This window comes from Myxocyprinus asiaticus, chromosome 15 (genome assembly GCF_019703515.2).
Source record: "Myxocyprinus asiaticus isolate MX2 ecotype Aquarium Trade chromosome 15, UBuf_Myxa_2, whole genome shotgun sequence".
Classification (NCBI taxonomy): domain Eukaryota; kingdom Metazoa; phylum Chordata; class Actinopteri; order Cypriniformes; family Catostomidae; genus Myxocyprinus; species Myxocyprinus asiaticus.
This window is the reverse complement of record NC_059358.1, coordinates 20307676-20369727: the sequence shown is the minus strand read 5'-3', so window position 1 is coordinate 20369727 and position 62052 is coordinate 20307676. Positions and strand designations below refer to the sequence as shown.

Here is a 62052-nt window from a genome sequence, read left to right as displayed (position 1 = left end):
TGTAACAAGTTCAAGGAAAGAGGAAGCGGGAGACAGCAAATACAATGCATAGGTACATTTATTATTAACACAAACAAGTTCACTTGAATGCGCAATGGTGTAGCTTCAGACAAATCACTCAAAACATTCTCTAATGGATGCGGCTGCGGCCAGCACACATGTAGCTTGTCAGCTGGGCTCTCTTTCCCTTACTCTGAGGTGGCCCCTTTTTATTTCCCCCCGTCTCTCACTGCGAACATAGAAACAGCAATTACTAGAAATTCATCTCAGGTGAAAACCCGTACCACTTTCTCTCTCCACAGACGAACGCTCAACCATGCCCTCGCCTCCACATACCTTCACCGCCTGACTCAGGTGCCTACCCCCCCCCACCCCCGGGCTGTGGACCAACTTGAATTTAAACGGCTGGAAGGCCAAATACCAATGGGTGATCCGGGCATTGGCATCCTTCATGCGGTGGTGCCATTGGAGCAGGGCATGGTCCGAACAGAGTGTGAATGCCCATCCCAACAAATATTAGTGGAGAGTGAGGACCGCCCACTTGATGGCCAAGCACCGCTTCTCTATGGTGCTGTACTTCATCTCTCTCATAAAGAGCTTCCGACTAATGTACAGCACTGGCCGGGCACTACTCCCCCTCCACCACCTGGGACAGTACAGCACCCAGCCCCCTGCCTGATGCATTCGTCTGCAAATCAAAAGGGAGAGAGAAGTCAGGGGAATGCAGAAGTGGCCCACCACAAAGTGCAGCTTTTACCTGCATGAATGCTTGTTGGCATGGCTCCGTCCACAGGACCAAGTCTGGAGCTCCCTGTTTAGTGAGATCAGTCAGTGGACTGGTGACGTCCAAATAATTAGGCTCCAACCTTTGATAATAGCCAGCCATCCCCAGGAACTGTCTTACCTCCTTTTTGGTCTTGGGTCTCGGGCAGGTCACAATCGCTGCAGTTTTATCAATTGCGGCCGCACCTGATCATGACCCAAGTGGAACCACAGATACCGTAACTCCACCTGCCCAATTGCGCACTTCTTCGGGTTTGCTGTGAGCCCCGCTCGTTGCAGCGACCTCAGAACGGCCCCTAGATGCTACATGTGCCACTGCCAATCATTACCATAAATAATGATGTCATCCAAATAGGCAGCGGCATACGCAGTGTGCGGTCTGTGGACCCTGTCCATAAGATGCTGAAACGTAGCTGGGGCCCCAAACAAACCGAACGGAAGGGTAACAAATTGGTGTAAACCAACGGTGTGGAGAAGGCTGTTTTTTCACGGGACATCAGCGTTAAGGGGATCTGCCAATATCCCTTTGTTAAATCCAATGTCGAATAAAAGTGAGCCGTGCCCAACCGATCGAGCAGTTCATCAACACGAGGCATTGGATAAGCATCAAATTTTGACACTGCGCTAACTTTCTTATAATCCACGTAGAACTGGATCGAGCCATTGCTCTTTGGACCAGAACAACCGGGCTGGCCCAGTCACTGTGGGATTCTTCTAATACCCCCATATCGAGCATGGCCTTTAATTCTTCCCATACTACCTATTTCTTGTGTTTGGGTAAGTGGTAGGGATGACTACGGACCACTACCCCTGAGGTTGTCTCGATGTGGTGTTTTATGAGATTAGTGCAGCTGGGGAGAGGTGAGAACACATCAGAGAAATTATTTTGCAACCTGGCAACCTCTGTACGTTGTGATGGCGAGAGTTGGTCTCCACAAGGGACTGGGGTGAACTGATTGGCTATTAGATTCACCTCCGATCCAAGCTCCTCCCTCTCCAGAACTACCATTGCCAAGGATACGGGACCACCTCTCTCCATAGTTTTAGTAGGTTGAGGTGGTAAATCTGATGTGCCCCGCCCCTATCCGTAAGCACGACCTCATAGTCGACTTCCCCGACTCGCCGTGTGACCTCAAAGGGCCCTTGCCACTTCGCGAGTAATTTCAAGCTTGATGTGGGCAGCATTACAAGTACTTTATCTCCCTGTGCAAACTCCCATAGCTGAGCTCCCCTGTTATACAGCTGGGACTGACGTTCTTGCGCCTGTAGCAAATTCTCCTGTGATATTCGCCCTAGTGTGTGGAGTTTTGCTCTCAGGTCAAGAACATTTTGAATTTCATTTTTGCTCTGTGAAGGTCCCTCAACCCAATTTTCCTTCATGATGGCTAACACACCATGAGGCTTGCGGGACCTCTTGCACTGCAAATAACAGGTGTTCGAGCCACTTATCCCAGTTCCGAGCATCTTCATGCATGAACTTATGAATCATATTCTTTAAGGTCTTATTAAAGGAATAGTTCACCCAAAAATGAAAATTTGATGATAATTTACTCACCCTCAGGCCATCCAAGATGTATCTGAGTTTCTATCTTCATCAAAACAGAATTTAAGACTTTTAGGATTTCATTTCAGGCCTCCTCCTCCAGACAATGCAAGTGAATGTTCTCCATTTTTTGACGGTTCAAAATGCATATTTAGGGTGCATCAAAATAATCCACAAGACTCCAGTCGACAAATAAAGTTCTTCTGAACCCAAACGATTGATTATTTTGAGAAACAAAACGTATATATTTTTAACTACAAATGTTCACTTCGGTACATCTCTGTGACGTGCGCTCATGAGAGGGATGACGTAAGCTCACTGGTAAGGTCACGTGTCATGTGGAAGAGGAGTCAGGAAGCGCATCATTGTTTACAAGAGAAACTTGTGCCGTTCACAAACCAATACAATCCAAAACAATAAATATATAAAACATTTCCAAATAATACTAATTAAAAAAAAAACAATGTAAACAATGACGCGCTTCCTGACTCCTCCTCCACGTGACGTGTGACCTTACCAACGAGCTTACTTCATCCCTCTCATGAGTGGCCACTTTAGAGCATCAGTGGGGTGTTTGAAGAGCTCAAGGTATGATTCTGGATCATCTTGAGGCCCCATCTTGTTGAGCAACACGTGGGGGTGTGCTGCTGCCGGGGATGTGGCGGCCACCCCCGCCTTGGGTACTAAGCTCCACAGCACCCGCCGGTCCTCCTCCTGGGCCCGAAGAAGCGCCTCAAAACGCTGTTGCTGCTCTCTCCGAAGATCCATGAGGGCCTGGTGTTGGCCCTGGCGGATGCTGGCAAGGGACCGAAAGACTTCCTCCAGTGGCGTCGACTCGATGACAGCGTATCATTCTTCCTCTAATCCCGGGTTTCGGCACCAGTGTAAAAAGTTCAAGGAATGAGGAAGTGGGAGATGGCGAATCCAACTCCAAGGTAAATTTATTATTAACACAAACACGTTCGTTTGAATGCGCAACGTTGTAGCTTCAGATAAATCACTCAAAAGGTTCTCTAATGGCAATAGCAGTAGCCAACACTGTCTGCTGGGCTCTCTCTCCCTCACTCTGAGGTCTGGCCCCTTTTTATTTCCCCCGTCTCTCACTGCAAACATAGAAACAGCAATTACCAGCAATTCATCTCAGGTGAAAACCCTTACTGCTTCCTCTCTCCCAGACAAATGCTCAACCACGCCCTTGCCTCCACAGTCACTTTTTGGATACGTGCTGCACTTGTCTAGTGTCTACTCTATCAGTCATCAAAACTTAATTTCCGCAGGGATAAGTAGATGAGGAGTATAAAGGTGACCTGTCTGAAATGTAGGATGAGGTGGATAGCGACTTTGACATTGATGAAGGTGACGAACCCGACAGCGAATAGGAAGAGGATGGACTGCAGAGGAAGAGCAGAGTGGTGACCAATGCTTACAAGGTATTCCTGGAGAGTCTGTATGGGTTTAATGAAACCAAACAGTTAGGGTCATCTCAGTGTGTCAACTGCGTGAAGTTAAGTGTCCCATAATCAGGTTAGATAGTGTTTATTACTTTGTGACCAGTCAAACAACGTTATGTAATGTCCCAAAACAGTGATATACAATCCTGAGTAAAGAGAGGATTATGATAGCATTTAGGTGGAACTGTCAGCACAGCTACAAGGTTGTAAAGATTTAGCATAGATTTGGTGCATTGCCAAGTATTATTAAAACACCCCTTACATTATATAGATTTTCGCCAAATGTAGCAATTTTAGCACATGGCCCTGCAACTACATCACAGACTTTGGAAAGTGTGTTAAATGGAGGTAAAACATTCTAGTTTTGGATTTAAGTCAGTTTTACTCCATTTTACTCAACACAGTAAGAGTAAAATTATATGTGTAATTCTACTGAGGAATATTACATTAAATGAACTTATATGAGTCTGTGTTTGATGGATTGTTGTCAACTGTAATTAAAATGTATTGAATTGTCTCTGTCTTAGACAGGAAGCCGGTGCATCAGTCCACAACTGAACACACACGACTGACATACCTAAGGCTGTAAGAGAGACAGATGTAAGAGAGACTTCAACCCTGTTGAAGGAAGGGTATGAGCGACCTTTGACCAAGGCTGAACTTTTGGCAGAGGCCAAGGTCATAGCAGAGATTAATCTCCGATCACTGGGTGAGAAACACACTTGCACAGTAAAATTCCATTGGGACAGTTCTTTATAAGGTTTGACAGGTACAGTATGAATCAATTTCATGACATTGTGACATTTTGGCAGCTTGACTCTTAACACGCCAGCACAAATACGCATTAATTGCCATTTGACAGCATATTTTGTTAATTGTTTGTTTTTGTCTTAAATACTTGAAGAATAATAGCACTGTGGTTAGTGTTTACATGTGTGTTTAAATTGCAGAAAACTGTGAGCGTTTGGAGGCTGATAAGAAGAGACATGTCCATATGAAACGTCAGTGTGTGGGTTCAGTGTGTCCGGTATCACTCTGTGCTCATGTCCCTGGTGCTGATGTCAGTCTGAAAGAGGAGAATGTGGATGTGGAGGGGTACTTTGTCATCTCACTTAGACTTTATACACATGTATTCCACGCCTGGTTTAAGACTTCAGAGATGCACACCTCTGTTAACATTAAGCTTTAGACTTTCATTTTGTTAGGCGGGGTGTGCTGTGCTGACACACATCATCTTTATCATCTTTTATATTGCCTGGCACTTGCAAATGTGTAGATAAAATAGATAGTGTTCTTTCTTTGATTTGACCTAAATCGGCAGAGCCAACAAGATATAAAGATTTATATATTATACAGTTAAAGTCAGAAGTTTACAAACACCTTTGCCAAATACATTCAACTCAGTTTTTCACAATTCCTGACATTTAATCATAGAAAACATTCCCTGCGTTAGGTCAGTTAGGATCACTATTTTATTTTAAGAATGTGGAATGTCAGAATAATAGTAGAGAGAATGATTTATTTCAGTTTTATTTCTTTCATCACATTACCAGTGGGTCAGAAGTGTACATACACTTTGTTAGTATTTGGTATCATTGCCTTTAAATTGATTAACTTGGGTCAAACATTTTGGGTAGCCTTCCACAAGCTTCTCACAATACGTTGCTGGAATTTTGGCCCATTACTTTAGACAGAACTGGTGTAACTGAGTCAGGTTTGTAGACATCCTTGCTCGCACACGCTTTATCAGTTCTGCCCACAAATTGTCTAACAGCTTGAGGTCAGAGCTTTGTGATGACCACTCCAATACCTTGACTTTGTTGTCCTTAAGCCATTTTGCCACAACTTTGGAGGTATGCTTGGGGTCATTGTCCATTTGGAAGATCTTCATCCCCATGTGCACTTGTAGACTGTAGTCTGGCTTTTTTATGGTGATTTTGGAGCAGAGACTTCTTCCTTGCTGAGCAGCCTTTCAGGTTATGTCGATATAGGACTCGTTTTACTGTGGATATAGATATTTGTCTACCTGTTTTCTCCAGCATCTTCAAAAGGTCCTTTGCTGTTGTTTTGGGATTGATTTGCACTTTTCACACCAAACTACATTCCTTCCTGAGTGGTCTGATGGCTTCGTGGTCTCATGGTGCTGATACTTGCATACTCTTTTTTTTGTACAGATGAACGTGGTACCTTCAGGCATTTGGAATTTGCTCCCAAGGATGAACAAGAATTGTGGAGGTCCAAAAAAATTTTTCTGAGGTTTTGGCTGATTTTTTAAATTTTATTTTCCCATGATGTCAAGCAAAGAGGCACTGTGTTTGAAGGTAGGCCTTAAACTACATCCACAGGTACACCTCCAATTGACACCAATTAGCCTATCAGGAGCTAATTGTCTAATTGTCTAAAGGATTGACATCATTTCTGGAATTTTCCAAGCTGCTTAAAGGCACAGTTAACTTAGTGTATGTAAACTTCTGACCCACTGGAATTGCGATATAGTCAATTAAAAGTGAAACAATCTGTCTGTAAACAATTGTTGGAAAAATGACTTGTGTCATGCACAAAGAAGATGTCCTAAACGACCTAAATAGTTTGCTAATATGAAATCTGTGGAGTGGTTAAAAAATGAATTAAGTGTATGTAAACTGCTGACTTCACTGTATCTATATCTATATATAAAGTATATATATATATATATATATATAATATGAAACTTCTGTGACAGATAGTGTTTCTCAAACACTATCTGCCATCGGGTGGACAAACAGACAGTCCTGCCCGAAACTCATGCCATTGGTCGAGCCAATGTTGCTATGCCATGCTGGTCGGCATGCAAAATTTTGATAGTGACAGAACCACAATGTTTACACTTTTTGGTGGAATCAACCAATAAAATGCTTATTTTTATTTGTTTCTGCATATTAAGCTGGGATGGGAGAAAGGATTTTAACACAAAAATGACATCACTTTTATGTCTACAAATTGTTATTTATTTCTTTATATCTCATGAACAGGTTGGACCAAGCTGCCCAGCAGAATCCAAGCTCCCACCCTGCACAAACTCCTCAATCAGACTCAATCTCTTCTGCACCACCGAGTGCCCTATCCAATGGAGCTGCAGTAAATGCTTTTCTGCCACCAGGGGCCGCCAAATGCTCCCGCTTTTACATTACATTCAGTGACGATGAAACCTTCCAGCGTTTTTTCGCCCAGTCCCAGGCTCCTCGCATAAATGATGCACACTGTACGATTTTGGCCACGATTCTGCCGTCTGAGACAAATTTTGTGAATCCTAAAGGATTTCTGTCGTCGCTGGGCAAAATCGGCAATCTTACAACGTTCAGTGTGACATGTTCACAGACGGCCTATTAATAGCCTTTGCGATGATCTTCAGCCTCCGAAGTTCTGGCAGTGTCAGAAATATAGCATCGCAGCCGTATAGTGTGACTGCTATTACGACGGCCAGATGAGATATTCCGCCCCTCTCGCGCACCCCAATTCACTTGGAAAGAAACCTGCTCCGCGTTTGCACCACCACAGCAACATTTGTGCCCAGTTATCACTCTACTCAAGCACTTTCAATGTTTTTTCTTCTTTTCATTTTATATAAAAAGTTTTAATAAATAAATAAGCAGAAAATACTTGGAGAAAAGTGTAACACGTCAGCAATATGAAAGCATTATTCTCTGAATTAAATAAATACAGAGCTTCAAAATGAAAATGAATAAATGATTGCATTTTCTCGTTTTTTTCTTTACATTTATCATGCATTTTCTTTACAATGTTATTTTAATTACTATTTTACTTTTAATAAATTTACTTCAAACGTCTGTAAACTTTAGTTAAGATTCACACCACTCCAATTTTATTTAAAAATAAATATTAAAATAAAATAGAAACATTGAACAATTTATTCTGGTAAGTATTTATGGGACGTTTTAATCCAAATCAGCAAATACAGCTGGATACAATTATAGAAATCTATGTCATGTTTGTGCATCATCCATAGGGAATTTGCAAGCGTGATATATTATCAGGTTGGTGGCCTATAGGTTACTAATCGAAAAGAGGAGAAAGACGAACTATAACCCACCTTTTTTGTTTTCTCCAGTGTGAACGGAGAAGTTTGTAATTTTTCGGGCCACAAATCTTTTTATTTCCACAATGAATATTTGCTTTGCACTCGCGTTCATTCTCAACATCTGTAATTTCCTTTATGTGATCAGGCTGTCTTATTATAGGCCTATTTGACAAAATCCATCTTTCTTGTAAATGTTAGCCTATGCTCGTGTTGGAGTGGTATTTGAGCAACGGAAATGCTGATGTCATGACTTTCAGGGAGAAAACAAAATGCTCCTCCGTGGTGGGCAAATTTCTTCGTTTCGCTTCTATTCCGCAACACTCCCTTAACGTGAGTCACGTTCATTGATCGGGACGATTGGGACCACAGTCGGCTACGATGTGTATCGTGCAGTCTGACATAATGTCGCACAGTGTGCCATGGCGATATCAATGCGTTCATATCGTACAGTCTGACAAGCAACTATCTAAAAGGACTTTCCTTTTTTTAAGAGGTCTGCCCTGTTACCCATAAGCTTGCGCTCTACCGAGACCCCATTACAGACATTCCGTACGCTAATGTACAGGCCTTTAGGATCATCCAGGAGGCCTATTTAAAGTATGTGGCTGCTCACAGATTGCCCTCCACTGGCACGTCGAATCAAACTGACACCGCTGCAAAGAATCTGCGCCAGAAGATTATTATTAAACATAGCAAGTAGACAAATACACAAGATTTACAAGGGGTAGAAACGGAGAATAAAGGACAGAGAGGAAATCGTTTGGTCAGGTCAGACGGTGTGGGTCATTGGGCTTCTTTCCTGTGTCTGTCTGTCTGTCTGTCTGTCTGTCAGTCAGTTCAGTCAGTCTGATGACATACAAGAACATAAAACTATTTACTGTTAATGTCTGTTCAGTGTATTCATAGGTTTATTGAGCTGCACTGTTAATGCGTTATTCCAACTAAAACAGGAAATTATGAATGTATCGTTTATTGTAATGTTGATATTTTGTTGCCATACTGGTGGTATGTCCTCTTTATTTATTTATTTATTATTATTATTATTTTTAAAGAAACAGTTTAATATAATTAATTATTAAAGTATATATTCTGTGTGTATACTGTATACTGTGGGCATGTTTATGTGGTTTACGAGGACAATTTTTTAGGTGTCAAACTGGTAATTACAAGGGTATTATGCTATAAATGTGGTTTATGAGGACATTTTTAGTGTCCCCATAATTTAAATCGCTTAAAAAAACATACTAAACGATGTTTTATTGAAAATGTAAAAATGCAAAAAGGTTTCTGTGAGGGTTAGGTTTAGGGGTAGGGTTAGGGGACAGAATCTATAGTTGGTAGAGTATAAAAATCATTATGTCTATGGAAAGTCCTCATAATGATAGGTAGACCAACATGTGTGTGTGTGTGTGTATATATATTGTATTTACAGTATATATACACACACACAATATATATATATATATATATATATATGAATGAGTGAGGGTCTCTCTGCCTTGCGATATCTACTATATTTAGAGGACACCTTTTCCTACCAAAATGTGACAAGTTTATTGAGTAAACCTGGGTTTCTGTTAGAGATAGCTACATGGACCCTCTTGGCACTCCCAGCTCCCCCCCCCCCCTCCCCCTTTCTGATTCAGTAACTACTCACTCAAAGTCAAAATATTAAAATGCTGACATCATGAAGAGTTGCCAGTATCCCTGTTTCAGCACAGCCCGGAAAGTAGGCAGGCTAGGGAGACAGACAGCAAAGAGAAAAGAGGAGGGGTACCAGTGAGGGAGGGAGAGAGAGGGGCTATTCTCTGATTTCAAACATAGGATTGCTGTGCTGAAGATCCCAGCTGCTCTGAGATTTACTGAGGGTAGGTAGCATACAACCTCTCTTTTTGTAATCTGCCTCTCTGTGTGTGTCTTTTAGGGCTAAACCTGTATAATTTGTTATGATAGTTTTGGATATAACATTGGCTATTTTAATGTGTATTGCAGGGGGTTGATTATTGACTATTTCAAATCAAAGAATGTAGTAAGATTATATTTTATTAAGTGTAAAATGCACTTATTGCATTCAGCTCCTAATTGCATGATTTATTAATTTGTGATTATTTTGAAACAATCAGTTTGTGTCATTAATGGATGGGGGCCCCAGTGGGTAGGTTTTTGTAAACCATTAAGAGGACAGTAAGTATATAGTTGGGATAAGAGCTAGAGTTGGTGTTAGAATAAAGATTTTGGATTAGAGTTTTAGATTAGGCTTTATGGCAGACACTGGGATGTTGGAACTGAGTTTTGCATGATCTCTTCACAGGAGGTGCACCTGTTCATTTGCTGAAATTATTGGATTATGTCCAATTTTGTGCCCAAAAGCAAGTTTAAGCTTTTTTTTTTTTCTAAGAAAATGCCAAGAATCAAATGTCAGTCTTGTGTATCGGCTGAATATTATCGTTTTTAAGCCATTTTACAGCCCTTATTTCCTGTCTGTGCTTGCAGTGGCTCTGAGTGTTACTGCATACTGCTGTTTTGCAGGCAGAGAGTGGGTTTACACAGTTGGAAGTAGCTGACTTGTGAAGCTAAAATTAAGCTGGGGTTAATTTGGAATTTTACACTTGGGTGCTGACACTTGGTGAAGTCAATCCACAAATAGTGTGAAATCTTATGAGCTGGTCAGCTGAAAAAGTCTTCCATACACTCAAACAAACAAACTCAAGCTATTCTCTGACCAGCCACAGTGAGTTTACCCAATTATAAATTAGAAGATTGTTTTTTGTCTTTCTTGAGAGTTCTGACCTCTGCATACAGCTTGGCAGAATCATATTCAGGGTTTGTTAAATGATATTGAATGATATAAGTCCCGGTATCTGACTTTTCAGTGCCCAATATTTATTCTGTGCAATCCCAAAGTACCAGAGGGAGAATTGGGATTCGGAGACCAAACCAAACTTTATGTGATATGGTAGATAATACCAGCTTGACCTCTAGAAGGAAATTAGTGAGCAGGGACAGGTTGCTTTTGAAAATGTATTGAGTTTTATTCTGAGTGAAGGTCAGATTGTAAGATATTCATCTTGTTTTACAAGAAGTAGAAACAAGGAAAGAATGGGAGTTAAGCCTGTAATCATTATTATTTTATTTAATCACTTGCACAGTTCAATATTAATTATGGTTTGAACAAGTTTTTCTTTGTTTTATTTCAATGTTTTACAAATTATTTCTGGACCTTTTCAATAAAACAATTTATTCCAACAGAAAGGCTGTTGAGTTTGCTAAACTTTTATGCAAAAGATCAAAGTCTAAAGGTATAATTATGAAGTATAATTAAAAGTAATTCATATGTTGGCTGCTGCCTTCTGCATCCCAAGGATTCCATGTTGAAGGACAAATTTAAAAGACACTTCAAAGTCAGCAGGACTTTACAGGTGACACTGAACTAATCATTTTTAGGGTTACGTGGTAGTTGTGTGAGAACAGGTGTGCTGAAGAGGTGGACAGTTGCTCTTTCCTGGGATATGTGCACGTCACGACACAAAACGTTGTCACCTGGCCAGTAGAACCTCTGATTTTGGCATGTATGTTTATTGTATGACCGTCATTGAGGAGAAAAACGTAATGGCTTTTTATAATCCTTGAGCTGTCAGAATTTTGGACTGACATGTTCCTCACAGACCAGGGGCAGCTTCGTCTTTAAGGCAAGGTCAGATAGGAGAGGTACTTGTTAAATTCACTGAAACAATGGTAATTTGTTGTTGATAATCAATGTCATTCAATTTTTTTGCAGTGCTGAGACTAGTTTGGTCGTTGTGTGGCTCATTATACAATTAAATGTAGTTAATATTTGTTAATAGTTAATATTAATAAGTAATTATTCTCATGTCATGTCTAACCTAATGTTTTTAATTCAAAGCAAATTACACTGCGTTAACTGCAGTCCCTGGAACAACCTTCTGTAAAGTGCTTTGCTCACAGGTACAATAATAATAGCATGCTTTCAGTAACTTTCCAGTTCTTGGGTGTGAATCATTTGCATTACCAGCCTAGAGTCTTAATTGGTAAGCCACCAGCTAAAGATAAAGCAACACAATCTGCAAACAGTTTGTGCTCAGATAGTCTTGAATTAATAAATTGTGGTCTGGAGTGATATTGGTTCTAAATTCACAGAATCTGCTGTAACACATACCAATCTTAACCAGAGCTGTTTTTATTTTCTGTCTTTAGCTCTCTGATCCTGTGTTTGTGTCACTGGCTTTACAAATTAGAGCAACACTACCCTAGTCTAACACCATCTAATAGGACAGAGTCACATATACACAAACAAACACTAAAACACAGATTTAATTATTTTTTGAAAATAACAGGTCAGCCCTCATTAATAATCTGCCAGTTATATTCCTATAATTCTTCATGTACTCAGTAAGCAATCTGACTAATTGGGACTATCAGGAGTGTGTGATCATTGTGCGGAACATTGTAGATCTGTGTGATTCAGTGTGTGAGATTCAGCGGTAATGCTTTTCACTTCCATGGACATGTCCATTAATGTGTATTTACTGACCATGACCTCACTGGTCTCCAAATGGTTTTACCACGTGAATGTAAAAACAGAGTGTTTACTACTTGGCTGAAAAACGGTTTCTGATTTAAAAAGTTAATATGAACAGAAACATTTCCACATCTAAAGGATCTTAAAGATCAAAATAAGTAATTAATGGAGAGATAGCTTTGTGCTAACTATGCAAAGCCATCAGTTCGGTTATACAGTAAATAGATTGACAGACTGGGACTCGTATTTTTAAAGCATATACAATTATTTCTCATATCCCACCTTAATATGAGGGGTCAACTATAAGTAAGCTTAGGTTGATTTCAGCTAAAAGTGTAACACTGTGGCTATGGGTGCTATCAAAACATTCCTCTATTCAACAGACTATTGGTTTGAGCAACCTCGTCCAGCCCAACACAGCAATTTTTGGCGCGACCAGTGGCATGAGTTTGGGGGTAAGACTATCTGTTTGAACAACAAATTGAAGACAGGGGAGTTTTCTGGAATCTGTTTGAAAACAGTAATTATTATTGCAATTCCAGTGGTGATGCTAGTGGTGCAGAAATGACACATTTCAGCTTTAGTGTTACTATAGAACCACATTGGCTCTTCAGACAATGTTTCCAAAAGGTTCCAACATTTAGTTTCATACAAATGACTGTGCTGAGGTCTGTTTCACAAAATGCGTTTGGATGTTTTGTCAGCAGTTTGTGTTGCAGATCCAGTTCGGGTGTAGTGGTCTGAAACTGTTGACTAGTCCATGATTCTTTATCAGTTTGTTTCACAGGCGGGCTAGGCCACCTAGACAGGAGTGTTAGCCAGTGATAACTCTTCAGCTCTCTAACATTCTCCTACTTACTGTAACCAAAAACCCAAGAGTTACTGTTCAGAGACTAAAAATAGTCAAGATTCTCTCCCTCTGTCTTGAAATAACAGAAGTAGGGAGTACCTTCCAAATGACCATTATGATCATTTGGTGCTTCTACTGTAACCGGACTGTTTCAAAAGGGCCCATCTGGTTTCCCAAGTGCACTGTATCCTCAGAACCCTAAATGCTTGTCCTGTAAACAAATGCTAGGCTTGTCCTTTTAATTCAGTTGGGATTTGTGGCATTTAACAATGTAAGCAGTTCCCTATCATGCTCTTTCAATGCTGGCTCTTTTGGCAGGGCTAAAAGTGACTTGGACTGGAAAGCAGGTTTGACCATTCATCCTGAACTTCTACAGAAGGCTTTGGGCAACTGAATAAAACAACGAGTTGTTATTGTGGGTTATTTGCAAGCCAAATGTAATCTTGAAGCAAACATTCCTTCTTTTGCTTTCTGAAAATGTTGTTTTTGTTTTCTTGTGCTTCTAAATAAAGGTTGTATCTGGCTCGTTCATCTCTGTCTCACTTTTTTTTTTTTAATCTCACTCTCTCAGGGCTTGCTGACTCTGGGCTAGCTGTGTGAATTGAGAGTACCACAAAGCAGCCAGCATGTCGAAGAGCGATCCCCGAGACATTGACGAGGATGCCATCCTCAGGGGTCTCAGTGCAGAGGAGTTGGATCAGCTTGAGTATGAACTGCAGGAAATGGATCCAGAGGTACAATATACTACAGTATACTGCCATTTCAACATGCTGATCAGTCATTTTTCTTTCTATTTATTAATTATTAGATATATTTACATTTATATTACATATTTCTATTTACTACTTGCTCCTGGATTTATTGTGCATGATTCATTCATGCATGTTATTCCAAAGATAAAATAAAAAAATAAAAATAAATTTAATAAATTGCTCCACTTCTGAAATGACTTGCCTTTTTGCCTGACATCACAGACTGATCTTACAGTGAATTCGGAAACAGGAGGTTGACATTTCCTGAGCTAAACTCAGTCTGTGCTTTCCAAAATTCTAAGTACTGCCCCCAGTGGCAGCAGGGGCATGTGTTTTTGAATGTAAAGGCACGTGTGAACTGCGGTTTCTGGATGAAATGGCCAGAGGGGTGCCAAAAGCATGTTGTAAAGCAAGTTGTTTTCAGCTTTAAAGGATGTAATACAGTGAAGATGAGTACATATTGCAAACCCCAACCCTAAACCTAACCGTCAGTGGAACCTGGCTCTCCCATGCTGCGGACATAACTCTATTCCAGTCGCGCCGCAGGAGTTGAACACACTTAAACCAATGCAAAAAACATCTGATTGGAGATGTTGCTTGTCATTAGTGGTGATGATTTTGATTCATCTCAGTGACTCGAGTCTTTTGAATCCATTGACCAAAAAGATTTGTTTATTGATTAGTTCATACACCATTTCTGTAAATTACACCTTTGCGCCTGTAAATGGCACCAACTGACCACCTTTATTTTTGAATGAGTAAATTGCAGGGAATCAAAAGTTCTGAGTCATTCACAAGTCTGCGAAACAAGTCTAATTACCCTTTATTCAAAGTTGCTTGTCTACAATTCTACTTAGAAACTTTAGCACTTTGGAGTGTTAAAGCATTATAAGCCTTTCCCCACAAATGACAACAAAGCATACCTATCATATTGTGAACTGCTGAGCACAACTTTGTATCAAGCTATATAAAATAATAATAATAATAATAATAAAAAGAAAAAAAAAAGAAAAAAGAATTGATTCTTGACATAAGGGACAAAACGGTCCTCTATGGTAAAAATCAAGAAATTAATTAAAATAAAAATACTAAAAAAGTTAAATTTGAAGGAAATGTGTATACTCAGGGCATTTATTACATGTACTTTTAGAAGTTTTTAAAATGCATGCTCTATACTTGGAAGAAAATGCAACTTAACTTGTCCTCAGCATGAGGTCACAATGTTAAACTGCCTAACAAAATGTCTTAAAATGCAACAAATTCATAAATATAAATTTGAAATGAAAAGTAGGGATCTGTAAAATATCAAACAATACTTAAAGTAAACTTTAAATGATTTATTTAAAGTTATGTCTTTCAAAGTTGTGTCCTCATTTTGCATCAACATTGTCAGATTTTTTTTATAATTCTGAATAAATCAGACAATGTCATGGTCAGCTGTAACTCTGACAACTTCCTGCTCATGGTGGATGCAACAGTAGGACATGTGGTCTGGTAAGTTTTATGTTTTCATATTTTAACAAACAATGTTGAAGTCTCTGTGGTCACAGCTTCAACATGTCACCTCGGTCATTCCCACTGCGATAAATTCTGTTAAGAATTTATAATAATTTTGTCATTTTAGTTTAGGTTATAGAGGCAGCTTTAATTGAGGAAAAAAACAAAATGGCTCCAGAGTACAACACAAGGTTAATATGGAAAAATATTCAATTTTGTCAACTCCATCAGAATTTTCAGAAAATTTTTATAGAATGCATTTTATCACTCCTTTAATGAACACTATTATTAGATATTTAAAGACACTCTTGTTGGATGGATAAAATTAAAATAGCATGCTTTATAGTGTCTGATGGAGCTGACACAAATTACAGTAAGATGTAAGTTATGAAGTGAATAAATGTCAATTTTCAGAAAAAAAGAAATTTTTATAAAAACCTGTTCCCTTCCATGGTTCGTTAGCTGAGACCTTGGTCTACAAATATATCCATTTCAAATTAATTTAGTGTTAAAAAATAAAAAATAAGATTTAAGATTGTTTTGTCCCTTATGTCAAGAATCAGTGAAAGACAACAATACTAGCCTAAAAATAATTATAAGTTTCAATAACATCCATATGTCATTGTTATGTGTGGTCATCACTTTTTTTCATAATTATCCCAGCCCCTTTCTTGTTGAACGAGACTGACAAACTGAACAAACGACTTGCTTCCTCCTTAGGTTCAGCCTAATAGCAGATCCTCATTCACAAACGAAATGATCGACTATCCAGTGAAAGGGTGTATTCGTTCACTGGGTAAAACCGATGATATGCCTCCTTCACAGCACCACTCTCTAATGCTATTGGCTCATGCTAAAGTCAGTCTTTAAAACCAGGAAAATGCAACACAAATGGAATTTCCATGTCTACAAATGTATGAAGACACTTTAGAAACAGAGTTTGAACACCATAACCATTTCACCACAAACTACAGGTCTTATTTTTCCTATATTTTGTGAAATTCTAGGCTTGACTTTTACCAAGACGTAGAAAAAGTTCAAGAAATGCCTAAATATCTTACACTGTCATGTAATTTTAACTGTGTGGTCTTCAGTAATTTGTACACATTTCTAAATTGGGGATTATGTTTTGTGCATACCTATCAACTTGTCTTAGTGCATTTCAGAAGTGTTTTCCTTGTTGAACGGGACCGACTCACTTGCCGAACTAAACGAATGACATGGCTCGTCTCGTTCACTCAGTCAGCAGATATTCGTTCACGAACAAAATGAGTGATTCAATTTATTCGCAAATGAGTTTACCAGTACATTCAATTCGTTCATGAACGAGACGTCTTATCTCGATCAGACTCGAACAAATAAGACTGGTACAATGAAGGAGTATTCGTTCAGCGGGTCAAACCAATGATATGCTTTTTCACAGCCCATACTCAAATGCTATTGGCTCACGCTATAGTCAGTTTTTACAGGCTTGAAAAGCCACCAAAGCAGTCTCGCGCTACAAACTAGAGCTCATTAGCTTTGAAAGGGAGAGTGAACTAGAAATGAGTCAGTGTATGGAAGTGAACAAGAACGTTGTTTCCTCCCAGCTTAAAATGCAGAGATTTTTTCAGAGACACGGGCAGATTTTTCTTAAATCTATTTCAAAATGAACCTTTAATGGACATAAGCGATTAAAATGTTTTGCCATGCAAAATCAGCTTGGAAAACAATAACTGACTGTATTATTTTTATGCTTTGACTTTGGTCATTAGTTAAAAAATTCACTGAGCACATATCCCAAATTCACACTCTTACAATTCATGCTCTTGCCCTTTGTTTCAGAATGCCATGCTCCCAGCCGGGTTCCGCCAGCGTGACCAGACAAAGAAAAGTCCGACAGGCCCCTTCGATCGCTTTGCCCTAATGGATCACTTGGAGAAGCAGGCCATGGAACACAATGACAGAGATGACCTGGTGCCTTTTACAGGCGAGAAGAGAGGTACCAGCATGCACAAAGTCACATTTTACTGATATTTACATAATAGTTTGATTGATTTATGGAAAACCAGACATCAAATTTGGTTAATGTGCTGGCAACTGTGTATCTTAGCTGTTTTTTTGTTTGTTTGTTTTTTTGGTTATGATTACATTTTGGAACAGAAACACTTTCAAATTTACTTTGGGGTAGTGTTGTCAAAAATACCGGTACTTCAGTACCAACTCGATACTAAAATAAAAAAGATGTAACGATACCAGTGTTTCTGCAATACCGAGCACCGACTCAATCTGGTACCAGCACGTACAGTATGACTGACACGACTGCTTTAAAATGCTCATTTTGAGCGCGTGCTCAGTTACTCCTTACACTCAAATGGACAATTAATCAAATTAAAATTGTGACATGTCCTAGTGTGATTTATTAAATTGCTAAAGGCTGCAATCTTAGTGCGGAAGAGCTGCGTACTTTGAATGAATGTATAAATCTGACCGCTCATACACATTGAGACATGTTGTATCAGATGACAGAGCAGAGCACTAATCTACTGTGAACCACACAGCACATGTAAACTATATAGTTATACAGCATTTACGCTGTAATCTTAACTTTATTTATACAGCATTTAAAACAACAGAGTTGACCAAAGTGCTTCACAGTAATACAATTTAAAAATGACCACATACACAAACATGAGTAGTCTAAAACACAAAATACAAACACTCCAAAACAGTGTCCTTCTATTTCATTTGTCAGACTCAAAGGCCAGTGTAAAGAGATGAGATTTCAGACCTGACTTAAAAGTGTGGCAAACTGTTTATCCAGGAAGTGAAGATTCAGGCAAAACACACGTCATAATAAAAGCATGTTTCAAAATACAAGCTAGAGCCCTGAAATTGAAGAAATTGTGACAGAAATATATTACAAATGTATAGTAAAATGTAATATTCACTCTAGTAATAATAATAATAATAATAATAATAATGAAGCAATATATCACAAGCAAGACTGCTGTTTGCTAAAAGTTTGGCAAAAAATGCAATGATGACATGTTGAAAATTTATATTTTCACTTGTTAAGAGATTTAAGAATGAATTGATTAGACACCATTTTGATGATGAAATTAAATTAAACTAAAACATGGAGTTCTGGAAAATAATAATAATAACAACAAAAAGGAAAACATGATTTGGTAAAAAATTTAACTTAAAAAAACTAAAGCAATGCATCCTTGATTGAGAAACACTTGAAGGAAACATGGATTTCTTTTAATTTATTATTTACATTAAAATGCAACTTTTTAAATAGGCTAAACATGTGTGTTAAATAGCACATTGTCATATTAACATATTTATGCTGTGGTACCGAAACTGGTATCTAGAACTGTGAAATTTCACTGGTGTCGGTACCGTCTACTAAAAGTTTGGTACCATGACAACACTACTTTGGAGTATTACAGACCCCATTAAACTGCGTACTGAGCGCATTTTGGTATCCTGTGTTTACCTATTTATTTCCCATAGAAACCTTGCACCTTTTTTTTCTTTTCTTTTTTCTTTTTTGAAATAGCCCATAGCCTTTATTTACAGTATAGTTCACAGCCATGAACCATGATTTGCTCCACATGAACATTTGTTTTTTTTATTATTATTTATACTCTATTTTCCATACAGATGCTTTGAAACAATTTGTATTGTGAAAAGCGCAATACAAATAAAACAGACTTGTCTTGACAATGTTTAAAATTGAAATTTAAGTGATGGGTGTTTTGTTTTTTTAAGTGAGTGCTGTTACCGTCTCTTTTTCTCTCTTGTTCTCTCTCTCTCTCTCTCTCTCTCTCTCTCTCTCTCTGCTGTCTGAAGGTAAAGCATTTGTCCCTAAACCCGGGACAGGACAAATCCCTGAGGAGGAACAGATCACTCTGGAACCTGAGCTTGAGGAGGCACTGAAGAATGCAACAGATGCTGAAATGTGTGACATTGCAGGTGGGTACTGAACAGTCAGGATCACATTTTAGCTCTGTACCTGTTGTTTCTATTCATATGATATAAAATAAAGTAATAAAATGATATCTGGTATAAAGACTGGAGCACTCTAAAGAAATGCATTTTATCTCTTTGAACACTAATCCTCACTTTGTAACTTGTAATGTTCAGTCCATAATCCTAATTTTGATCCTAGACTGAGGACTAATCCCTTATTTACTATTATAAACAGCTGATCACAATACCCCATGCACAACAGCTGTCAATCAAACCCAAAGACATTTCTGATTTCATCTGCTATTTTTGTCTCTATTTGTTGTACAACCAGTGTCTTATATGACATTTTTATATACATAAAAGAAGCAGCCCAGCTGACTTAATATGTGGAACCATGGACTGTATAGGTCAAATCCCATTCACACATAGAATTATACCACAGAGTATTAATTTCTCCAAGCTCAGCAGCTCACCAAAATAAGATCACCAAGGGCCAACTACTCAATGTGAGCAGTGACAGAGAGAAAGTGTGTGCTTGTATGTTAGGCTTGCTGCAAATGTTGTATAGACCAGAGACACTCTATATAAACAAAAAATAAATAAATAAATTAAAAAATAAAAACACATTGATGGTATCTGACAAAGCACGAAACTCAAATGCCATACTGTGACCATACAAAATGGACACATAATTAATATCCTCCCTGTCATTCTTTGTTCATTGAGAATGAACCTATATGAACTTGTTTATCTATGCTGCAAAATTATGAAATTGCATATTTTGCATAATTGTATTGGAATTTTTTTTTTTTTTAATGGTTAAGAAAAAACCTGTTCATTGATTAAATCTATGTTTGCTTTATATTATTCCATAATTCATTTTATACACCATATCGAGTGGAAAATTATATTACAATTAATAGGGCAATATCTGTAATTTTACTGAAAATTGCTTTAAAGATTTGGAAGGAAAGGGTATGATTTCCATATCATTTGAATATAAAAATAATAAATAATACAAATATTGTTATTCATTATTTATTTATCTTTTGTGTGTGTGTGTAATTTAAAAGTATGAGTTCGCTTATATTTTATAATGAAAAATATAAAAGCTACCCAGTAGTCTCTTTGCAATGTTTCACATTGGATTATATTTTATATAAATTGTGATATTTTGAATAGTTTTTGTTAACAGTTATGCACATTGTGGTATTTATGTTCCATTATACAGTATGTTGTTTAGTTAAGGTTTATCACATTATTTTAGTGTCATTTGTGTTACTTAATGGTGTTTTGTCTTTGTCTTGGAAAGACATGGAAAGGAAAGGCCCATTTTCATTTTTAAATCATAATTTTTTTACAGTGTAGGCATTTTTCAATTAATTTTCAATCAATATAACAGATCAAATGTTGTGTTCCATCAGTGTCTCCTGCATGAATCACAGAACACTCAGATTGGGGTCACATTCTAAAGTGATGGAAATTTGTTCAGTCTGACTGTCCTTGAGCTGTTCAGTATGAGCACTTCAAAATAAGCCTTTTCCTCTAAGCACATTTAAAGCTTTTATCTGGGTGTTGCACACATGTGAGTTTTGGAACGCATCACTGGGTGCAGATTACCCAGCAGAGCCCCTTGTTCAGAACACAGTTTTAACTCTGGAACACATCCAGTTCAGGATTAAACTGTCAATAGGGGTCTGCCACTCTACCGTTGCTGTTTTAATGTATAAATCCACCTATACTGAGCTGTTGGGTAGCTAACTGGAAATTGAACTGACCCAGATAGTCTAATTATTCATTTCTAACTAGTTCTGGAAGTTTTAATGTGGTTATTGTATGTGAGAGTGACTTTGAGCATTAAGAGCTATTCAGAGGCGCTGTATAATATAGTGGATCTGTCTTGCCCAAGTCCAATTTTTTTTTTTTTTCTTTGTCTTTTCTGCTACTGTCCTAGTGTGCATTTTCATCAGTTCAGTCCAATAGAGCTGCTCAACCTTGACGTAAATTTGTAGACAAACCCAGAAGGCTAATTTGCATTGGATTTCCTCATGAATGTCCTATGCGTTTTAAGATTAGGGATTTTCAAATTACGAGTTAAATAAGATCTGTTTCAAAAATTACTTGGAAAAGACTTTTACATTTTGTTCAAGAACAACACACAGTTTTACCTCAATTGTGGATTGAAAAAGGCTTTATTTTACTTATAAATCTAAAACTGATTATTAAAACCCATAGGAAATTCCTGAGGGAATCCATGGGGTTTTTGGACTACAACCTGAACAGCACTTTAGAGGAAGTTTTTAATAGTGGGGCTTTCTTGTGAGTTAGTGCCACCTGCTGTGCATCTGCAGATCACCTGACAGTCATCTATTCAGTTCACTTAAGCAAGCTGTTTAATTAATTAGTGCCAGTATTGCTCATAATCTACATATGATTATTCCATAAAAACATAAACTATTAACTTAAATTAAAGTTAACCCACAATTGAGTATTAATAGGTACAACTTTGCAATGCGTTTGTATACTTTAACATCAGTTAATGAAATAGTTTACATGGGCTAACAATGAACACAAATTTTGTAATGCCTAAATATCATAAATAAACTAAACATTACTTTATAATAATATCAATACATAAAATATTCATTTCCATTTCCATAAAAATGTCCTAAAATTATTGGATGTTTAAATGGTTCACTAATTAGATGCTTGTATCTTCACAGCCATCCTGGGGATGTACACACTCATGAGCAACAAGCAGTATTATGATGCCCTGAACACCACTGGCAAGATTGCCAACACAGAAGGCATCAACAGTATGTCTGCATCAATAAACAGTTTAACTATTGTTTATGTGTTGTGTATAACACACTTAACACATAACTTGAGGTCACTGTAACTGCACCGCTCCCGAACTATCCCAAATCCTCACACAGTCACTTGTATTAATTCATAAACAGAAACAATATGAGGTTCTGTCCCATAAGCTGTCTTTTTCTCTTTTAGGTGTAGTGAAACCAGATGTGTATAAGGAATATCCAGACGAACCACCTAATGACACAAATGTGGAGGACACTCTTCACTGCATCCAGAAAAATGACAGCAGGTTGACAGAGGTTAACCTGAACAACATCCCGGTAAAAATGCTAACAGTACTGATATCTCTGTCAGTTAGAATAGAATAACCAGAATAATGACAACATTACAAGCTGTACATAAGTTTTATCTAATAAATAGATTGTATATAGTTTAACTACAGTTTCAGGATTGGTTAATCTATAATATATTTTTCTCTACTTAAGCAGAACAGTGATAGTAATAACTGTTTTGTGTTGCTGTAGGACATTCCCATCCCAACCCTGAAAGAGATTTTTGAAGCCATGAAGCGTAACACACATGTATTGAGCCTCAGCATCGCTGGGACACGCAGTAATGATCCTGTGGCATATGTAAATACTAAAGTGTGCCATCTCAATTCTGCTTTTGGTGTTGTTTCATTCACTCAGTGATATGCTGAGTCTGTGAGCATTAATGTGATATATGTCTGCTAAATATTTTGACTCTGAGTATGTTTAGAAAGCCAAAGAAATGTATAGCCAATGTCACGTTTTAGAAATTTGTTTATACACACACACACACACACACACACACACACACACACTTTACTTAATTTTCCTCCTGTTTTAAATTCTTCATGAAATTACTGCTCAGAACTGATTTCTGTTTTTGTATGTATTATGGAAGACTAAATTGGAAAGCTGATGCCAGTTGTTTCTCTTGCTCTTTTCCTGTAAGTCAGGCTGTAGCTGAGATGTTACAGTCTAACACTACCCTGCAGAGCCTCAACATTGAGTCTAACTTCATCACTGCACAAGGCATGATGGCCATCATCAAGGCACTGGGTGAGAACTCCACCCTGACTGAGATTAAGATTGATAACCAAGTAAGAGACTAAAACACTCACTTCAAACTCCTACCAAAAATATATGATGTGTTTCAAAAAGGTGTGAAATAACAAAATTAACTATTTTGTTTAAATCTGAAAACAACTTACATTTTCATGTCTGTTTATGTATATTCTTGTAGAGACATAAACTGGGTGACTCAGTTGAGATGGAGATTGCATCCATGTTGGAGAACAATCCCAGCATCATCAAGATTGGCTATCACTTCACTCAACAAGGTCCACGAGCAAGAGCTGCAATTGCCATCACCAGAAACAATGACATCCGTAAGTGTATTCTAATATTATTACTACTCATCAGTAGCTGAAACAGGAACATTAATTTATTCACTTAAAGCTGTAATTAACTTGATATTTTTTGCATTTTCCCATGTTCAGTTCGTCTGCAGAGAGTAGGATGAAAGGAGGACTGAGTTACTCATCTCTGAGGTATCAAAGCGTTCAAAGTGATGTACTGGAGTCCCAGACACCCCATTAACAGCCAGGACAACCCCTATCAATGGCTATTGAGGATATCATTATCGCCAGCTTGCTATGTTTATTTCTGTTTGTGGATTTCATCAAATGAAATGCTCTGATCTAATAAACTTTTACATGCTCCTCAATCCCTCAGTTTACAAACTTGTAAAAAGACGCTCATGAGTCTTCATGCATTTTCCTACAAAATGGTGCTCCCAATTTTTTTGTAAATACTTTAAATAAAATATTACATAATATATTGTCTTATCAGACTTCAAAGTTTTATTAATTTACAGAAGTGTAATTTAATCCAGGTCTGGTCTACCAAAACACTGAATGCAACATGGAGCACAAAAGATGTTATGCAGAACATTAGGGACTGACAGCCTCAGTCACATTCACCTTTATTGTATGGGAAAAAGATGCAATGAAAGTGAATGTCAACTGAAGTCCCTAACATTCCATCTTTTGTATTCAGTGGAAAAAACAGAAGTCATACAGGTTTGGAACAACATGAGGGTGAGGAAATGATGACAGATCTTCTAAATTGGGTGAAATATCCATTTAATACAGCCCTACTAAAGAAGTTGTCATCTGACTGTATGGACACTGTAACAACTTGCTGAGTTTAGATTATATAAATATAAAATGATGGATAAATAATGTCATACAATATCTTTGATCATGTGATTAACCTGACCCAAACCCAGTAGCACAACTCAAGTGGAACTATTCAATTCCCCCTGGCCGCACTTCCTACCCCCTCTCCACCAACCTATTTATAAACGCAAACCACCCAGTCATGAAACTCAGCCTCATGGGTTTGAGTTACAAAGCTCCAAATATATCACCTCACTGGGAGGGAAGGGGGGCTTCAGAAGATTTATGGTCCCCTGTGGAACAGCTGCAAACCTGTCAATAATCTCAAGAATCATCTGCGTCTTGCATCAATTAAGCACTAGATGTTACTTTGTTTTTTAAAGAAAAGGGTGTTAGACAGTGTGTTAAGGGAATTTGTTGAAAGGAACTGCAAGCACATAAGTTAACAGTAGTTTTTGGTGTGGGTACTTGTCATTTCCATAGCTGATTAAACTTCACTACACCAAGCTCACTCTGATGGCATTTGGCAATGGAACCACAGAAAGCAGCCGTTCCACATTCTGCTCTAGATTTGGAACTGGACCTCCTCAATCATCCAAACAACATTCTGACAATGGGAGCAAAATATTGAGCAAATTTGTAAAAAATTACATCACATGAGATTCATAATTTTTCTTTGTCTTAAAGTCATAACTTTATTTACATAGTGCAAAAAGGATTTACATATGTCTATCTAAACTAAAAAAATCCTCTATTTAGTGGGAAAATGTTTAAACAAGACCTCAAGTACACAGTACTTATAAAAACTTGCAACTAAAAAGTCTTTCAATAGTTTCGACCATACTGCAAATAATGTGGGTCATAGAGGCCTGGACATAAAATATGTAATATGAGAGCTGTGACCATCAAGACATTATCGTCATCCTACACACAGATCAGTTTAAATGTAGCCTGGAGCTTATTTGGCAGTGGCTGAATAGTATGGAACATCAGTCATGATATTCAGCTGTTTTAGCTGAGTCTGCTATGAAGATTCACTGCAAGGAGGCAACAGAGATGGTTCTTCTTCATCTGAGTCAATCTCGGCATTCTCATCTTTTACCCATTTACCACTTCTGTCCTGACGCCACCCAGAACTGGACCAATGGAGTAAAAAAAAAAAAAAAGGAGTAAAAGGCCAAAATATTATTAAATAAGGAGCATACAGTTATTTAATGATCTCACAGTGAGAATCTAATGTAAACTTTGTATTTTAGATAATTCAGCCTGAAGGGGTGGTCACAGTATTCTTCACGATCTATTCACTCTCATTCAAACACATCCCAATGTGGGAGAGCGGAAACACAAGCTCATGCGAAGAAATTCCGTACTCCGCTGTGTACAAGAGTTCAAGTTTGGGGAACTCTGACCTGCGAATCTGTTTGACGAGAGGACGCGTGACCAGCAGAAGATCGAAACGTCACACACTGACATCAGGCTCAATACAAAGAATACATATTTCAACACTGCATGTTTTATTGTTGCAGGAACATTTTAAATATAATATTATTTGTTATTTGTGATGTATTATTTACTTATACCAGAAGCTCTCCCACGTGACATATTCTGGTCCGTTACGTTGTTCGGAAAAAATTAGTGTGTTCAAACCCTAATGTGACCGCCTCTTTTGTTGTGCTATCTATTTTTATTTTTTATAATATGTAAACTTTCAAAAAAGTTATGTTTGAAAATCTCGCCTTTGACTTACATTCATAGAATGTATGCGATTCCAAATATGACCGACAGATTACATCATTGTGACATTTGCATATTGAATTCCAACTGGTCTTCTTTCTCACATATATTTGCATACTGAACAAACATACAAGCATATTGGTGTTTTGTTTCTTGCACTTATTTAACCTCAGCTGTGTCTCATTACTTTATGTATTCATTCTAGTGAACAGCCGACAGAAAACAAGACACAGGCCAAGTCTTATGACAACAGCAAAGCAGCTCTAATGCAGCGTTTCCTTTACACAGAACCAAAGTATAAAACATAAGCATATTTAAAACTTTAACACTATTCTTTTGCTGTTTTAATACCTCTACGTATACTAACTTGAGATCTATAGTCACGCATGTGAGATAAATTAGGTAAAGTGTGTCATTGTGTTGAGTGTTGCCGTACCTCTTTAATCTGAGGTAGTGTTCTAGTTCTTTGCATCTCTGCTCTGTTAGAGGCATACATTCAGTGGAGCTCACAGTGTTGGATCCTTTTTTCCTTTTCTTTGTCTCCCCTTTCCCTTCACTCTGGCCCTGATGCACTACAAATGATAATTACATACTATGCAGGTGGCAAATGAAAATGACTTATAAACATGAGCCTTGCTTTAAAATATATAATACTTTTGTGTTGTAGCTAACTGTTGTGCTGGTGGCTGATATTGTGTCAGCACTTAATGTTCTCATAGTAGTAGGTTCATGGTTACATGGTGAGATGATTTTGTTGACTTGACAATTTATGTCCTCTTGGCCATATCCAGAGGATTCAGATCGTTCGCTAAAAGAACAATGACACTGATATTACAATCAATGGAAAGAATCTGTGAACAGTAATCAAAGAATATGATAATCAGTCTATAATGGCTTATTAATACAAATATACAGACATATCACTGCAGAGGTAAACCCAAAGATAATACAATCCCAAAACATTACCTGGCCTTCCTGTGGCAGCTACTGTATGGCACAGTTATGAGTAAGGCATGATGAGTGATTTTACGAGTTTGGGTGAGTAGAGGAGCTAAACTGGAGGGTTCCTGAGGACAAGCATAATGTATTGAGTCTATTACCATGTTTTGAATGAGGGTTACAGTGAGGTTCAAAAGTATGTATCTGCTCTGTTGGTCCATTCAATGCAAGTGAATGGTGGCCAGAACTTTGAAGCTAAAAAAAAAAAAAGCACAAAGTCAGCATAAAAGTAATCTATAAGGCTCCAGTGGTTAAATCCATGTCTTCAGAAGTGATATGATAGATGTTGGTGAGAAACAGATCAATATTTATGTCAATGTTTTACTATAAATGTCCTCTTTCACTTCCACATTCTTCTTCTTTTGTTTTTGTTGATTCTCATTCTTAGTGCATATCGCCACCTACTGGGCAGTAAATATTGATCTGTTTCTCACTCACACCAATAATATCACTTGGATATAACCACTGGAGCCATATGGATAACCGTTAATGCTGCCTTTATGTGTTTTTTGGAGCTTTAAAGTTTTGGTCACCATTCATTTGCATTGGATGGACCTACAGAGCTGTGATATTCTCCTAAAAAAATCTTTGTTTGTATTCAGCAGAAGAAAGAAAATCACACACATCTGGGATGGCATGAGGGTAAGTAAATTATAAGAGAATTTTGATTTTTGGGTGAACTATTCCTTTAACATGGTCAGTGTCAAAAAACTTGCTTATTTGATTAGTGGCCTAGAAATTATGCAGAATCTTAAACATTTCTTATTATTTTGTATCATTACATTTCATAATTGTAATTTTTAAACTATAAAAACTTTTTGTTTATTTTCTGGTTTGTATTACATTAGTATCAGATTTTCAATGTGGCCTAAGTGTACAGTATGTGCATGCCAGGACAGCAGTTCTGTCACCTACCATTCATCTTCTGCTTTGACATAGTCTTGATGCCTTCTTTTATCAATTTAACGCTGCAGTTGATTTTTTTTGCCATAAAACCAGGGTGCAAATTATGGGGGGGGGGGGGGGGGTTTGCACGAAGAATTCAGGTGAATGCACAAAGAATTATTATTATTTTTTTTTAAACAAAATAAAATACAAATTCTGTGATTGTACAGAGCGCTGCAAATGTCAGTGTCTAAAATGCTTCTGTACAGTTCAGTTGAATGATAAAATTTTTTCAACTTTTTTAACTTAATGCTGATAATTCGAGTGTATGAATTAATTTGTTTTCTGAAATAACTAAAAATAACCACCAATCGTTATTATAGCAACAATAATAGGCAGTGGGCGTGATTTCTCAAAATCGTCATTGGCCGGTAGAAGGAAAAAGAAAGAAACAAAACTGTAGCGTTCTTTTTGAAATGAAAATAAGATATATATTCTCATGTCATAGAATAACATTAAGAATAATGAATAAATAAAATCAACTCAATTTTCTGTTTTAAATAACCTGATGGCCATGTTGTAAGAAACAACCCTACTCACAAATGCCATAAAAAATTTGTATTTTTTTTTTTAATTAAAAGAAAAATGAAGCCCAAATGATAGCGAATTCTAGCAACATGGAGTGATATTTGCAACAAATAAATAAATTCTGCCTTTTGTACTGAGATTTCAATCACCAGTGAAGACCACAAGAGCCAGAAGAAGAGAACAAAGAGAGAAGTTTTTCACCATTTAGTGAAGATAAGTTAGTTTAGGAGTAGTTGAGAAAGTGCATGATAATATTTACATTTAGGTAGTCTATCCATGGAAGTATTGTTTGATTCATCTTTATTAAATGTATCAGTAACTTATGACAATAAGGTTGTGTGTATACATTAATATTACACAATTAATTAACATGAAAAATACAATATTTTTACACCATTTTTAATAATGGTATATGTCAATTTCTACATACACTAATACAATTTAATATAGAAAATTAGTAATGTAACATCATTAAGAACTAACATGAACTAACAATTAATAATATTGTATGTATAAATTAACATAAACCAAGAATTCCAAGATGAACAAACGTGTGAAAAAATATTCATAGTTATTTCCTGAAACCTAATTTGGAATGTAATACCTGTTACATGTGCATTTGTTAACATATATAACCTTAATGTAAAGTGTATAATTAAATCATAAACCCCAACTACAACAACACAAACCCCCTGACCCCCCTGAAGGTCTTTGTGTAATTCGCACACTGTGTAAAACCATTCCATATCTTGAAAGAAATAGTTTAAAGAAGACTTAAATCCTAAGTGCCACATTAAACAGTGAATGAATAAATACATAGACAGAATCTCACCCTCAATGTGCCGCTTTCCCTTACTGTGTACCATGATCATATCAACGGTGTCAAACACAGGACAGTGAGAACACACAAGGCAGGTTTATCTACAGTGAAGAATCAAACGGAGACTAAATTTAACTGTGAAGGGGATAAAGAATACAGCCATAGACACAGACTGATATGAAAGTAGTAAACGGTCCAACTCTTAAATGTTAAATCAACCAGTATTAAAGAATCACCTTCCATTTTTCATTCAAGCAGCTTCTCCATCTGGGATAAAGTTAGATAGAAGATCTGCAACACGTCGTTTTTTTGTTTTAGAAAGTCAGAAAAACACAGAGAGAAAAAGAAAGGGACTGATACATGTTTGCAAATCAGACCTGTCCATCTGTTTGGCTGTATACCGCGATATAGTATAAAGATGCTTAAATCAGAATCAGAAAGTGCTTTATTGCACTGCCAAGTATGCTCGTTCACTCACTCTCTCTCTCTCTCTCTCTCTCTCACACACACACACACACACATAATTTCGTTTCGGTAACAACCTTCAAATACTCACAGAAATACAACAGCTAGACACAGAATCATAAAATAATATATGTATTGAACGAGAGACAGACACAGAATATTAATAATGTACAGAAGAGTTGATATGTACAGATATGTACGAAAGTGCACAAGTGTGCATGTTAAAGTACTTTCAGTATATTTAGTTGACTTTGATCATCACCCTCCCTTTTGAAAGACATGTTTGGCGACTTGAAGACTTCTCGTATTCTCCCAGGTATTAAATGTAGCTTTTTATTTTAGCTGTCATTGTTAATCTCACATTTCTACTACAAATATTATTTTCTTCCTGCAATGTGGGATTAATGTGGGCGGATCCTATCTCTAGTTGACGCCATGGCAACAGAAACGAAACTAATCTGCTAAAATTGTGACAAAAAAGCTTTTCAGATTCAGACTGGCTGAACCTAGCAAGAAACGGCTACCGGTAGCATTTGCTAAATTTTTTATGGTTTAATGGATTATGTACCTTTTAATCGCTGCCATTGTTAATTTTCAAACTGCCGCTGAATTTAAATAGCAAAGTAACTACAAGTCAAAGTGTTATGTCGTACGGAAGTATAATTTCTCAGTGTTTTTATTTTTTAGCTTCTGGTTCAGTTGAGTTAGAAGGCTTTAATCTAGTTTGTTATATCGCTCGCTGACCAGTTTATTCGAACAGGAGGGGTAATTCGTTAAATCTTCGTTGGTTGATTCGCGTTGTTGCCAAATCACATTATTAATTGATTGATTTCCTATCTGCCATCATTGATTTGATTTCTCGAAGCATCTGTTATGCTCAACACTCCTGTCATGTGTTCACTTTCTGGAGAATGTGTGTGATCATTAAAGGCTTGATCCCGCTTGAGTTCAGGCCATGTCCTCGGAGCACACTCCGACACTGACCGGGACTCACAGCCTCCTCCGCGGCCAGCGGACTCGGTCTTATGGCAGTCTCGTGTCCTCCTCTTTGTCACCCATTAGACAAAGACGAATTGAACACAAAGTTCAGCCCGGTGAGACTTTGCAAGGACTGTCACTTAAGTATGGCGTTTCTGTAAGTAAACAGAAAACACTTGCAGTTCTGCAGTTTGCTTTTTATATTATTGTAGACATTGGTTGTGAACGTTTAGATGTATTGTTGGTTTGTACGTGTAACAATGTAATATAGTGTGCAATATCTTTATCTTTATAGATGGAGCAAATCAAAAGGGCAAACAGACTGTACACAAATGATTCAATATTCCTGAAGGAGTCCCTCTTCATTCCTGTGCTGACGGAGTCTGTGTCTTTCAGCATTGGAGTGGAATTGACTGAGGAGGAGACAAGTCCAGCACAAACACGCACAAAGACTTCAGATGAGACCTATAAAAGCCAAACAGACTCTAGTAGGCATGAAGAGAATGCTGAACTCTCTCCAGTGGAGTACCTGAAAAAGATAGACAGCTTGATCAGTCAGTCAAAACAAGCAGCAGTGAAGAGGTGTCAGGAGGGAGAGAAACAGTAAGTTGGCTGAATGGAATTATGACGGCAGTCATTTTCATTATGACATTACAGAATTCAGTTATTTGCGTTGTCTGGGAGCTTGTTTGCTGTCACTCAGGTGTCTCAAAAGATTCAACAAGAATTAAATGGAAGCACCATGAGTCATGTCTTTTTCTACTAATACATTGAGCATTAGTTAATCCATTACAAACTGGGTACTCACATTTGAAATCTATTAATTGATGTCTTTAGTGCTACATTAATGGATCACCTAAGCCTTTACTTTTGCTTTGTTTATAGGTTCTCCTCTATGGAACAACTCTATTTTGGCAATCTGGATTCCAGCAAAGCTTCTACTCAGCAGGCAGTTCTGGGAGATGTTCCCATTACCATCACCAGACGGACCAGGAATTTGAGGGACCGGGAGGATGAGATCTTTCAGCTCTGATCTAGGTTGCTCATTAGGGCTCTCCTGACTGTGTTCTGTGTAGTTTGAGCAAACATGATCAATTTTAGAGGATTCACTTCTTCTCATATTATGCCTTTGAATTGTTAGCAGTGTGTATCTGATGATGAATTGATGATAGTAATTTGTAAATGTGCTCTGTTATAAAATTGCTACCAAAAGCTTTAGACATGCATTGTATTAGTACTGTAAAAAACCAAAGACCTGAGTGTAGTGTGGTTTGGGCACTCACTCACTACTGAATTTAAGCAATAGAACTGTACAGGAATGTAGCTTGAACAAATATTACACTTGCTAATTAATATTTAATACTACCTCACAAATACTTGATATAAGGAAGAGTTAGTTTTAGGAAATTGAAAAAGTATTTGTTTTGGGAATGTGCCAATAGACATCTTTTAGATACTAATTTGTTATCATTTCCATAGTATTGCACTTCAGTCACATGCTAAATGTTTTGTTGTTTCATTTTGATCTGTTCATTTTGCAATGTGCTAAAGTTTCTAAAGCCATTTGACATTTGTGGTTACCAAAAGATGATAAAGACTTTGGGGCGTTGTCCTGAATGCAGGTTCATGCATCAGTGATATGTGAACTTAAAATGCACAACCCTCCACAGTAAATAAATGCAATAGAAGAAACATCAAATACCATTAACTCAAACAGATCTTGGAGTTTTATCTTTGTGTTAAAAATTCTTTTAAAATGAATTATATTTAGAGATTTTCATTGGCATGTAGAGTAAAAAGAGGTTATCAAAGTATGTCAAACATATGTACCTTAAGCATAAATGCAGTTCATTCTATTAAATGCATAATATAGCATAAATGTTAGTTATGTGTCTAGTCCTGTTTTTTGTAACCTTGACCACTGCTAAACATGAATTGCATGTTCACGCAAAGTTCTTGCAGTTTATGAATATGAGTGCCCCCCAAATATTGATTACAGATGTGATTACTGTTCTGTTGCTTATAGTAGATTATGTTTGTTGACATTAGTACAAATTTACAGATATCAAACTGTTATTATTAGATTAACTCAATGCCGATACATAGACCACAAATTGTCAAGACTTGTTTTGTATTTCTCAAGTATATAATAATTCATTAATGAGGGCTGTGACTCATTATTTATTCAGTAGTTGTTCGATTTAAAACACAGTAGATCCTCTCAGTGGTGTTTGATTTTCTGTGTAATAACACCATAGATTTGTCTACTGTACAGTGTAGTAACAAGCTTCTAAGATTTGTGTATAATGGCCATAACAAAAGGGTAACACTAGATGGGAGTGTATAAAGAGTTCCAAACTAAAATTTGTTTGTGTGTTCATTATTTGGTTGTCCTGAGAGGTAAACATTCCGCTCAAATATGTTTACAGTTATGGGTGACACAGTCTTGTCTACTTTACAGCAGAGTGATAGAACCTCAGTGGTTAAACATTGTTAGAAATAAGTAGTCTAGGAAAACCTCCATGCAACAGCTGGAGTTTTGCAGATAAAATATTTGTTCAGATGAAAATATTTTTAAATTGATCGTTCTGAGCTCATTTATGCAGTGATAGTGGCTGATATCAACTTGTGTTATTGAATGGATTTGAATATTCAATATAATCACAGCAACATTATTTCAAATGTTGAACTGAAGTCCAGTGCTCTTGGCCAGTCCACAATGTTCTCATATTCTGCCTCTTTGGTTGCATTGTACGCAGTTTGAGACCACAGGCGGCCCCCATGCCAATCCTGTAAAAGTCTGAAAGTATTTAACTGTCCTCATAACGTCCCGTCTTCCAGTAGTTTGTTAAGCCCATTGCAGATTTTGGTCAGGTGGGGCTTGAGAGGCCCAGATGGGCTGTACAGCTGGGTAAGGAGCTCGGGGTCAGAGTAATGGTTAAAGACATGGTTGATGCGTCCATGTGATTTTGGTGTGAGGTGAGTGTTCACAAGCTTCAGCAGCATGTCCCTACACTCTTTCAGGATTTCTGACATAACTGCCTTGTCAAATGTGAAATCAACCTGAAAGTAGCAAAGAGAAGATACTTTAGTCAGCACGAAATACATTTAATCTATATCTGACAAATCATCCTGCTGTGTTCAGCATCATTAGTGATTTGGTTAGGCAAATACATAATCACATAATGGATTAATTGTGAATTCATGTAAAAGTAAAAGCAGAAGAAAATAATAAAATAATGGTTGTGGAGAGAGTAGTAAAGAGATCAATCAGCTAATCAGTAAAGAACTTTAAAAAGTAAAATATGTTGTGAAAACAAAATTAAGAAATAATAATAATAATAAAAAAAACTATAATAAATGGTTTATATTGTGATGGAACACTGCATTTTGTATTTGCTAATATTTTATGCCAGAATTCAGTAATTTCCATGTTTCAAAAGATGTAGGCTGAGTTCGGAATGGCATACTATCAATAATACTCTTACTACTTCTGCCATATGGGTCTATGGCAGAAATAGTATGAGTAGCATGGTAGAAGTATGCAATTCCGAACTCAGCCGTAGTCTAAGCCTTAGATGGCACACCTATGGACAGCCCACAGTCCATGCACTAACTGTCTGAGGCAAATTGCACACAAAACCAAGAAGGATATAGCTGCAGGCAGAGCTCCAACAAGGGGCGGGAGCTCCAAACCACAAGCAAAGATATAAGCCGATGGTGGATGGTTAACACCATCGGGCCGAATGGTTCTGAGCATGGTACGGAACGATTACAGTAGCATTTCCACTTGAGCACAGTTCGGCACGGCACGATTATAAACTGTTCTTGCCCGTAATTCTCGGCATGGTTAGCTAACCGTACTCAACCATGCTGGTGGGATGACTTTAGTACGTGGTGACCTTCCTTTTTGCGTTAAGGGCCATGTCTTTTCTGTGTATTAACAGAGTAAAACAAGCAGTTCTAAAAACTGGAATATGCAATCATCCTCCACTTCATGGCCCTGTGGTTGATGACTTTGCCACATGGTGTGAGGATGCATTCTTAACAGTTTTTCTCAATAGCTTTGGCTCTTTTTTTTTTAAACAGTCTTAACATTCTCTAAACTGTAAGTGCAATTATCACAACTGTTTTATTGGACATCACAACTCTATTGCATGTCTGCAAAATGTAGTAACTCACCCAAAACATTTAATTCATGCTTCAAAACCTAGTTATTGTATCAGTAAATTGGCCAAAGCCACCAAAATGAAAAGTTTTTTGTCATCATGTGAGCCGTACTGCTCAAAATGTTTAGATGTTTTTTCACCATGGCAGTCAACCCTGGAAATGTTTGTTATATACAAATTTAATTTTTGTTCTTCTTTTTTATTGACACTGACTGCTTACTGTGCTATACAAGAATGTCAGTTTTGTCTAACTGAATGCTATTGTGTATCACACTGAACTTTTTAGATACCGATTTCAACAGTAGGTAAAAGTTTACTGGGAAAAGTCAATACTGTACAATGCTGTAGTACACAGAAAAAGGATATGTACATTTGTATGTATACAGTAAATTTATTTTTGTAGCAATGTGTTACATGTAAACAGCAAATTCACATTTGCATGTCCATATTTCCTACATGTAAAGTCATATAAAGTGAACAGAAAATTGCCACAAAATGACATCATGCAAAAAACAATAAATTGTACCTCCTCACAATACGTAACACTACAAGTTCCCATCTTCTTGGTGGACATCCTGTCGCTCTTGTTGGTCTGGCCAGAGATTTAGCAGACATCACAAACATTCCATGTCATAGATATTTATGGAATATACATGTATGTCTGACAGATTTTGATAATTGAATGGATAATTTTGATGGCTCACACGATGTAAGAATGTTTAGAAGTTGTGAAGAGTGACAATTTCACTGAGAATCAACTCATCAGTTTTGATCAGCAAGCCATGTGCATTTAGTTATTGTGCAAACTGTAGACAATTGTACTTACTCTTTTGCACACATGTGCCAAAACAATTTGCTTAAATGAATAAGAAATTCAAATCTGGTGTGAACAAGAAACTAATTGTTCAGAGATTTGAACTTATTGTTTTGAAAAAAAAAATTCTCATTCAAGAATTGAACCAAAGCGATTGAGGAAAACTGTAAAACTAAATGTTCTTAAAACCAAAGAGATGAATATTGATTTTAATCACAGGAGGCATTTGTCTCAGCTACAGCAAACCACTATTTGGGGAATGGGGGTTGAGAGTGTTAAACAGTATAAGTACCTGGGTACCATTTTAGACAATAAGTTGTCCTTTTCTCCAAAAATTCTGTGCAACTCTGTGATCTGTGCAAGATGGGACAGCAAAGATTGCATTGCTTGAGGAAACTCAGGTCTTTTAATGTGGACAAATCACTGATGTGCATGTTTTATAAATCTTATATTGAATCATGTTTATCCTTTTCTCTGCTGTGTTGGTTTCCTGCCATACATGTTAAAGACAAGAACTCCCTTGAAAGGATTGCAAATCAGTGCAGTAAAATAAACGGGAAGAAGCAGACAAGCCTGATTCAGTTATACCAAAGGCAGGTGTTGTTTAAAGCCCAGTGCATAGTGTTGGATAATAACCACCCAATGCACAATGAGTTTCAAACCCTCCCATCTGGCATCCATTTCAGAATACTCATAATTAGAACAAATCAGTTCAGACATTCTTTTATTCCCCCCATTGTTTTTAGAGTTATTGTTATTTGTTTAAAATGCTGCAACCAAATTGCCTTTGGGAAATGAAATAAAGAGAACTGATAGTGCACTCGCTCCATTGTTTACCTCTCACACCATCAACAGATGGATCTGTTACAGACATTCCCTTTTTGAGAGTTCATGGCAAATTTTCCGCAAACTTGCCGCAAATACACCACTAATCATTTTCATGTGCAAATGAGCTTTGCAGAAAACTTACGGCAAATTGTCCATTGTTGCCAAAGGTTTGCTGCAGGTTCACCACTACCGGTGAAGAGCTGCAAACTTCTGGCAAACATTTGTTGCAAATCACAAGCTCATTTGCATGTGAAAATAATGAGTGGCAAATTTGCAGCTGGTTTGCCAGAAATTTAGATTTTTTGTAAGGGATCTCCTGATTTCAACAAACCATAGTGGAAAAAGAAACTGTAACTGCGCCAACTGGCCCAGATCGGCACGGAACTGTATGGTTTTGAGATGAGAACTGTTCAGCTCGATGGTGGAAAAGTGGCCTTAAAGAACCCCTAACCTAACCGTTTCCCTAACCGTGTGTGGAAGTCATTTTGTGCCCCTTTAGGAGTTGGCGCAACCCCCTTTTGGAGTAACCCCGCCCCTTCTGGAGTAACCATGCCCTCTTTTGGAGATCCCGCCCCCATTTGGAGATCTCTGGCCTGCAGCTATGCCTAATTGCACAAAACTGTAAGATCTTGTCTCGATCAAATAAGAGGCAATCTGATTGGCTGATTTGATGAACTTCTGTGAGTAAAAGGTGAGTAAAAGCATACAAGTTTGCTAAGTTAGTAATGTTTCATTTGAGGAACGTAGTAGCTACTAAAGCAGATATCCACAAGCAGAATGTTAGTGTATGCATTCAGGTAGCGTGGCATGAATTTCGTCATCAGCAGTGCTGAAGTAGTGCAAGAAGACGATGTAAACGGCCGTGAACAACAGGAGAAGAAGGTGGAAACAACAACAGTGGATGTGCACATCAAGAGCGCATGTGTGATGAGGTCAGGAGATAAGTGCATTTATATAACTCGAGTCTGAAAGACTATAAAAACATCTTTAAAGGGTCTTAACTCCTGAGGAGAAAGTCAGGTGTCCCATAGCAGTTGTAGTGTACATGTGTCAAGAAAGAGCCTGTGTTCATCCACACAGTCAAATGGAGTATACTTTAAAAGACTAGAGTGTTTGACTGTAAGCTTACATGTAAAAAAAAAATTATACTTTGGTTTTAGTCAAAGGTCTGACTACACAAGACTGTAAGCCATCAGTGGTCATAGCTGGTTGGTGGTATTATCTCTTACAGTCATGTTTGCAATTGTAGAATTCACTGACAGGTGTGGTAGCTTTTTATCTGAATCAATGTCTGATTTTTCTTTGCTGCAGTGAAGCCGCCAATCAGTTGGAGAGTCAAAACTTCAGACAGGTCGCTGATACATTTCATTAATTGATTATTGACTTGTAATTGATCACTTGATTTATCGTTGTTTTAGTAGCTACACGTCCATCCAGACATTTCATGAGAGATATAAAACTCAAATAATTCTGCTCAAAGGTGTAAGGTGCAGGTGTTGTTTACCTCGTGGAAGCTGATGGCTGTCATGGTTCCCTGATGCAGTTTCTTTTTGAAGGTCTGAGCCAACTTTAGCTCCTCATCATTGAATCGATTGTGCCTGAAAAGGACAGCGATCTTCACCACCACTTTAATGAGATCTTTCACCACTTTCTGGGCCACCGAGCGGTTTCCAGAGTACTCTTTTGATACACGGTAAAGCTCATCTAGAATCTCACTGCTGGTGTCATCGATGAACATCTGCACCACAGACTTGCTGGCCATTTGGCTCAAGATCTTTTTCTGGGCCTTCAGAGCCATGTCCTTGGAGTTGAACGTCTCCATGCCTTAAGAAGCAAGAGATTAACAGTAATTCAAGATGCTAAGCTATAATATTTATTGTTTTTATCTCAGTGAACCTCCATACAATTATATGTAACTACTATATGAAGTGACTTCCTCAATAAAACATGATGAATCATGATTTAAAAGTATTTTTAAAAGATTAGCATTTTTACTGGTTGCTCCTCAAGCATGACACATAACAAAGCAAAACATTCATGTACAGAGTCAACCATTATCCTCCCCAAGAGCCCTCCAAAAATGCCAAATAGCTGCCCCGCTTTTTATCAAACAACTCCCGGTTGCCTAGCTTTCTATACGACACCTCTTCAAATGCCACCACCCTACCCATCTCTGTGCACCACTCCTGAAATGAGGATGCTCCAGCCAACTTCCATCCCCTAAGGATGACCTGTCTGCTGATCAAAACACTGGCTAGGACCCAATTTTTGATGTACTTATCCCCTATATTAATGACCGCCCCATCGCCTGAAATACAGAGTCTGGGGCAAAATGAAATATGAGTGCCCAATACATCACAGATAAAACTCTCAACCCTCAACCAAAATTTCTAGATCTTAACACACCGCCAAAAAACATGGGTTGTGTCCCCATCTTCTGATTGGCATCGCCAGCAGGTGGGTGTGTCTTTAAGACCAAGCCTATACAATCTAGAGGGGGTCCAACAGAATCAATGTAAAATCTTAAATTGCATAAGGTGCACCCTTGCATCTCTAGATGTAGACTTGATGTTTTTTTTAATCCTAGCCCACACTCCCTCCTCCAATACCAAGTTTAAATCTTTCTCCCATAATCTCTTGAGAAAAGTTGTAGCTCCGTCCCCCCTTTTTCCAAAATCAGTAATCACCACTCCCAGAGTATCTGCCGCTTTAGGGGAGTGTATGCTACTCCCAGAAATAGTACAAAGCAGGTGGCGCAGCTGTAAATACCTAAAGAATTGAGACCTGGGAATCCCAAAATGTTGAACCATATTTTCAAAGGATCTCAACACTCAACCGAGTGTATTAAACTCCCTCACAATCCACTCTGTCCAAAACAGAAAGGGGACTTATTAATACATAACTTTGGGTTCAGCCATATGCTGGAAGCAACATTTAAATAAATGTCCGAATTAAACACTCTAGACACTTTTGTGTCTAGACTTTTGTGCAAATGCGAGATAACATCATGGTTACTTTCGTAACTTCCGTTCCCATATGGAGGGAACGAGATATTGTGTCAATGTAGTGACACTAGAGGTCACTCTTGGGAGCCCCAAACACCTCTGCTTTTTTGAAAAAAGGCCAATGAGAATTGGCGAGTGGAATTTGCATGCCACTCCCCTGGACATACGGGTATAAAAGGAGCTGGTATGCAACCACTCATTCAGGTTTTGTGCTGAAGAGCCGAGACCAGGTCGTGGCCATTTCAGCGGGTAGTTCAGCATTGTGGCAAGAGGGACACAATGTCTCGTTCCCTCCATCAGGGAACGGAGGTTACGAAAGTAACCATGACGTTCCCTATCTGTCACTCACTCGATGTTGTGTCAATTTAGTGACACTAGGGGTCCCTATACAAGACGCTTGAACTGGCAGTGTGTGATGGGCAGACCGCTGTGTGCCTCGTAGTGCTCCAGAGAAGCGGGTCTCCTCGCCCCTGGGTTGCCTGTCTTGGGGGTGCTTCGAAGCCTTCCTTGGGTTGTTAGCGGCCAGCCGCGAGACGGGTGGCATCTGCTTCCTGCTTCCACGCCGGAGCCGGGCCACGGGTGCGGGCTGCGGCGGAGCCAGTGTTATTGCTGCAGGAGGACGCCCTTGGCGATGAGCAGACAGGGTGCAGGGTCTTAAGCCGCACCGGGGCAGGATATGTTGTAAGGCCTGTGTCTGCTTCTTCACTGCTGAGAACTGCTGGGCAAAGTCCTCGACGGTGTCACCAAACAGGCCAACCTGGGAAATGGGGGCATCAAGGAACCATACCTTGTCTGCCTCTCCCATCTCGACCAAGTTGAGCCAAAGGTGGTGCTCCTGGACCACCAGTGTGGACATCGGCTGCCCGAGAGACTGCGCCGTGACCTTCATCGCCCGGAGAGCGTGGTCGGTTGCCGAGTGCAGTTCCTGCATCAATCCCGGGTCAGAACTACCCTCGTGCAGTTCTTTTAGCGCCTTGGCTTGGTGTACTTGCAGGAGAGCCATGGCATGCAGGGCGGAGGCGGCTCGTCCAGTGGCACTGCAGGCCAAAGTCATCAGGGACGACGTAAACCTACAGGCCCTGGACAGGAGCTTCGGGCGCCCGCGCCAGATGGCGGTGCTCTGCGGACACAAGTGCACCGCGAGCGCCTTATCCACCTGGGGGATCACCGAATACCCCCTGGGCGCTCCACCATTGAGGGTAGTGAGAGCGGAGGAGCTGAGAGACCAGGACCGGACAGCAAAAGGTGCCTACCACAATCTTGTCAGCTCCTAATGCACTTCCGGAAAGAAAGGGACCGGGGCGGGGTGTGGCCGTGGGCGGTGCCCTGAGCCAAGGAACCAATCGTCAGGCCGCGAGGGTTCAGGGGAGAGTGGAGGGTTCCACTCTAGCCCAACACTCGCGGCCACCCGGGAAAGCATGTCCATCATTTCTGCGTCAGCCTGAGACTGGGTGACCATTCCCAAAGGAGGAAGCCCAGCCAAAACCTCTGCGTCAGACTGGATGAGCCCGCTCTCCGATGCTGTGCTCGATAACTCATTGTCTTCCCGAGCTCTGAACGAGAGGTCGAACTCGACCTCGAGATCGAACTCGCCTTGTCCGAGTGCCCGACCGGGGCAAGCGAGCATGCTGGGTAATGGAAGGTCCGTGGGGGGATACTCGGCGGAGGTGGTCCCATTGATGTCCCCAAATCGCCCCCAGTGCTAACCGACGTGGCCTCAAACCCGTAGGTAGAAGGACCGGTGCGGGGAGCCAAGAAAGCAAGCAAGCTTACGAAAGCAAGCAGCGACCGCAACGTTGCCATGGTCATGTTCTCGCAATGAGGACATGACACATCCACGAACGATGTCTCCGCTTGGGCAGTGCCCAGACACATAAGACAGCGATCGTGGCCATCAGAAGCCGAGAGATAACGACCGCAACCAGGAATATCACACAAAGAGAAAGGCATCTTTAAAAAGACGTTCCGTGTATGCCGCTCTTTTTGTGAATGAAAATACACTCTTTTAGAATATACTCTCTTATTTTCGCTCTGCCAAAGCGCCCAGGGGCGTTCTCTGCACTCCACGGGTGCAGAGGGGGAGAAGCTGCTGAAATGTGCCGTAAATCCAGCAGTTTTGAGGTGCGTCTTTGGAGGGAATTGAATTCAGTGCACTGAATACAACCACTCGGCTCCACAGAGAAAATCTGAATGAGTGGTTGCATACCAGCTCCTTTTATACCTGTATGTCCGGGGGAGTGGCATGCAAATTCCACTCACCAATTCTCATTGGCCTTTTTAAAAAAAAGGGCTCCCAAGAGTGACCCTTAGTGTCACTACATCGACACAACGTCGAGTGAGTGACAGATAGGGAACGGTTAACTTCTCCGGTTAGTTTGATAGAAAGGCTTTGCAATGGCGAAATAGGGGCAAGAACTTCCTGTTCAATACAAAACCAGGGAGGGGCTCTCTCAGGTGGAAGCGACCAATGAGCCAAATGTCTGAGACCGAATGCATAATAATAAAACAAAATCTTGGGGAGGCTTAGCCCACCTTTGTCAATCTGCCTATGCAATTTACAGAAATGTAATCTGGAATGTTTACCATTCCAAATGAAGGACTTCACTGTGCTATCAAATTGCTTGAAATAAGAGAGGGAGACATCTATAGCGAGAGATTGTAGCAGGTAGTTGAATTTTGGAATACAATTAATTTTAATAACATTAACCTTCCCAATCATAGATAAATGATAAATGTAAGCCCACCTGCCCACATCGCTTGAAAACCTTTTTATTAAAGGGTCAAAATTAACTCAACACAAATTTGCTGGGAATAAAATACCCAAATACTTAATGCCCTGTTTGGGCCACCGGAAGGCACCCGGCTGAAAAGCTGTTACCGGGCAGTATGCTGACAGAGACAAAGCTTCAGATTCAGACCAATTAACTCTGTATCCTGAGAACTTAGAAAAAGAATTAATAATTCTGTGGAGGCAAGGCATAGATCTAGTAGGGTCAGAAACGTATAATATAATATCATCTGCATTAAGCAAAGCTTATGCACCACACCTCCTGCCACCACCCCTGGAAAATCATCCTCCTTTCATATCGTGGCTGCTAATGGTTCCAGGGCAAGCCAGAACAATAATGGGGAAAGAGGGCAATGCTGCCAGGTGCCCCTATCCAGAGTAAAATAATCTGAAATTAATCCATTTGTTTGTACTGCCGGTATCTATAAAGTAACTTAATCCATCCAATAAAAGTATTCCCAAACCTGTACATTACCAAAATCGTAAAAAAATATTCCCATTCTACCATATCAAAAACCTTTTCGCCGTCAAGTGAGATGGCAGTGACCAGAGTCTGATCATACGCCACTGACCACATGATATTGATGAAATGCCTAATGTTATCAGAAGAGCTACAGCCCCGAATAAACCCCACCTGATCTATATGTATAAGAGATGTCATAACTACTTAATCAGTTAGCCAACATTTTTGACAATATTTTAATGTCTAGCTGGATCAGGGAAATTGGACGGTAACTCTTACACTCACTTGGATCTTTGTCCTTTTTAAGAATCAGACTGATCCGGGCTTGTGTCATGGTTGGCGGAAGCTTTCCATTCTTTAATGATTCCGTATAAACTTCTAGCAAAAGTGGAGCCAGTTCTGTAGCATAAGATCTAAAAAGCAGTCTGGCCCCGGAGACTTGCCTGTAGGCAAGGCCTTAATTACCTCACCAAGCTCCTCCAAGGTTATCTCAGAATTAAGATAATTTTTTGTTTAGGAGGTTCTAATGGTTCCACAAAGTTTATAATATCTTCATCAGTAGACGAAGACTTGGAACTATAGAGATCAAGATAGAATTCTTTAAAAGCATTATTAATATCAATGGCCAAGGTAAATATTTCACCACCAGCAGATTTCACTGAGGGAATGGTAGAAAAAGACTCTCTCTGTTTTATATATATCTAGCCAGAAGTTTCCTTGCCTTGTCCCCCGACTCAAAGTATGACTGTCTTGCCCTGAATAGCCAAAACTCCACCTTCCGTGACAAAATAGTATTATATCTGTACTTCAATCTGGTAAATTCCAGAGTCCATTAGACGACATTCGGCGCTTCAGCTCTGCCTCGGCACTTTTAATATTCCCTTCCAATTCCACAAGTTCTTGTGCTTTGGATTTTTTGGTGAAGGAGGCATACTGTATGATCCGGCCCCTAAGAACCACCTTAAGTGCCTCCAAAGCCTCACCCACAGAGGATACTGAGGACCAGTTGGTCTCCATATAGACACTGATTTCAGCCTTTAGCATTTGTTGGAATTCAGGATTTTGCAAAAGGGACACTTTAAAGTGCCAACTATATGAATTCTTTTCTCCGTATGTGGCAACACCTCTAAACACACCAGGGCGTGATCTGAGATTAAAATGTTTCCAATTGAGCAATCAACAACAGATGAAATGAGGGACTTAGATATATAAAAAAAATCTATTCTAGAGTAAAGCTTATGTACTGATAAAACATTTATACTCCTTACCAGATGGGTTCAAAAGTCTCCAAATATTGGTACGATCAAGATTTTTACACATCCTTTGAAGTGTTGCTCTAGCGGGCTTGCACACTTTTGCTTCACTATGATCAAGGACTGAGTCCATCAAAAGATTAAAGTCTCCTCCCAATATTATATCATGAGGGGTGCCAGCGGCTTGCAACATCCCTTCAAGATCTATAAAAAAGCCCTGATCATCAACGTTAGGTGCATAAATATTAGCCAAAATAAGACTTTGTCCCTGAATTTCAGCTAAAACAATAATGACTCTTCCTAATTTATCTTTACTCTGAGAAATTTGAATTGTAGATGTTTACTTATCAGCATAATGACTCCCCTGCTCTTACTTGAGCCAGTACTATAAAATTAATGCCCACCTCAAATCTTCCCAAATTTTTCAGCTTCCTGCGGAGAAAGGTGCGTTTTTTGAAGAAACACTATATCATATTTCTTACGCTTAAGAAAAGAAATAAACTTCCATATTTTTATTGGGTGCCCCAACCCATTCACATTCCACGTGGAGAGAGACAATCCACTCATTTGACATTTTTACATATAAGAAAAAATAGATCGCGTGTCAAAAACAAGATTATAAAGACCACATTCCAACATTAGTGCAACCATCAAAACCTGAAGATCCCCCAGAACAAAACAAACAGAAAAAAGAAAAACATGTGCATTAACCCTGCGCACAACAGCGCCAACTGCCGTCCATCCCTCCAAACTCAAACAGTCCATGCACGCCTATGAGAACCCCCACGACAGCCTTGCCGTCGGATTGCTCAAGTCTGGTTTTTCTATACAAATTTTGTGAGACAGAATTACACAGCAAAAGATAATCTATAAAATAAACTCCAGCCAATAGGTGGACAAAGCACAAAGAGCGTGTAGATTCATCCATGAAACTGTCCTGAAGGTGTGTTACTTTTCAAAATAAATTCCAGCCGATAGGTGGACAAAGCACAAAGAGCGTGTAGATTCATCCATGAAACTGTCCTGAAGGTGTGTTACTTTTCAAAATAAATTCCAGCCGATAGGTGGACAAAGCACAAAGAGCATGTAGCTTCATCCATAAAACTGTCCTGAAGGTGTGTAACTCCACAAAAAAACTCCAGCCGATAGGTGGACAAAGCACAAAGAGCGTGTAGATTCATCCATAAAACTGTCCTGAAGGTGTTACACTACAAAATAAACTCTAGCTGCTAGGCTGAACCAGCACAAAAAAATGTGTGCAGTTTCCTCAAACAGTCAAGCGAATGTTCATTGAGCCGGACCACTCGGCTGCAACATGAGTACAACAAGATGACTTATTCCATTGACTTTATGAAGGACATTGTTTGCTGTGCGCATGTGAATGTTTTACTATTCTCAATTTGGCCAGGAATATCAGTGCAAAAGCGACCTTCCATTGATGTAAACGTTTCTTGCATTCCTTGAATCGATCACATTTCTCTCTTGTTGAATTCGCAAAGTCTGGGAATAAGAAAATGCTGTGGTTCTTCCAAGAAAGCCTTCCTTTACTCCCCGTCTCGCGTAACATAAGATCTTTATCGGATGATCTCAGAAATTTGGCCAGAATTGATTGGGGCCTGTCTCCTCTGCGGATCGCCGAGCAGGAACCCTGTGAACTCGCTTGATTTCCAGTTTATGGCCTGCTATGTCGAGCAGATTCGGAAGGAGCTCATCCAGGAATTTCACCATATCCTGTCCCTCTTTGCCCTCAGGAATTCCGATGATATGGATGTTATTCTGCCGGCTACGGTTCTCCATGTCCTCCAACTTCACACAGACATGCTCCAAATCCACCTTGGTCACTAGCGGATTAGCAGATAATTCCCTCTCCGATGACTCCAGGTAATCGACCTGTTTCTCGACATCACCCACTCTTGTAACCACATCAGTGAACTTCGCCTCCATGGCAGTGATCGATCGATGTATCACAGTAAGATCCTCCATGTCAGCAACAACCTTTGTCAGCATTGCCGACATTTCAGCATCTCTCACTGCATTTCCCACACCTCCCCGACTAAATCGGCTCCCAGACTCGCGGCCTGCTCGAGGGCGTCGGCTTGAGCACGTAAGTGTCTTTTAATATCTCCAGAGCCCGAGGATTTTGAATTCTTTGATATATTGTCCTCCTAGGACAGTTATGGAACAGAGTGTATGTCATTAAAAGTGTTAAAACTAGCAAAGTATGCAGAGCTCGCCATTCACACATCCGATCCTCGCATGATGTAACGTGACTCGATTTAAAAGTATTTAAATAATATGTAAAATGGCACATGCCTATGACTTAACCCTACAATGCAAAAAGGGAGTCAAATTGACCTGATGTCTGATGAAACATTCTCATGTTTCAGAAAAAAATAGTTTTTTTTCTATCATTTCTGCAAGACTGCATAAAGCAGGTCAAAATTACCCATATGCATTTCCTACAGAATTTTGACTTCACGTGGTATTTTTTATAAGTTTTTACAACTTTTTACAATTTATGACAGATAAATTTTGAAGCACTGACATTCAGATATTTTAAATGATATTTTAAATAAATTAGCTAACAAACTACTAGAGCTAATACAGGTAGCTAGCACATTTAAGCTACTTGGTACGTTTTGTCTGGAAATACTGTATTTTTTCAAACTTTTTTGAATACTTAACAGATTTTGAAGCATAGACTTTGAAATATTCTAAAGCTAGCAAGCAGACTATTAGCAAGTTAACTATTAGCATAATAGACTCACATTTTCAGCAGAGAAGGCTTTGGAAATGTTCAGTGAGACACCCATAATGGCTTTGGAGTCAAAATCAGAGTACTCAGATGACGATGATCCAGACTACAGACCAGGTTGTGCTGGAGATGACTGCCATTGTGACAAAGTATTGTGTAGTTGTTTTGTGTTTTAATGAGAACCAGATGAGGTTTAGAACCTTCCAGTGGAGAAAGCTGTCTGCACTATTATATATTTTGAATGTGTTTGTTATTAAGGCTCAGAAAGAGTTGGTTCAGGAAAAGCTGCAATTATTTTAAAGAACACTGAATTTTATCTTTTAATTTTAAAACATTAAAAGTCAACAAATAAACATGAATTGAACATTAAAACCATTGTGAAAGATCTAATTCTTAAATTCTTGAAGATAAAGATATTAACAAGAAATCCACTGAAACAAATAGGGGTCATTTTGAGCCTCTTTTAATGCATTCATGTAGGTTTTTTTTAACGCATTCTAGGGTAACACCAGTTTTCAGAATCAGAATAAGCTTTATTGCCAAGTATGCTTACATATACGTATAATAATATAAGTAGACTAAGCTGTGTATTGCACATAATTATTACTCAGTGGGGCAGTTTTACCTGTTCATGAGATGGATAGCCTGAGGGAAAAAACTGTTCCTGTGCCTGACGGTTCTGGTGCTCAGTGCTCTGTAGCACCGTCCAGAAGGCAACTGTTCAAAAATGACTGCTGAGTAGAACTGTATCAGCAGCGCCTGTGGCAGGTTGAACTTCCTCAGCTGGCGAAGGAAGTACAACCTCTGCTGGGCCTTTTTCACAATGGAGTCAATGTGGGTCTCCCACTTCAGGTCCTGTGAGGTGGTAGTGCCCAGGAACCTGAATGACTCCACTGCTGCCACAGTGCTGTTTAGAATGGTGAGCGGGGTCAATGTTGGGGTGTTCCACCTAAAGTCCACTATCATCTCCACTCTTTTGCACGTGTTCAGCTCCAGGTTATTTTGACTGCACCAGTGAGCCAGCCGTTCAACCTCCCTTCTGTATACAGACTCATCGTCATCTTGGATGAGGTTGATGACAGTAGTGTTGTCTGCAAACTTCAGGAGCTTGATAGAGTGGTCCTTGGCGGTGCAGTCATTGGTATACAGGGAGAAGGGTAGTGGGGAGAGCACACATCCCTGGGGGGCACCAGTGCTAATCGTACATGTGCTGGAAGTGAATTTCTCCTGTCTCACTAGCTGCTGCCTGTCCATCAGAAAGCTGGTGATCCACCGACAGATAGATGTGGGAACAGAGAGTTGGTGTAATTTAGTCCGGAAAATATCAAATCAAATCAAATCACTTGATGATGGTGCTGAAAGCCGAACTGAAGTCCACAAAAAGGATCCTTGCATATGTCGCTGATCTGTCCAGATGTTGCAGGATATGATGCAATCCCATGTTGACTGCATCATCTACAGACCTGTCTGCTCGATAAGCAAATTGAAGGGGATCTAGAAAGGGTCCAGTGATGTCCTTCAGGTGGGCCAACACCAGTCTCTGAAATTACTTCATGACCACAGACATCAGAGCGAAGGGTCATGTAGTCATTTTGGAGATGTTTATGAGTGGATGTCAATAGGTGGGTTACAAACCACGTGCAACAAGTATAAACATGGTTTTGTGAATTGAATTATTGGCTGCTGATAATTTTTATATGTATAATTGTAAGGACACTTTTTTTTACAGTGTTGGGCTGCCAGTTAATGCCCATTGTAAATAATGCAGTGTCCTGTAGCAAATCCAGCTGAGAGCCACTGCTTTTTAAAATATACTTTATGATTTACTGTACATTTTCTTAGTATTCACTTCTCTGTTTGCATGTTGTATGTTGAATGTCAGCCTAGGATAAGTCCACCTTAGAGTCCTATCAGGGAAATCCCCTTAGAGTCTTACTTCAACACTTGCTCATCAGGGGGAAGCTCATGCCATATAAAGCTTCATCATTACCCACACATGTCATAAACAACACTAATTGTTCTCAAGACTCTTATGATGTGTCATCACGTACAGCCCTAAACACTCATGTCTACACAGACACAGTGACATTGAAACAGCTATGATCAGTGTATTCCATATAATGCAGAATATTTCATAATAATGCCAGTGTTTAAATTCAGATGGCAAAAGGTATAATTAGATAAAATATAACTTCACAGTTTCATGAAATAACATCATTTGTATGCACTTACTGTATTTCATACAGTTAGGCTGTAGTGTTTGGAAATTCGAACACAGCATAGCTTAAAATTGCTTCAGAGTTTGTGCAGTCAAACGTGCAAAGACAAGTATTGTATGAGAGATTGGCTCATTGCATAGTACTCACAAGTTCCTACATGAATCTACAGATTGTATCAAGACATCTCTGTGCTTAGAGAAATTCTTCCTTTCTTTAAATTTTTTGGTCTATGGATTTGATGATTGCATATTTGTGTCCCTTCTTGCATAGAGTGCAAAAAGCCAAGATGTTCTTTTCATTGTTAATTAGCTTTTTGTTTAGCATTTATTAAAACTATGAGCTACGTAGATTAGAGATGTGCTCATTACTTATAGCAACTCCATTACTAATAAAATATCTGCAAAGTATATCAGTGTACAAATGCACTGTGTGTTCTTTTAAAAGAAACAAGACATGCAAAAAAAAAAAAAAAAAAAAAAAAAAATGGCAAATCTCTGGCAGATTTTAACAAATCAGCATTTTATACACTTCGGTGGAACTGTAGCAACAACAAATTATACAGTACATGTATTTCTTACTCAAGGTGGTGCTGATGTTTCAATGATTCACTTGATTTTCATTTGACATTGCTAGTTGACGAAGAAGCAACATGGAAGTAAACTATAGCAAGTGTAACATATAATTATAATTTGGTTATTGTCATTTTGGTGTACTACTGAAATTATGTACAACCCCAATTCCGAAAAAGTTGGGACAGCATGACAAATGATAATAAAAACAAAAAGGAGTGATTTGTAAATTATATTCACCCTTTGCTATATTCAGAGCACTACAACTACACATTATATGATGTTTTACCATGTGAATTTCATTGTTTTTTTAAAATACAGTAATACAGTAATTTCAAATCAGATGATTGCAACACGCTCCAAAAAAGATGGGACAGTCGAGTGTTTACCACTGTGAAACATCACCATTTCTTCTAATGACACTTATAAGGCACTTGGGCACTGAAGACACAAATTTGTTAAGTTTAGAAAGTGGAATTTTCCCACATTCATCCATTATGCTGGTCTTCAGCTACACAATTGTACGGGGTCTTCGTTGCCGTATGGTGTGCTTCATAATGAGCCACACATCCCCAATTGGAGAAAGGTCAGAACTGCAGGCAGGCCAGTCTAGCACCCACACTCTCTGCTTACACAGCCATGCACTTGAAATCCGGGCAGTATGTGGTTTGAAGTTATCCTGCTTGAAAATGCAGGGACGTCCCTGGAAAAGATTTTGTACATATCGGTTTGCATTAATGGTGCCTTCACAGATGTGCAAGTTACCCATGCCATGAGCACGCTGATAACAGCTTGGATGGTCCTTTTTCTCTTTGGCCCGGAGAACACAGCGGCTGTTATTTTTATTTTTTGAAAAAAAAAATTCAAAAACTATTTGAAATGTGGACTCTTTGGACCAAAAAACATGCTTCAACTGTTCTACTCTCCATCTCAGATGAGACCAAGCCCAGAGAAGTCGGCAGTGCTTCTGGACAGTGTTGATGTAGGGCTTCTGCTTTGCATAGTAAAGTCTTAACTTCCATCTGTGGATGCAGCAGCGGATGGTGTTGACTAAAAAAGGTTTACTAAAGTTATCCCAAGCCCATGTTCATGATATTCATTACAAATAAATTATGTTTTTTAAGACAGTGATGTCTGAGGGATCAGAGATCACATGCATTCAGAAGTGGTTTTCGTCTTGCCCTTTATGCACCGAGATTTGACCAGATTCCTTGAATCTTTTAACTATATTGTGTACTGTAGAGGGTGAAATGCCAAAAATCCTTCCTATTTGTCTTTGGGGAACATTGTTCACAATGTGCTGGATCATTTGCTAAAGCATCTGTTGGCAAAGTCTCGAATGATCCTTGTTCTTGAAGGACAAGGCTGTTTTTGGAGGCTCCTTATATACTATGACACAATTGCCTCACCTGTTTAACATCTCCTGGTTCACGTTATTTCAACTCGTCAAATATATTAGTCTTAAATTGCCCGTCTCAGCTTTTTAGAGCGTGGTGCAATAATCTGTTTTGAAATTACTGTACATTTTCAAAAAACATTGAACATCATATACTGTAATGTATAGTTGTATTGCTTTCAATATAGCAAAGGGTGAATATAATTTACAAATCACTCCTTTTTATTTTTATTAGCATTTTTAATACTGTCCCAACTTTTTTCAGAATTGGAGTTGTAAATTGTACATCTATTTAGACTCAAAATGTGGCTGAGAAAATACATATGTGTAGCGAATGTGTAGCTTATGGGTTATGAGTAGTTCAATATGTGTTTAGCAGCCAGTTGCGTCTCATGAAATTTCAATGTGGAAGTAATGAATCCTGTTCTGTTTGCTGCATCATCTCTTTGATATATAAAAAATAAAACATCAAAATATATCAGAATATATTCTATTATATTATTAGGAGTCCAAGCATGGTGCAGGAACCCTATTGTATTCGTACTGATTTTCTGTTTATTATTATTATTAGTATTTATTATTCTTTTTCTGCCTTAAAAGTGTCTGGGCATCAGAGACCGTAAGTCGCAGAGACACCAAACTTGGTGGGATGGTCAGAAACCCCCGCCCCCCCCCACTACTCAGGCACCCACACACACACCCGTCGGACACTAGGTGGTGCTATAATAAGCATCTTTGCGTTTGTGGTCATAACTCTGGAAACGTAAGGGCTAGGATAAAAATTATTTTTTCCTTTGAATCCTTGAGACACAAAATTTGGTATGCATCATCTATGGAACCTCCTGACAAAAAGTTATCAAAAGAATTTTATTTCGTCAAAGCGTTGTGAAGATATAAGCCAACGAACTGGTCAGGCATCGTCCATGTAATCGAAATTGACCTATATCTACCAAATTAAAAGTCCAAACGTAGCGAAACTTGATACACATAGACAAAACGACATTCTGAGGCTGCACGCCAAGTTTCGTCAAATTCCGCCTATAGTGTGCGCTACAACTGAAAAACGCTCATAACTTCGCAGCTGTATGATCAATGATGTTGAAAATTGGTTTACATCTTCTGTGGCCCAAAGGCTAACATATCACTCAAATATCACTCAGAAAAATCAACAAACATGGCCGCCAGCAGTCAATCAAATTTCAGCAGCTAATAACATCAAATCTGAATGACCGGACATTACGAAACTTGAGATATTCATACACAGTGTCAAAATGAGGCTGTGTACCAAGTTTTGTGAAAATCGCCACAAGGTGGCGCTATAACAAAAACATTTACATTTTTGCTAATTACTCTGCATCTGAGCACATTAAAATCAAAATGCTATTTACCTCTAAATCCTTGCATCAAGTCCTACAAAATGTATATCTCAGATTTATTTCATTTTATAAAATATTTCTGCCATTCTAATTTACTGAAAACCCTACTTTTTTAATCAGATCTTCACCAAACTTGGCCCAGGTCAGCGCTAGACCATGCAGGCAAAAAGTTATCAAAATAATTTTGATCCATTAAATCGTCTAGAAGATACAATCCAATATATTTGACTAGTGTGGCCCATTATGACTAATATTCCTGTATCTTGTGTGCACAAAGGCCAAACTTCACAAACCTGTGAGTCTAAGGCTTTCATAGGTGTATGAATGCATATAAATTTATTTGAAGAAATGTGGTACACTGACAATGTCTTCTGACTTTTATAATATTAGTTTGCAAATAAATCTGTGATTTCCAAAATGATTATAGATAATCAAATGTCACCTTAATTTTTACATATCCTAAAAATATTGAAAACATATTTGTCAAGTTGCCAGACATGATTAACTGTCACATTTTTTTAGGGATATGTTTACATATGTCTGGAATTATATTATGTGTTTATTTTTCCATTATCCCCATTTCTGTCTCATGTCATTTCTATATGGCTGTGTCCGAAAACTGTAAAATGCTGCCTTAAAACTAGCCCAAAAGTGCCCCATAGGCATACTATGGCAAGGCTCTTTGAAAAGACAATGAATTTTGTGGGATCATATCTCCCAATCAGAATGTGGTAGAGACATAGGGGCAGGCTCATTTCACTCGGGCTACCAATCAGTCATTAAGTATTATCTTGGAAATGGCATAGCCATGACCTAGCAACCATTTACGGCACCCTAGCAACCACCCCTTAGACTTCCATTCAAAATGGCTCAGAAGGGTATCTTCAGAACAGAATTTTGTAGACACTTGGCGATTGGATCTTTTGAGTCAGGTTAGTAATCAGCCAATAAGAATCTCTCTGGTCACAGGCTAGCCATGCCCTAGCAACCATGTAGAGCACCCTAGTAACCAGCCCTATTACTTCCATTAAAAATGGCTGAGAGGGATATCTTTGGAACAGAATGGACTACAGACATGACAGTTGGCTATTTCACTTGGGTGAGCAATCAGTCTTCATGTATCCACTTGAAAAACTACTTCGCCATGCCCTTACAACCATTTAGAATACCCTAGCAACCAGCCCCATTGACTTCCATTCAAAATGGCTGAGTGTGATATCTTTGGATCAGAATATCCTAGAGAAATGATAGTTGGCTTGTTTTATTTGAGTGAGCAATCAGACTTCAGGAATCACCATGGAAACTACTTATCCACACCCTAGCCACCATTTAGAGCACCCTAGCAACCAAACCCTATTGACTTCCATTCAAAAAGGCTGAGTGATATCTTTGGATCAGAATGTCCTAGAGAAATGACAGTTGGCTTGTTTTACTTGGGTGAGCAATCATTCTTCAAGTATCATCATGGAAACTACTTAGCAATACCACAGCAACCATTTAGAGCACCCTAACAAGCAAACCCCATTGACTTCCATTCAAAATGGCTGAGAGTGATATCTTTGGATCAGAAAGTCCTAGAGAAATTACAATTGGCTTCTTTTACTTGGGTGAGCAATCAGACTTAATGTATCTACTTGAAAAAACTACTTATCCACACCCTAGCAACCATTTAGAGCATCCTAGCAACCAAACCCCATTGACTTCCATTCAAAATGGCTGAGAGTGATATCTTTGGATCAGAGTGTCCTAGAGAAATGACAATTTGCTTGTTTTACTTGGGTGAGCAATCAGACTTCAGGTATCATCATGGAATCTACTTAGCCGTGCCCTAGCAACCATTTAGAGCACCTTAGTAACCAAACCCCATTGATTTCCATTCAAAATGCTTAGATGGGGATCTCAGGATCATAATGTCGTAGAGACTTCTGGTTTTGTTCATTGGACTCAGGGTAGCAAGGAGCCTTTTGAGTATCACCTTGGTAACAGCCAAGCAACCAGATGGGATTACACTAGCAACCAAGTAACAAATCACATATCTCTGCACCAGAACATCGTAGCGACATCCGGTTTCATTCATTTGTCTCAGGGTAGCAAGTAGCCTTTTGAGTATCGCCTTGGTACTGCCTAGCAACCAAATGCGGTTACTCTAGCAACCAAGTAACAAATCATATTTCTCTGCACCAGAATATCATAGAGATTTCTGGTTCATTTATTGGACTCAGGGTAGCAAGGAGCCTTTTGAGTATCACCGTGGTAACTGCCTAGCAACCAGATGCGGTTACCCTAGCAACCAAGTAACAAATCACATATCTTTGCACCAAAACATCATAGCGACTTGGGTCGTTCATTTGACTCAGGGTAGTAAGGAGCCTTTTGAATATCACCTTGTAACTGCCTAGCAACCAGATGGGGTTATCCAAGCAACCAAGTAACAAATCATATATCTCTGCACCCGAACAACGTAGAGACTTCCGGTTTCGTTCATTTGAATCAGGATAGCAAGGAACCTTTTCAGTATCACTTTGGTAACTGCCTAGCAACCAGATGGTATTACCCTAGCAATCAAGTAACAAATCACATTTTTCCCAATTTTCAACAAATTTAGTTTAGGCAGGATCTGTTCTGTCATTTTGTATTATTTGTCATCCACTGGATAATTTCTGTCAATTCAGATAATTTTGGTTATTTCTTCACATGTGCTTGGACCCCGATGATTGCCGCTTGCGGCTATATTTTCTAATTGTCTTTATATATATATAAATACACTATATTGCCAAAAGTATTCGCTCACCCATCCAAATAATTGAATATTACTTATATATTAAGATGTTCATAGATTGGAGAGGTGCATATTGTGTTCAGTTATACCTGGCAAGTTGAGATATGAACAGCTTTACCTCAATGTGATATATAAATGGATTTTCGATGTTAAACCCCTAGCTGAAGTGTAAGGTAACTTGAGGTTAGGTCAATTCCTTAATATTATAACTCCACAGTCCCATGATTGCTTAATTTGTATTTCCATGAGCTGAAATGGCCTCCTGTATCCTCTCTTCTGACTGAAAGGTTTGCCGTAGATAAGGTAAATATTTAGCATTCCATAGATGACTCCAGTGCTTTGCCTGGGGCTCTGAGTGTGTGTTAACATGTGTGTGTGTAGATAAAGCCTAAGGGATTTACAGGATGTGAGAAATCATGTTGTTCCTCCATCCTGGAGATCACAGTAGTCACCCTGTCATTACCATGCAGCAAGTCATAGCACAAGCCCTGGTGACATTACTGAAGGGACAGGTCAAAACCTGCTTTTGAGCTGCATTGGACTTTAGCTTCTAGCTGCTTGCTGCCCACTCTCTCTTTTTTAAATTCAGAGGGGACATACCTGACTTTTACAGTAAACTTTATAACAAATGGAGAGTGTGGAAAGTCCTGTTTTATGGGTGAGTGGGGGAGAAGTTTGTTTCTGTTTGGCTCTAGGCTAGTTGTGCATGTTTCAAAGTGATTAAGAGAAGGTCCAAAGCCTATGCGCTCACAACTGGCTTTTGGGACATCATTACTTAGAGTAAATCCTTACTTCTCAAAGTCTCATGTCTTTAAGAATTAGTTCACCCTCAAATGAAAATCTTGTTAATATTTTCTCACCCTCATGCTTTTCTAAACCTGTTGACTTTCTTTGGTGGAACAAAAAAGCTAAATGTTTAATTGCCCTGGTTGCTTTTTTCCATGAAATTACAATGAATGGGGAGGCTTTCAAGCTTTAAAAGGGACACAAAGCACCATAAAAGAATCATAAAATAATCTTAAGTCTTTTGAAACAAGATGATAACTTTGTCCGAGGAACATACTGACATTATTTGGTAAAAATCTTGATATTTGCCCAAGATTACCTTGGCACATTTATATAAGTTAATGAGAGAAGTGGCATTGCCTGAATGAGTTGTTAAAATTCTCGAGTAACTCTGACTCAATCATCCTGTTGCAACTTTAAAGGAAGGTTCTGGGTTCAATACAATTTAAAATGAATGGACAGCATTTGTGACATAATGTTGATTACCACAAAAATGTATTTAGACTCAACCCGCCTTTTCTTTAAAAAAAAAAAGCAAAAATTGAGGTTACAGTGAGGCACTTACAATGGAAGTCAATGGGGACAATTGTTGGAGGGTTTAAAGGCAGAAATGTGAAGCTCATAATTTTATAGAAGCATTTACATTAATTCTTCTGTTAAAACTTGTGTATTATTTGAGCTGTAAAGTTGTTTAAATCGTAATTTTTACAGTAATTTTAGGGTTTTAAGGTTTGTTGACATTACATCGTCATGGTAACAAAGTTGTAAAACTGGCTATAACTTTACACAGAAAAGGTTAGTAAGCAATTTTGTCACACTAAAAGCATGTTTACATGCATATCCTTTATGCCTTGTGACTATACTTTTGAAACAGTGAGCATTTTAACCTTTACAGACTGGCCCACATTCACTTCCGTTGTAAGTGCCTCACTGTAACCCAGATTTTTTCTTTTTTTTTTTTAAAGCAAGTAAAAACGCTGACTACCACACCTGGAGTCGCTAGTTCGAATCGGTAACGCGCTCAACAAGCCTCGTGATTAGATGTGCGGATTGACTGTCTCAGATGCGGAGGCAACTGCGATTCGTCCTCCGCCATCCGGATTGAGGCGAGGCACTATGCCACCACAAGGACTTAGAGCGAATTGGGAATTGGGCATGCCAAATTGGGGAGAAAATGGGAGAAAATCCCGCCCCCCCCCAAAAAAAAGAAAAGGAGGGACGAGTCAAATTAAATTTCTGTGGTAATCAACATTATGCCACAAATGCGGTCGACTGAGCTTAACTTGTATTGAACCAGGAATATTCGTTTAACAGCTCAGGTGAAGATTATCAGTGAATAACACCTAAAATTTGTGTCTGTTCTGCACAATACTATTAAATCAGTTCAAGCACACAAGTCCTTTGGGTAACTTTTATAAGACTTTTTGGTGCTTTTGTGACTTTTTTGAAGCATTAAAGCTAGTAGTTTAAAATAATTGCATGGAAAACAGCAAACAGCTGTCTTCAGATTAGGGCTGTCACGATTCTGAAATTTCGCTGACGATTAATTGTCAATCAAATAATTGCAATTATGATGATTAATTGTCTGTTTTAGGGCTATGATGATTAATTGTCTCTTTTAGGGCTTTCACGATGAACTGTCATTAATTAATTATAAACACAGCCAGTAGTGGATTTAGGCATGGGCGACATGTGCCGTTGCCCAGGGCGGCATCTTGTGGGGGAGCGGCACGAGGCACCCACAAGGTTATATATTTGCCAAAAAATTCCCTTATTTGGGCATTAAAATGTGATTGGAATTTGAAGTGCAAAATATCAAATCAGAAGATCAAATAAACGCGATCAGACAGTTATTTAATAATCGTGACAGGCCTACTTCAGATTTTCTCCTTTGGTATTGCACAGAAGATATAAAGTTATATGGTTTGAGAGTGAGTGAATAATGACAGAATTTTCAGTTTTGGAAGAACTATTCCTGTAATATGCCCCCTCCCACCCCCCCTACTTTTTTAATTATTTCTACAACTACACTGACACGACACGACTCTGTGTGTTTAAATGTTTCCCTCTCAAAATCTCTGCACAGCACCTGGACAGACAGATCTGAGTATGCTGTGACATTACTCATTGTGCAAAACTTTCCGTTTTACACAATACTGCCTTTCGCTTTCAAAGTTTACTCTGCTGACATTTGTATTGAAAGTGAGTGAAAATTCCAGTGTATTGGCTCTATTTCTAATGTTAACATTCTTCTTTTATTTTTCACACAATCTCAACAGTTGTTTTGTGAGGTGATCAAGCCATGTGCACAACTGATCGTAAAGAAAGTGAAACTTCTTGTTTGGCACAGCTTTTTACCCAGATTTTTTTCAGTAACACACATAAGAGCTCATCTCTCCTGACTGTCGCTGCCCCAGCAAGACTCACAAAATATCTGCTATGAGTTCAATGAGGTTTGGACATTTTTAACACTGGATACTTCAATATGTGGAAGTATGATGGAGTTATAGAGGTACAGTATGATATGCTTTATTTCATTTCAATCAGCTCCACTAAAAGGTGTGCTTTCTTTAAATCGCTAGAATCTAAATGGCTAAAAATAATTAAATGGCTAAAAAGAATCTAAAAAGACTGAAGAAACAGTATTAATTTATGGGGATTTTTAATGAATGGTCCACCAGATGAAACATCAACTAACCCAGTTTTTCAGATGTTTAACATGGAAGTGGTTAAAAAAAAAAAAAAAAAAAAAACAGGTTTCAACTTGAAATTATTTAATTTATTGTCTACAGATTCCATGTATTTGAAAGTGGACACTTTACAACCAAAGCAAATCTGTTAACATTACAAGTAACTCTATTGGTGATGAGATAAAAAAAATAAAAAAATAAATCTGCATCCTTTTATAACAGCCCGTGTAACAATGTTCCAGGTTTTTAAGTTTATAAGTTCACTTTAAGTAACATCAGCCCTTCCTTTGCTCATGTGTACAGTATCGCAGTTGTCTTAAATATGATGGAGAAGAGGGCAGAGGTCAAGACCTTGGAGAACTCACCTGCCTTTTCTCTCGTTCACTCTCCCACTTCCTTTTAAACTCTATCTCCTCTGCCTGCGCCCAGATCAGGTGGTAAAATCCAGTGCTCATCTGATGAAATAATCTCCCTGGACAGGTAAAAGCAAAGCAAAATCTTTTACACAAACTCTTTCTTGTGCTGACACCACTGTAACAAGATAATTTGACTTGTACTTCCTCGAGGAACTAAATGTATAAGACACACCCCTGAGTGTGCTTGTCTCTCTCTCTCTCTCTCTCTCTCTCTCTCTCTCTCTCTCTCTCTCTCTCTGTCTGTCCCTCCGCCCTGTCAGTGTGTTAGCTGCTGACATGGTGCCTCTGCTTGCCCTAACAAGTGCAACCCTTGTAAAGAATTCAGCAGTAATCCTGAATGCGACCCAGTGAAAGGGGAGGTTTTAGTCTCTTTGTGATCAGTAGAACCTGTATGCAGCCACTGTCATCACTATCATTGCATGTCTTTTTCACTTAACAAAAATTAAATAAATAAATAATAATAAAAAAATATCTATCTATTTATCTACATATATCTATCTATCAATACTGAAGTAAATAGTAAGTAAATAGTTTATAGTATATAGTATCTACTATCTACAGCAGCTGATCACACTCTCTGATCTGTACGGTCAACTCTTCATCAGACAGAAACAAATAAAGTGGGTTTTTTTTATGTTTGCTCTGTGATCAGTGTCTCCATCTGTCTCATCCATAAAACCATTGCTTTATAAACACACACACACACACACACACACACACACACACACACACACACACACTATCCTTATGAGGACTCTCCATAGACATAATGATTTTTATACTGTATGAACTATAGGATCTATCCCCTAAACCTCACAAAAAAAAAAAAAAAAAACAAAAACAAACCTAACCCTCACAAAAAACATTCTGCATTTTTACATAAAAAAAACCCCCAAAACAAAAAAAACATTTTTTTAAAGCAATTTGAATTATGGGGACACTAGAAATGTCCTCATAAACCGCATTTATAGCATAATACCCTTGTAATTACCAGTTTGTAACCTAAAAAAGAGTCCTCGTAAACCACCCAACCCCCCCCCCCACACACTCACACACTCTTTGCATGATCTGGACAGTTATTTGTTTACACATGAAAAAACACACAGAAATCCCATTGATTTTATGCAAATGCAAGCAGCTCCTGACATTTTAGTGATTGTCTGGCTGTGCTTACAACTGCACTGGAGGGTTAATATATTGCTATAGATTTTTGACTAGTTAATCAACACATCAAAAATCTATATCTTGCAGGTAGGACAACTTTTCCTGTTATCAGGCAATACAGATGCACACAAACTAATTAGGAGTCACTGATTAGCTTAAGATTTATCTTACTCTGTTTATACAGAAGAACTTACTTAGTAATAATTGTTTGAACAAGTTAATAAATACACATAGTTTTACTACATAAAGGTAGTCCAAACAGTCTCAGTTAAAAGTATGTTGTGGATTGTTGTTAAGAGTATTATGGACGCTTAACTAAAAAAGCTAACCTCAATTGAAACTATATAGGTAAAGTTTGTAAAAAAAAAAAAGTCTTGTCTCAAAGTTAAATAAATTAAAGTTTGAAGGAGATAGATGAAGATAGATAGATAGATAGATAGATAGATAGATAGATAGATAGATAGATAGATAGATAGATAGATAAATAGATACAGTAGATTAGATTTCTTTCATCACATTCCCAGTGGGTCAGAAGTTTACATACACTGTTAGTATTTGGTAGCATTGCCTTTAAATTGATTGACTTGGGTCAAACATTTTAGGTAGCCTTCCACAATCTTCTCACAATAAGTTGCTGAAATTTTGGCCCATTCCTCCAGACAGAACTGGAGTCAGGTTTGTAGGCCTCCTTGCCCGCACATGCTTTTTCAGTTCTGCCCACAAATTTTCTATCAGATTGAGGTCAAGGCTTTGTGATGGCAACTCCAATAACTTTACTTTGTTGTCCTTAAGCCATTTTGGCACAGCTTTGGTGGTATGCTTGGGGTCATTGTCCCTTTGGAAGACCCCATTTGTGACCGAGCTTTAACTTCCTGGCTGATGTATTGAGATGTTGCTTCAATATATCCACATAATTTTCCTTTCTAATGATGCCATCTATTTTGTGAAGTGCACCAGTCCCTCCTGCAGCAAAGCACCCCCACAACATGATGCTGCCACCCCCATGCTTCATGGTTGGAATGGTGTTCTTCGGCTTGCAAGCCTCACCCTTTTTCCTCCAAACATAACGATGGTCATTATGGCCAAAAAGTTAAATTTTTGTTTCATCAGACCAGAGGACATTTCTCCAAAAAGTAAGATCTTTGTCCCCATGTGTACTTGCAAACTGCAGTCTGGCTTTTTATGGCAGTTTTGGAGCATTGGCTTGCTGAGCAGCCTTTCAGGTTATGTCGACATAGGACTCGTTTTACTGTTGATATAGATACTTGTCTACCTGTTTCCTCCAGCATCTTTACAAGGTCCTTTGCTGTTGTTCTGGTATTGATTTGCACTTTTCACACTGAACTACGTTCATCTCTAGAAGACAGAATGTGTCTCCTTCCTGAGTGGTCTGATGGCTCCGTGGTCCCATGGTGTTTATACTTGCGTACTATTGTTTTTACAGATGAACGTGGTACATTCAGGCTTTTGGAAATTGCTCCCAAGGATGAACCAGACTTGTGGAGGTACACTATGTTTTGTAGCTTAGCTGATTTCTTTTGATTTTCCCATGATGTCAAGCAAAGAGGCACTGAGTTTGAAGGTAGGCCTTAAAATATATCCACAGGTACACTTCCAATTCAGTACACCTCCTGTC

The 62052-nt window shown here is 38.7% G+C and overlaps 4 protein-coding genes across 20 annotated transcripts; 3 read left to right on the top strand and 1 right to left on the bottom strand.

Annotated features, from left to right (window-relative positions):
* The first annotated feature begins 4344 nt into the window (after positions 1–4344).
* Positions 4345–9116, top strand: LOC127453513 (vacuolar protein sorting-associated protein 72 homolog). The gene is made up of 3 exons (XM_051719934.1): positions 4345–4486; positions 4728–4872; positions 6789–9116. The coding sequence occupies exons 2-3, from the start codon at positions 4772–4774 to the stop codon at positions 7144–7146; spliced, it is 459 nt and encodes a 152-aa protein (XP_051575894.1). The 5' UTR covers positions 4345–4486; positions 4728–4771; the 3' UTR covers positions 7147–9116.
* Positions 9117–9558: 442 nt separating this feature from the next.
* Positions 9559–24023, top strand: LOC127452962 (tropomodulin-4-like). Of its 7 annotated transcripts, none has more exons than XM_051718879.1 (11): positions 9560–9723; positions 12779–12850; positions 13817–13979; positions 17319–17475; positions 19335–19457; positions 22178–22270; positions 22461–22591; positions 22796–22915; positions 23254–23397; positions 23541–23685; positions 23797–24023. In XM_051718879.1, exons 3-11 carry the CDS (start codon positions 13872–13874, stop codon positions 23817–23819), a joined length of 1044 nt encoding a protein of 347 aa, XP_051574839.1. In that variant the 5' UTR covers positions 9560–9723; positions 12779–12850; positions 13817–13871; the 3' UTR covers positions 23820–24023. The 7 variants fall into 7 exon arrangements, with proteins under 7 accessions (XP_051574843.1, XP_051574837.1, XP_051574844.1 ...); XM_051718881.1 differs by lacking the exon at positions 9560–9723 and adding an exon at positions 11803–11821; XM_051718883.1 differs by lacking the exon at positions 12779–12850 and having other exon boundaries at positions 9559–9723; positions 22796–22903.
* A 1814-nt stretch (positions 24024–25837) lies between these two features.
* LOC127452963 (lysM and putative peptidoglycan-binding domain-containing protein 1-like) lies at positions 25838–32914 on the top strand. 10 transcript variants are annotated; one of them, XM_051718893.1, is made up of 4 exons: positions 25838–26506; positions 27816–27852; positions 31242–31549; positions 31832–32914. In XM_051718893.1, the coding sequence occupies exons 1-4, from the start codon at positions 26478–26480 to the stop codon at positions 31977–31979; spliced, it is 522 nt and encodes a 173-aa protein (XP_051574853.1). In that variant the 5' UTR covers positions 25838–26477; the 3' UTR covers positions 31980–32914. The 10 variants fall into 10 exon arrangements, with proteins under 10 accessions (XP_051574853.1, XP_051574852.1, XP_051574855.1 ...); XM_051718892.1 differs by having other exon boundaries at positions 27813–27852; XM_051718895.1 differs by adding an exon at positions 31031–31103 and having other exon boundaries at positions 25838–27852.
* Positions 32915–33310: 396 nt separating this feature from the next.
* Positions 33311–59400, bottom strand: LOC127452965 (tumor necrosis factor, alpha-induced protein 8-like protein 2 B). 2 transcript variants are annotated; one of them, XM_051718896.1, is made up of 3 exons: positions 59202–59400; positions 38262–38581; positions 33311–34009 (listed from the first exon to the last, which is right to left on the bottom strand). In XM_051718896.1, exons 2-3 carry the CDS (start codon positions 38577–38579, stop codon positions 33767–33769), a joined length of 561 nt encoding a protein of 186 aa, XP_051574856.1. In that variant the 5' UTR covers positions 38580–38581; positions 59202–59400; the 3' UTR covers positions 33311–33766. The 2 variants fall into 2 exon arrangements, with proteins under 2 accessions (XP_051574856.1, XP_051574857.1); XM_051718897.1 differs by having other exon boundaries at positions 59206–59400.
* Between the last annotated feature and the right edge of the window lie 2652 nt (positions 59401–62052).

Bases quoted from the DNA above. Each gene is read 5' to 3' on its own strand.
- LOC127452962 (XM_051718877.1), top strand. From the start codon at position 13,872: ATGTCGAAGAGCGATCCCCGAGACATTGACGAGGATGCCATCCTCAGG. The intron at 13,980-17,318 runs GTACAATATACT...CCTTTGTTTCAG, and splicing joins TGCAGGAAATGGATCCAGAG to AATGCCATGCTCCCAGCCGG. The intron at 23,686-23,796 runs GTAAGTGTATTC...TCCCATGTTCAG, and splicing joins CACCAGAAACAATGACATCC to TTCGTCTGCAGAGAGTAGGA.
- LOC127453513 (XM_051719934.1), top strand. From the start codon at position 4,772: ATGAAACGTCAGTGTGTGGGTTCAGTGTGTCCGGTATCACTCTGTGCT. The intron at 4,873-6,788 runs GTACTTTGTCAT...TCTCATGAACAG, and splicing joins GAGAATGTGGATGTGGAGGG to GTTGGACCAAGCTGCCCAGC.
- LOC127452963 (XM_051718887.1), top strand. From the start codon at position 30,924: ATGTCCTCGGAGCACACTCCGACACTGACCGGGACTCACAGCCTCCTC. The intron at 31,104-31,241 runs GTAAGTAAACAG...TTATCTTTATAG, and splicing joins CACTTAAGTATGGCGTTTCT to ATGGAGCAAATCAAAAGGGC. The intron at 31,550-31,831 runs GTAAGTTGGCTG...CTTTGTTTATAG, and splicing joins TGTCAGGAGGGAGAGAAACA to GTTCTCCTCTATGGAACAAC.
- LOC127452965 (XM_051718896.1), bottom strand. From the start codon at position 38,579: ATGGAGACGTTCAACTCCAAGGACATGGCTCTGAAGGCCCAGAAAAAG. The intron at 34,010-38,261 runs GTAAACAACACC...TGCTACTTTCAG, and splicing joins CAGCCATCAGCTTCCACGAG to GTTGATTTCACATTTGACAA.